This window comes from Perca flavescens, chromosome 4, assembly GCF_004354835.1.
Source record: "Perca flavescens isolate YP-PL-M2 chromosome 4, PFLA_1.0, whole genome shotgun sequence".
Taxonomy (NCBI): domain Eukaryota; kingdom Metazoa; phylum Chordata; class Actinopteri; order Perciformes; family Percidae; genus Perca; species Perca flavescens.
Window position 1 is genome coordinate 36,373,547 of NC_041334.1, and position 72,089 is coordinate 36,445,635.

Sequence of the window (72,089 nt, forward strand, 5' to 3'; positions counted from 1 at the left end):
TTATGTTATTAATAAGGGCATAAGACAGGAGTTCTCTTTATAATATGCAGCCATACCCGACTCTAATAAAAAGGCAGAAAATGGGTCATAAATCCAGCTGTTCCCCTTAGCTGCTCCCTCTAGAGGTCTGGAGAACTTCTGTTGTGGAATTTGGATGCAGCGTTTTTCTTTTCCATTTGTTTTCGGGGTTTGTGTGCTTTTCTTTTTGCATCGTTTTTTATTCGCATCGCGTTTATGTATTTGGTTGTGTTGTGTGTATTTGCATCGCGTTTGCTGAATGCTGCGCATGTGTTGTCAAATTAATGAAGTTGTTTTTCTTTTTGCTTTGCTTCTTTTTTTGGGGTTTGCTTTTCTTTTTGCATTGTTTTTTAACTGCAGCGCGTTTGTATATTTGGTTGTGTTGTGTGTATATGCAGCGCGTTTGCTGAATGCTGCGCATTTGTTGTCAAATTAATGTAGTTGTTTTCTTAATTTGCTTGTGTTTTGTCTATTTGCATGTCTTTTCTGAAGTTGCAGGGCGTTTGCCCCTGTCGGCCACTGTAATAATGGGATGCTTAATGGCGCAGTATCCTGCAAATAGATCTATGTCGCCGTTTATCCTTAAGAAACCCTTTAATCATTGTTACATTTAATACAATATGTAAGTGAATTTAGTCTTGAGTTGGTCTCAGCCTTGATACCCTCAGGACTTGGTCCGGTCTTCAGCTTCACTGGCTCAATCTTGGGGCTGACTTGGACTTGACTTCAGATTATGGCTGGATGTTGTAGCAATGGAATGGTATGATTATTTTGCCGAAGGTTTATGATTTCATCATTTCACCTCATTATGTCTCTTTTCAAACAGTAGGCCTTATTGAGCTATTGCCTACAAATTTCAATACAGTGCACACAGCAAACTGTGCAGCTTTATCATTTGCCCAAAGATCCAAACCATCCTGCCTAGCTGGAAAAATACATCCTGGCCCCAGGTTTTCTATTAAGGCTTCTATTAAGACTCAAGGTCTGTCATTTTGTGGTAATTTTGATTAAACATAACTTAATTTATCTATAAATTGCAGGAACTGTCTGTGTGTGTGGGTGTTAAGCGCATATCTTTAGTCCGATGGATTTCAAGTTTGCCAGGTGTCTTGATATGGGCATGAGTAAGTGCAGTGCCAATTTTGACGTTGTATGGATTAGAAATGCAAAAGATATTGTTAAATATTTAGGTAAAAGAATCAGCTAGAGCAACTTTTGCTGCTCTAGCTGCTGGCCACTCCCCCTCTCACCCTGAGGACCAGAGACAGAGAGCAGCGGAGCTTTGGCAGCGAAAATGTGGCATACACCTCAGACCCACAAAAATGTGCAAAGTTGCACTACTTTGGACTGTCTTTGACTCTGAATAAACAAACGACAATTCCAGAATATAAGGACCTATCAGAATCCCACACATGCAAGGCACAACCACACAACAAGTGCAGACAAAGCGTGATCCCACTCATAGGCAGGCTATTTATCTTATAAAGTGAGACGTATCTGTATATATGTGTGTCCGTGTTTGGGGGGAAGGTAACCTGCACATCAGCAGACACCACATACAGAACGCTTTAGAATAGTGGGGGGGGGACTCTTTTCCTGCTGTTAAATTGCTGTGAGCTGACAGAACATAACGTAGCCTAATCTTGGAGATGATTCCTTTACATAGCGGTGCAATGCGAGAAAATCTCAGAGTTGAACCAGGAAGATACATCAGTTTCTTCGCCCATTCCAAACGGGCACTGCACTAGTTTAGTAAAATGCCCGTGAGAATAATAAAAATAAACAACAAAAAAAAACTAGATTTTGACACCAGGCCCAAGAAAAAGGCAAGAGTTAAAGATTTTCTAATAATGCAGACCTGCATTTGTTGATATTGTACTGTAAGGTGCAAATCTGCAGTTAATCAAGTAACCAAAAATCAACTGAACTTAATTGGGGCTTGGGAGACCCTTGGGGATTTGGCTCTGGAAGAAAGTGGTTGGTGGGTCTAGTTAGGCAGACACAGGCAAACAGCCCACTAGCTGGAATAAACATTTTTATTAAGTTATAGTTTTAGAAAAAAAAAAAAAAAAAACACAAATTCACAAACAATGGTTAACATGCACAATTTTAGTATACAAGACAAAACAGTTACTTTTCAATATGAAAATGCCACTCTACATGTCAGTATCTCACAGAGATCATTGATTAATACACCAGTATTAAGGTCGGAGAACACACTATATAAAAGCAGTGAGGTTGTCTTTGATGGCCATGTTTAAAAAATATATGCAAGCTATTTACATGCGATACACTCCTTCTAGCAACAACAACCACAGTAACCAATCTAACCAAACAGACCTTGTGGATATAAATAGATATGTTGTGGTTCTGTGATCAATACAATTCACCAATTCCAGTGGACTGGTCTGATCACTTCCTTCACTTCCTTTAGATTGTACTTAGTAGTATTTATTAAAGCACAAGGCCAGAAACAATAGTTTCGCTTTCTTAAGTGAGCATGAGCAGAGGTAAGGAACATTAGGCTGAGTTACAACTATGTCAAAATTAAGAAAACTCTGAGAAACTGCCACACGTTAAAAAACTGTAAATTAATAACCTATAAGTCTGCCATCTTGCGATGATGGGGTTACCTTATTTGGATATTAACAGAAATATTACAACCACTTGGATCAAGTATTTGCACACACAAGCTGCTTTGAGGCCCGGTCACACCAGAAAGTGGCACAGCAATATTCATCTGCATGTGTCTGTGAAACAGACATTGCAGGACGATTGGGGACATACTGTAGTGGATATTTGCAGGGCTAGTTTGTGAACTACAGCAGCTGTCGAGCCAACAGCTAAATGCGCTAGACAGCCGGGAACAAGTTAGTGCTAGTCAGTGTTTTTGTTCTTTATCACTTAAAACGCTTGCTCACTGTCAGTTAGAAAAACCATTAGCTTGGTAAATAACAGGCCATTAAGTCCACAGAGTTTATTCCATTTATTATTATTATTATTATTTATTTAGTGCAACACAGCAAATAAGCTATGTTAGCTTCCTCCATTTTGGATTATTCTGTTTGTCAAGACGGTTTGCTAATGGCTAACGGCACCAGAAAGTCCACCAAAGTATACTTTTACACAGATTTACTTCTCCTCACAAGTGCATCTGCTGATCGCAGCAATTCCACTGAAATGATTTTGCTATGAAATTTAACTGTTTTAAATGCTGGTGTGACTTGGCTTTTATGCTGCTGGAAAGAAAGATACAGTAGTACTTCGACTCAAAATAAGCAACCAGCCAATCAATTTTAAGTCACTGCTCCAATTCAAAATCACAATTTACCACTACACTACAAAATACTTCTGTGACAAGTTGAGCAAATACAGTGAGATTTCTAGTAAAAGCAAACCGAAACACAACAGAAAAAAGAATGCCTATGAAGTGGTCTGATAGGGAATAAAGTCAGACATCATTGACTGTATCACAACAGAACGACTGCAGTAAGAACACGGCCATCAGTCAATCAAGCAGCTGAATTGTGACAGCTGTAATAATGGGGCAGCAAAATCAATATGGCATTGACTGGTCTGCAGCAGTCCATTCAAAGAGCACAGAGCTTTATCCAACCATTCAAGGAGCAGATAGGACAGCCTGATTATGTCGGCCGTTTTGACTTTTTACGAGGCCTCTGGGGTCTGCACACCTGTTCAGACGCCTAAGTGAGGACATCCAGTCACCTTGCATCAATTCCTTGTGCTTTCATTTGACTTTGGGGAAGATAGGGGGAAGAGAGTGCAAAATACAGACGACAACCTCTGAGCTAATGACCGTACACAGCCCCCATATTCGGCAAAGGCACAGTAATGTGTAGCAGTTCAGTTGACTGTATCCTTCCACATCCACATGATCATTGTCAGGACCCCAGTAATCACACCTCGGCTCCTTGTTGGGTGGCTTTTTACAGACTCATCCACATGATAAAAGGGCGTGAAAAGTAGCTCCCTCAGCAGAGTAGCAATGTTCTTTTGTTACTGTTCAGTCCGGTATGTGTCCAATAGACAGTAATGGGGTGGGGGTAAAATGACAGCCATGCCTTTCGCTCCATTTCCAGTCAGAGCACTTTCACCGCGGTATTAGCATCAATTATTCTGATGCCTTAATAGCCCATAAATTATGCTTCGAATGGAGTCATACATTTATTATACCAGAGAGCATAAATACTAGCTTCCAACGCTTTTTGTTTTAGGTAACCCTGGTGTACTTTTCTCAATGAAAATGTAATTAACATACCCTTTCCAATAATGGGCTCCCTCTACATTCTCCAGACAGTGACCTGTCTTCCTAACTAATTTGTTCAGAAGGAAAAGCACACAATGCCTCTTCTACAACATGAATCTTTCCCCTAAGCTATTTGAAAAGAAAGAAATTGGAGTGAGCTCTAGTGAAGGCACTGGTATCCTGTAGTCCATTGTGCACTGGGCCAGCTGGTCATATGGGGTGTAGATGGCACACGATCCACGATATGATATACAAATCTTGAACACAGGTCGTCTAAATGTAGAGGAGGAACAGTGCACGTGGGATCCGCTTGACATAGTGACACCACGCGTCTCTCTCTTCTGCAATCCCGGCTTTTTACCTAGACTGAGAATGCAGAGTGTGATACGCATTTATTATTTAGAGGAGCAAGAGATGGCGATCTCTTAGAGTATTGTAGAGAGGGCCTTAAGCTCAGGAGACTGTGGCTCTCGAACAGACCTAATATTATTTCAGTATGCAGAGATAAGTGGGTTTGAGGCACAGTTGATCAATTTGCTATGCATCTTTCATATATCTGACAAAGCCTGGTAAACTTTTGGCAAAGCTGCAAAGAAATGGGATGAGGATATTAGTTGATGTTCTGTCAATGGAACTGATTTAGTTTAAGATTTATTTTTGAGACAGTAAAATCTGGATGAAACCACTGACTATAGGTCAATCAAGTGTTGGGAAGTCGATCTTGAGAAGAAGAATTCTTGTGAGTACTTGTTTTTGCAAAGCAAGGGGGTTAAATATAGGGTTAAAGAAACTTGTAAGCAGCCTGTCTCCTACTTTGGTATGGACTGTATGAGTAAAATGGGTTTTAAGGCATTAGTATCTCCAGAGATACTAAGAAGATAAGTCATATAGACATCATAACTTCTAAAATAAAACCTAGAGCACGGTGGCATTTATGACGCGGGAAGAAATTCTGAAAGATATCATGCACACGAATCATCACGTCTCTATTTGATGGCCCTTAAAAAAAAAGTGCCGTGGTCCCTTTAAGAGTTTGGCGGAGCCCAGTCCTTTCCAGTCTTTCCCAGTCTTGCCACTGAAGCCGGGCCTTGTGCCAGTCCAGTGGACAGGCTGAGTGAAGGGATGGAGGGGGGAGAGAGGGCGCTTTGCAGGCTCCAATTAGATATCACCAAGCGGAGCAGAGCATGGCGTTGATGAGGACTGCAGAGAGGTACAATGGGCTGAGGCGGATTGCTCCTGAGCCCCGTGCTCCCATACCTACAACCAAAACCAGCAGAGCAGCATGTGAAAAACAGAAATACGCCTAAGATCACAAGAACAAAACCTGCACTCTGCTGTGCTATTCGCTAAATTTCTGACAAGTCATCATAAATCAAAAGCCAACTGTGATTTTTTTTTTCTCCCATATCTACATATTTACTGGCTTTCAACAGGAGAGGCCGTTTAAGTATCCTGGGAAGATAAAGTTTGCTTCACATCAAAGAAGAGAGCGGCAAACTGAGCCGCCTCACAATTTTGCACAGCAGCAGGATGGGAGCCGAGAACTGCTTTATATGCTGCAGCGCTGTGCAGCCAGTCAACAAGGAATAATAACCCAATGGCAGAGATGGATGACTCTGTGCTCGCATTTCTAAAAAGGTCGCTTTTCTCGCACTCAAAATAAGTCTATTGCACATGGTTGGAACGGGATGCAATGAAGCCAAATTAAATGTTGGCTCTGAATTATTGAATCCTCAGTTTTATCCGTGGTCAAAAAGGAAATGATGTGAAGAAGACAAGACAACAGTAAACTCACTTAATTTATGGATGTGGATGGGTTCACTGCCCACACCTTCGCCACCTTCACTCATGGCCTTGATCTGAATGAGATAGTTGTCGTTGGCGGAGAGGCTGAGCTCCACAGTGGTTTTGGTGGTCAAGATAGTGTTGATGTCGTTGTAGCGATGTCTCCTCAGCAGCACCTGAGGCAGGAGAGGGTGACGCAGAAAAATGAGCTGATATAAAAACCGTCATCCCAGATTCTGAAGACAAATCAGTCAGAGTTTTGCAGTGAATTGGGACCTACCAAATATCCGGTGACCTTTGACTCTGTATCCAAAGCTACTACAGGATCCCAGTGCATCGTGAGTGTGGAGCCGATCATGGTCCATTGTATGTTGAGTGGAGCCCGATCTGGAGCTAGCAAAAGAAACAGAGAAAAAGATGTACTACAGAATATGCTGCATAACGTTTTCCTGTGGTCCATGCATATACTGTAAAACAATTTACAGATTCCTTTTTTAATTTAAAAAACTCTCAACTTATAGGTCTGAAAAATACTGTAAACTGAGGCTGCAGCAAAGCACATTTACTAATTAAGACAGTGAATTATACGGTGGCAATAAAAGCTCAACACACTGCAACTTAGAAAACACATGCAAATAGACAAAAGTAAATTGACAACATGCGCAGCATCCAGGAACAAGGGTGGCAAAGTGAGAAAACAACCAAATACATAAAAATGCAGCAAGTTATTATTTGGTTGTGTTGTGTTAAATTGGTGAAGACGGTGTCTTCATTTGCTTGTGTTCTGTCTATTTGCTTGTGTTTATTTGTGTTGCAGTACATTGAACTTTCACCATAGAATTTGATGAATTATGGGTATGGACCACCATACAATTCTCACTTTTTTTCTATCCTATTTTCTTTACTATACTGGTGTCATGAAACAAAAGCATTTAATGGTTACTTTTTCACGCATTTTGCAGAATGTCTAAATGGCTTAAATCCCCAAATTTCAAAAACCTAGTCCATTTCTCCATTTAGAATACCTAAATTGTCACTGCAGCTATGTTCCACTCACCCAATTGATTGCATTTTTTTTTCTTTCTTTTTGTCCCCCAAGGTAAATGGAAAGTTCCCTTGTCACATTGAATTTTATGAGCACAACCAACAAAGCAGAAGAAACGCTACGCCTGTCATGTTGAGGACAGTACGACGTCATCCGAGAGGGGCTGACATGGTTCATGAACGAAGACCATTTGTAAATAATTTCAATGCCTCTCTGGGACCGACTCACGTGGTTTCTTTGTGGTGGTGTTGATGGGCGCCGACTGTGGCCCGGGGCCAGCCGTATTGAATGCAGCCACACAGAGGTAGTACACTGTGTTCGCTTTCAGCCCTGTGATGTTAACCAGCGTGTAGTTTCCAGATATGCGCACTTTGCCAACAGTGTCAGGCTTGGTGTCGTCTTCCCAGTACACGACCTGTTAGGGAAAAAAATAAAGAAAATAGTCACAATCATTGGCACAAACGGCCAGATTGTTGTGGTGCATTGCACTGCATTATTGAAAGTCATATGCCATCATGAAGGGTGATGATGGGTGTATTACAGAAGGGAAGAGAGGGACTGATGACAGGTAATACATTTTTCACTAGTGGAGTCTCAATAACTGATGCACACATACTCTCAGCCGCCCAGGTCATACAAACAGGGAGTTAGTGGGTCATATGATAACTGACACAGGAAACAAATTTCATGATTAGTGCCTGTTTTGTCAATAAAAACAGCCTCAGTTCTTACTTTAGTCTGAGGAAACTGGATATTAGAAGTGAAGAGGTTACGGATAAATCTGGATAAACATTTCAAATTGCTTTATATGTAAATCACCACTTTACACAGCAAAGCAGGATCCTGTGCTCTGCTGAGTTTGATTTTCTTCAGGCTATTAGCCTCTAATTAATTGTGCAGTTGAAGTGATATTTGACAAAGCAAACAGACTCATTTGCTTTAAATCATCTGCAATATTCATGTGTCTGGTATTAAGTGACATAAGAGTTAAGTAAATAAATAATTAAATTGAAATGTCTGCTCACAGGAATACTCGTTGCTATTCCATCGCGTTATATTATTGCATTTCACTTTTTTTTTATCAATTAAAGTTGTGTATGATTAGCACCAGGATTCAGTTTACAGTACGCACATTAATATTTTGAAGCAGTAATATTAATATTGATTACATTAAACTGAAACTGGATTGGATTTGCAATCATAACAACGTCTTATTAAAGGCTGAAGCCCTTATATGTGCACTGCACAGCTCCGGATCCATACTGTCGGTGGCCTATTGAGATTCAGCAGCTTAAATTCACTTCAGGACCGCGGTTGGAGAATTGAGCTCTGTTCCAAAAGGACAATGTGGCCACCGCCATGGCAACTGAAGAGCTTTGTGCTGAGGGCCAGAGGTGACAGATATTGAAAGAGCATCGGGGAGGAAAAGAAAAAAGCAAAGCCCTCTTTGCATTCTTGAAAGGATGAGGGATTTTATTTTAATCTTGTTGGTTTGCTGTTGGTGCACCAAAGTGTTGGGGGTCATTTCATGATATTATTACGCTTAAAACTAAGTCCTCGCAGAAATGCATATGAATATATAGTGGAATATTACAAGTAAAAAGAAATGAATTTTTTTTTTTAAGAACTATGAAAGGAATGTTATGATCAGATAAACAAGCCACAGGGAAAAGCTCATATATCATTATTTTAGAAAAAAAAAGAAAAGAATGATTTTGCACTGATTCCTCACATACCTCATATCCAAGCACTCTTTCAGGGATGGCAGGGAGAGCTTCCCAGATCACTTCAATTTGCACTGCAGACACACTTCTAGTCCTAACCCTCTTAGGAGCCACACCAGGGACTGCAAAAATAGAGCGCTGGTGAGAATCCCAGAGACTCATCCAACACCATCACACGCACTAATAGCTATAAGATTGAAGACACAGAATATACCTGTAGTTCCACTAAAAAGCTATTTCCCCACTCTCTTTTAACACGATCTGTGACTGACATAAGCGAAGACTATCTGCCCAGCACATTCAATTAACAGAATACCTCCCTGACAGCGTGGTGTGGTAAGTGCCTGCTAGGATTTCCTGTAATCTACCAGCACGATAACTAATATCAAGTTGACATTCCTAGCTTAAGAGGGGAGAGAAATAATAGCACTGGGGGGAAAAAATCATCAATCATTACTATTCAAGGTCATAGTCGTAAGGAGAGAGATTATAGCTTATTTAACCATCACTCTTTGCTGCAGGGCTGTGCAATCTGAACGTACCTTCCTCTGCTGAATACACGGTGGCAATAGAGCTGAAGGGCCCCTCCCCTCGGTTGTTGTATGCCCCCACTTTTACGTCGAAAGGCGAGAAGGGTGGGATGGTGTCATTGCGGAAGACGTAACGTGCCACGCCCGGCGTGGAGATAACCGCTCGCGTCCACGTGACCGTGCCCACAGGCCTGAAGGCGATGATGTAGCCAAAGCCCTCTCCGTTCTGCAGTTCCTCGGGAACAGGCTGGGAGCAAAACACAAAACTATAGTGATATTAAAACGCATACAGACAAAGAAACAGACAGGCCCGTCTCGCGCTGTACCTCGACAAGGACGTCTGTGATTAGACACAGACACTTTCTTTGCCGTTACCACCCAGAACACTCCGCGATGACCTTTAGCCTTATCTTTTCCTCCTGCATGGCTATGTAATTGTGGCTAAAGTGCAGAGCTCTTCAGAGGAAGTGCTCTCTGTCCCTGCTTTTGGAGGGAGAAATGGCACTCGGAGGCTGAGCCCGGAGGAGAGGTGTCTCGCTCTAATGTGGGCCATAAAATTGCTCCGTTCAATTCTGCACAATTAAGAAAAACCATTACTCGGCAATGGAGAGAACAGTAAAATGTGACAGATGACTTACCTCCCATGTTATCACCAATTCAGACTTTGTGCCGCCTCCACCTCCGACATCAGTGGGAGCTGTATCAGGAACTAAGAGGTAAAGCCCAGAGGGGAGCAATTAGAACGTGGTTTACAAAGCTCAACGACAAGCCTCAACTATACTTGTAGCCTTATGACAAGGCTGCCTGCTCCAGATACTGTCTTCTATTTTACAGTCCACAAATCCCTCACTCTGTGAAAACACAAACATTTCAGAGAGTAGTGAATTACTGACATTGCCCAAATGTCACCATGTATAAACACCAAAGTCAAGATCTGTAGTATTTTGCAAATGACACTCAACTTAACCCACTTCCTTCCTATTCCCACTCTGTTTGTGCACTGCAGTGTGATGACAAAGCTGATAGTGTAGGTGGAGGAGCACTTGTGCACATCCTTATAGTATCATATAGTAAGTGGAGCATCACATTTAATGTGTCATATCAGCACATGGTTGATGCAGCATTTATATTTGATGCCTATGTATGGTTGTCTATTAGGGTTGAATGTTGGGAACGGAGATCCAGGTATATACTTCCTCGGACGTCTAGCCAAACTCTGCTCCCGTTTCCTGGGAAAAACACCTGGATATTATTTAGTCCTTCCAGGGCTGAAAATGCTCATGTTTTCAAACTTTATCTTAAACGTGAATTATATTAGCCGCGTCCAAGGTGGCGCACGCCATCGTGACGTCAAAATGACGGTAGACTGCAACTAGTGTCGCGACCACCAGCGCAGGTATAAATAGTCACAGACCAGCTGGCGTGTGCATATGTGGCGTCATGAAATCGCTGTGACTATTTATACGTGCGCTGGTGGTCGCAACAATAGTTGCAGTCTTCTCCTGAGCAGAGGGGGCGCTAATGAGCTAAGGCTACAGATGTTGCGCTTTCTACGGACTAGAAGAAGAAGAAACAGGTAAACAACGGCAGAACTGGCAGCAGCATCGCCGTCAATGCTTCGATTTGATTGGATGACCTACTTCGTCGGATCAAGCCTTTCATTCACTATAAAAGAACTCATCTTAATCCAGTAAGTTTACAAGACAAACTCACTCAGGCCTCCTGTTTACGCTTTTGTTTGAAAAAAAAGGAGCCGTGCGCAACCTCGGCTCGCGTGCCATAAATCGTGCGCGCCGGCAGGATATTACGTCATTTTGACGTCAGGATGGCGCGCGCCACCTTGGATGCGGCTAGTATAATTCACCTTTAAGGCGAGCTATGGCTGTCGCTTAGTTCGTCCACTAAACACAGAGTTGGTGGTTTGATTGCTGACTCCTCCTGTCCACATGTCAAAGTGTCCTTAGGCAAGACCACTAAACCCCAAGCTTTAAATGTTAATTAATATGCAGTCTTACCGATTATGTTGTTCACACTGAATATAATGCAGGGTTTTGAAAACCTCTCCAACTTCATTAATCATTTATATTTCCTGTCAATGCGATACAAGCATCGGTCAGTATCTAATGTTGATTTACCTACAGTGTTTGTCTAAACACCATAGCAGCTAACCATTACAATTAAATTTCAAATTCATCTAGTAAAACAATTTGTAACATCCGTCGCAGCTGTCAGGACACTTTTATTTCCAGCAGACGAGCGGACGATTCCGAAGTGTTTATTCCACCTCAAAGATAGTGTAAAGGAAATGTTGCTCTAACTTACGATTATAAATCATAAAACCTCAGATTATTAGAAAAGTAACTCAGTAGTGGTCATATAATTGTATTTATGGCAAGAAATCCCGGGAAAAGTGTGATGTTCCCGGTAATTAACCATTTAAATTCCAATCGCTGCAAATCATTCAACACTATCGTCGATGTGTATGTGTGTGAGCAGTAAAGTGTTTAGTTTCACATACTGGCATCCTCTGTCCTGGTCTTGGCCGAGGCCGGACTGGGCTCTCCCAGGCCTACGGTATTGCGGGCCACCACCCTAAACTCATACTCCACCCATGCGTTCAGAGCAACGACTGTAGCTGTCAGCATGTTACCGTTGACAACCTCTGGCACTGCAAAGTGGAAATGAGTCACACAACCGGACTCAAATTTAATGATAAATAAATAAAAACCCAACATTAGAACTCAGATAGATACTACACGGGGATAGGAGGAGTGCTTCATGGTACCTGTGTCAACAGCCTGCCAGCCCACAGTAAAGGGGGTGCGGGCCTGGATGATGTAGCCGGTGATGGGGCTGCCATTGTCCCTTCCGGGAGTCCAGGAAAGCTGGGCCGTGCTGTCTGTGATTTCTTCCACTGCTACCTTATCCGGAGGACCTGGCGGACCTAAATCAAGGGTGATTTCAGAGGGTGAACCTCAGGTTATCACCCATTCCAAGACGGCTCCCCTCATCAAACTCATTAAGACTTCAGCACCTTGTTACTTATTAAACCCTCCAATTAAGGGCAACATCCTTGGTGTGTGCATGACGAGACTTTTCATTCACTGTCTGTGTGATGTGCATGGCTACAAAGTGATTACATGAACATGGGATCGCCAGCAGTTGAAAGAGACACTGGATGTGATCATTTATGAGAAAGGAAAGAGGAGATGGATGGGAGGAGACACTAGAGAGAAGAATAAAAAAAAGAGTTATTACACAGAGAGGAAGAGAGAAGCGAGTGTCTGTGACTATTACACACTCTGGCTTTACCATATAGCTGTTTGCTCGACTGCTCAATTATTTAAATGCTTTCCATGATATTTTGCCGATGTGTAAATGAGCCAATTATAGTCATTTTCTGTGATAAACATTGCCTTCTCAAAGCACCTGGGACCGCTATTACAGTTTGTTAAGGGCTTGAATACCAATGTAAATCACCAGAGATAAGCCCGCACAGTGAGCCAGATACACCCGAGCACACATCAACAAAGCTAGTCACACATGTCGGTGTGCGTGCCATTTCAAAAATTTCAGCAACACACACACACACACACACACACACACACACACACACACACACACACACACACACACACACACACATATGTAAACGGAAGCTGACATAACTCTGACTGAGGTAGCATTCATCCATCTGCTGCACTGTATATTTACAGGAAGCCTCAAACGTCTTGCTCCTTGAATACTTTAATAATAATACAGAGGCTTTAATGCCACATTATTGTCCAGTAAATATACTAGACTATTCATACACTAGCATTGAAATCAATTGGTTCGCTTACCTTTGACAACCAAGATGGCAGAGGTGGATAGGCTCTCCACATCAGTGTCAATAACGCAGACATATTTCCCTCCATGGTTCAGCTGGATGTTACGAATCATCAGATCCCCTGATATACTCTAGAAGGGAATATGATTGTTGAAAAAAAATACGTTAAGTAAGAGATGCAGTGTTGTTTCATCACTCAGCTTATGGCTCTAGGATGTTTAAAACATTTATAATGCTTTGCACAATCACATCGTCTCCAGGCCACAGATTTTTTTAAACACTAACAACAGACATGGCAGATGTACTCTGCACAAATAATGTTTTTGGCTGTCCTTCAGCTACCCAACCAACCAGCCCCCCAACCCCCCTACTAAACAGCTACCAGCTATACACAGGACACACAGAACAAACATAGTTTACTTAATTGGCAAGACAATCCTAATTATTTTGTAATTACATAAGCTCAAGCAAGCTATGAGTATAACTCCCAGTGTAAAGAGCAAATATTATTTTACATAAGCTGGATGCATCTGGGGGAGGGAACACAAAAAAACATCACAACAAACATTGTTATCCTTCTCATCTGTATATGTAGCCTATAACAGTTGTATGATTTGTGCCTCCATGAAGGAAATAGAATGACAAGGCTGGTGTTTTTCTTCTCTGCCCAGTGCCTCCCATACAGACGCTAAAGGGGGATTTTTGTGTCGGTATCTGACCAAGCGTCGGCATTTTTCGAGTTGGGAGTTAGAATGGGTTGATCTTGTTCCAGCTGAAGACAGAAATGTACATTTTTAAAAACAAATAGAAAACATTGTAGCCTATATAGTTTATTTAAAAAAAGGCTGAATAATCTCCTATAACAGCTGTTTAGCAAACTTTACTCAGGAATAAATGGTTCATTTGTTATATTTGTAAATTAGTTGGGGACTATTTTCAGGCGTGGATTAATTCACATTTGGTGATCTCGTGTTTACTCTAGTATCTACAGCAGCAAGATGGGGTGGGATTGACTCACTACAGGGCCTATATTTATGGTAATGAAGGAACATGTCATCCAGTGTGTTTTTGGACAACAAAGGAGCTCAACAGCACAGACGAATAAGCAATTTCAGGCTTTGGATTCAAAAACAAAACTTGTCATGACCCCTCTACACTGTGCCATTTTGGGTTGTCCCAGACAAAAGTTGACAGTTGTGAGAGAAACATGGCAAAATCTTTGCTTTGCAATCCAAAGTGGTGGTCCTACAGTAAATCCCACTGTGAGACATGTCCATTTACAGCTAGTTTTGAGCTTTGGCTACTAAAGACAGCTTGCGGAAAATCTAAAACTGAAAACTCTGCATGTAATTGTTACAACGACCCAATACTACAAACCAACTAATCAGAATGCAGCAATAAATAAAAAAAAATATGTTGGCCAACACGACATTGCCCATAGACACATATGCACACCACATTGGCATATATACGGTAAGCGTCATTTTTAAACAAAGTTTATAGTTTAATAAAGTATGCACTTGGCATTTTTAAAACATGAGACATGATAACGTTACAATTAATCTAGTCTCACTTTGCCAGACCATCCACACGGTGTGAAGCGGAGGAGAGTCTGGCTAGTCCACAGAGCATTCTGGGATGGGAGAAAAACGTTCTCTGGTTTATTGGCATTTCTTTAAACCAATCACAATCGCACCGAGCCGCTGCAAAATAGTCGTGCGAGAGAAAACTCAGATTGGACAGATAGTCTAGCTAGCTGTCTCAATTTACCATGCAAGGATCTGAGGAGCAGTTAACAATAGTCGTTATATAAACAACAAATTTAAAATTCCAACACAAAGAAAGCGGAATGAAACGGAAAAAACATGCATCTGGCAGAATTTCCTGCGGCACTGGAGCAATCCCGGAAGTGGAACTTCAAGGATATAGACTACAATTCATCAGACATTTCTCACACAATTGGCAAGTCTAAACATTAGATATTACTAGACCCATCTTGCATATTGTGACATGCACTGAACCTGTAAGATCGCTGTTATCGCACAGTGTAAAGGGCCGTTTGGTAGGATCCCTTCATTGTTGGTTTTGGTCTTCTGGTGGTATTCATTGACAAAAACAAAATACAGAATATCACCAAACTTATCCCTAAAACTTAAAATGAACTTATGTATGCCAAGGTAAAAAGTCATTTATAATGTTGTAATAACACATTTTATCCAGACACTATTGTTCTGTTCTCATTTTGACTGTGCCTGGGAATCAACCTTTTGAAAGTCACATCTTGAAGTGGTCTGTCACAAAGCATGTCAGCTTGTGAAAAGTAGTGTGTTGCTTTGGAAATGAGTCACCTGGGGGCGTGCCAAGTAAGACTTGCTGCAGTCATAGCAGATTTCATCACCCCTAGCGGCTAGTGATCATAGCTCCCCTCTGCAGCAACTGGGCAGGAACGCCCGTGGATCTCCACCTCTCTGAAGTACCTGACAGAGCAGAGCTGAGCCGAATGGCACGTCTATGCGGCCACGGGCTAAAGAGACCCCTCCTGCTCTCTTTCGCTTTTACCCCTTCCTTTCATCTACTCCCCTTTTGCCTGACAGTTTTTACGTGCTGCTCTGCCATGTCTGATTCTCTCTCTAATGTCAGCCGCCACCTGGCCAACCTGGGAGCTTGTGCTCGCAAGCAAGGTGTCCTGCCTTGGCAGGAAGGAAGTGATGAGGCAAATTTGCTTTAATTATGTTGATGAATTCATCAGAAGCTGTTGAGCAGGGGGGCTGGTAATCTCTATGGAGAGGGAAAACAGATTCTGTGAAAACTATATGTCATTATATTCCTCTGCCCCGTTCAATGTCATTATTAATTGCCATTTGCATCATTTACATTCATGAAGATATGAGTTTGGCATGTCTACAACACTGTGATGGCATTCAGATATGAACCTTTATCACGTAAATGGCAGTGATCAGACCGCTGACCTTGGATGACAAATTGCACTATAAAAAGCAAAAAGTGTGTAAAGTAATGTCATACTGACACGCTCCGAACAATTGACTTTGCCCTTCATCAAAAGGAACAAATATTCGACTAAGAGTTGTCACTTATTATTATTATATCAGGGCATAAAGATTTCAAATGGACATTTACTGGTGCCATTGCCGGCCCTTGGTGAATGCCAGCCAGCTCATTACTTAATTATTTCGGGGCTCGAGATTCATAAATAGGATATGCAAATTCAATTATGGCACAAGGAGATTATAGGAAATTGTTCTCCCTTCAGGTAAGAGAACTAGAAGTTGAAGGGATGAAAAGTATAAAGACTTTATTAATGAAGACCCTCTGTATGAGTGAAATGGCATTTCACCAATATATCTTTAGAAGTGTAACACATGGCAGCTCATACAGCCAATCCAAAAGGCAAGGATCCCAATTACTGACCTAACAGTGCCATTCATTGAGGCTTTAACAGCACATGAAAGACAGAATGTAACTGATTCTTAATAGATGTTTCTATCTTTTTTAAATTCCATCCACCACTGAAACTTTTAAATGGACGAGTCTTGGCATACATTTCTCTGCTTGGGTATTATTGGTGAAGACCTCAGCACAGTATGTCCCAATTAACCCGAAAATAGACGGAATGTTGCTCAGTTTAATGCTTGTGATGACTCACCCCGCCCACTCTTTCAAAATGATCGCTGTCTCGCTGGAAGTCGATGAGCTGGCCGTTGAATGCCCACGAGAAAGAAACATCCAGAGCTGGATCGCAGGCAATCTGGCAGGGTAACACGATGCTCTCGCCAACAATAATCTCCATGTTAGTAGGCCTCATGGTGATCCTGGTGGGCTCTGGCCAGACAACAGCGTATGCATGTTAATATTGCTGCCAACGGAACCTTTAACACCACCCTGACACCTGCAACTGCCATATCACTGCAATTCTTGGCCAAATCAAGTCACCATATTTAAATTACCCATGGATGTGTGCTTCTCCCTGATATTAATAAGCACTTAAATTCCATTCGCAACATTTAATGATATCCCAGGTTCGCACTTTATGTTCTGGGATCACTTTGGAAGAAAATGTTTAAAGCAGGATTACAGAGATGGGAGCACATTCCCACTGCTGGCTGTGGTGGATTGGAGGCCTCCGAGTATGTTGAGGAAAGGTCACAGTAATTAAATTCTATGACATTAAATGGTTCAGCTGTCAGTGTGTGAGAAGAATAGAAGCTAATGAGAAAAATAGGTCAGGTGGCTACACACACAACAGATTAAACTGGAGGACTACATGTACGTGTTATGTCACTGCATTCATAAATAATGACCTTTAACTAAATCAAGGATGGTGTTTTGTTGCTTATTTAACTGCGGTTTTGCATTATGTACACCAGCCATATTAATTTGATAATAAACTTGGTTGTTACCATTGCACAAGCAATATAACTTCAATAAATGAATGAATATAAATGAGGGTATTCTCTCTAAGTCATACACTGACGAGAAATGTTTGACCTTTATTTTGGAGGAACTGAAAGGAAGACGACCATTTGCTGATTCAATGTTAGTTATCAGGCTAGCTAAAGCTAATAAATTCTACTAACGAGAGTTCTCATTTCAGTGGTCAAAATCAATGGCTGCCAGTTAGAAATGAAATGTTTGAAATCAAGAACCCATTGTTTCAAAAGTTCCAACCAATCTTGAGAGGCAAATCTGCCGCTGTTATAAGTGTAAACTTACTTGAATGGAAAGCATAACACAAGCATAGCATAATAACATTAAAGTGCCCATATTATGAAAAAAAATAAAATACAAACGCATACAAAACTGCTGTTTTGAGTGAGATACGGTTTCTGAATATGTTTCTGAAATCTGCACGGCTTACTACGTCACTAGCCGAGACGAAGGGGCTAAACCATGCTAGCGCTAGCATGGTTTAGCCCCCAAAAGCATTCACATTCATTACTGAAGTAGAAGTATAGATACTAGGGTTGGAAAAGACTTCTGTAAAAGTTTTAAGTATCAACTCAAGCTTTTTACTCACGTAAAAGTGTAAAAGTACTGGTTTCAAAACTATAAAAGTATAAAGTATAAAAGTAAAAGTAATGTAAGGGGGGAAAAAATGCCATTAAGAAGAAAAGCTTAGCCCGCCCCACAGGGACCTATAGTGCACAACCCCACCTCCACCAAAAACATTTTTCTAAAGGCCATAATGACTATAATGTTATATTAAAATCATAGGTGCAAACTCAGAAGGGCTGAAAAAGGTGACACATCTCTTCTGTGTTTTAAAGACAACGGCAGCTACAGTCTGGTGTTAGAATCCTCCCCAGTGAAATACAGACACACTTTTACACCGTTTAGCTGTCAGCATTTTAACCGTGTTTACTCCAGCTGCTAGCTAACCGTAGGCTAACGTTAGCTGCTGTCGAGTGTAGTGTTGACTAGCGTCCCGGCGATGTTTCAGTTCCCTCTAACGTCCATTTTCGGAGCATCAGAGAGAAGCGCAGGCATTTAAGTGGGACCTAAATAAGGCACTGAAATCCACGCTGTGCAGGTGCGATGGCTCGCGTACAAACCAATAGGGTGTCGGAATGGTATATGTTTTTACTTCTCATCCAACCACAATCCAATTCACTCTATCTGGATCGCGCGATTTATCTGGATAGGTTTTTTTTGTGTCTGTGTTTTTTTGAACGATGACAAGCCGGAATGAAAACAAGCTGAACTGAAATAGGAGTAAAAAGGCTATTTTTAAAATGTAAGGAGTAGAAAGTACAGAAAATTGCAGTAGAAGTAAAAAGTCTGCTGTAAAATAATTACTCCAGTAAAGTATAGATACCCAAAATTTCTACTTAAGTAAGGTAACAAAGTATTTGTACTTCGTTACTTGACACCTCTGGCTGCAACACACACAAATTCACCCTAATCTACAAAATAAATTGTATAGAACTACTTACGAGTCCCTGTTCTGCAGGTATTCCACGCAAAGTTGGAAGTGCGCCCTCATTTAGAAGAAGTCTCCCGGCTAATCCTGCCTTGTACTGACTGAAGTTAGAGAAACAGCTAGCTAGCTGATGTGAGCCTTACCTAGCTACTGCTCATGTGCGAATCCCAACAAAGATGGCACAGATGTAGGATGTCTCACTCTGTAGCTAAAAGAGAGACCTGAACACACAGGGTGAAAAGAGGAGCTGCCGCAATGTGCAGTACAACAAAAACATGGTGTTTTTTGAAAATTAAACCTATAGTATATGTAAACCTATTCGGGTACAACCTCAAAATACAATTATGAACCTGAAAATGAGCATAATATGGGCGCTTTAACAAACGAAGGCAGGGTGTAGCGAAGACTTAATTGAGTTGCGGATGGAGAAGAGCAGGACTCACCAGTGACGAGCAGCCTCCCAGTTGTGCTCGCTGTTCCAAACTGATTCTTAGCAACGCACGTGTAGCTGGCTGCATCCCGTCTGGTTACATTGGCGATCTTTAATGTCCCATTGGGAAGCAAAGTAATCCTGAGGGGGGAGCATAATTGATCTTGATTATTTTGCACTGACATTCAACATCTTCCCATGTGACAGTTATTTCATTTTAGTCTAGTAAGTACTGTACTTTCTGTTTCTACTAAACTGTATTCTTGTCAAACTGAAACAGCTTCAGAAGCAGGTTAGCAGCCAGCAGGATGACCCACCACCCTGACTCAGGGCTAAACTCTGGGACACATAACTAAATAAAGAACATAATTTACAAACAGCAACACGCAATAACTCAATGAATAAATAAAATATGCTTCACAGGCTGAATGTTGCTAAGGTCAGTGAGGAAGCGCTGGGAAGCCAATATATAGCCTCCCAATGCAATGAAGGTGAATAGAATTGTGTATGGGGTGTTCAAAGAATAGAAAGAATACATAGAAAAAAGTTCAACATCAATGTGTCTTTCCAGAAACAATGTCTGGATAAATCACAGGCCTCCCTGTAAACAGTTCTTATTTGAGCTACCATCAACCAAAGAAATATTCCCGATGAAAACTGTGGACAGTGTGTCAAGTAGATTGTTCAGAGGAACAGAGACCGATATTTCAGAGATGGATAAAAATTGTTAAATTAAGCTAAAACTAACTGCGTGGCTAGACACCAGAAAGAAAATATTTTGTTTTGTGAAATGTTTTTTTATAATGCGGGTGAAATCAACTTTAACTGGTGTTTAGTGAGAAAATGTGTACACGGTTTCTTAAACACTGCTCCAATTTACAGCCTGACTTCATATATGAGAAAACACTTCCCATCCAGTCACTGCACACACCCAGTGGTGTGCACCTTAAAAGACTGTGTAGGCTTCACATACATTATGCTACATGTCAGTCAGTGTGGGAATTTAAAAAAAAATGTTTGCAGCTACTATATACAGTAGATGCAGCCCCCCATCTGGGAGCCAACTAAGGAGCCTCAATGCTGTTTTGACAAGTATTGTTTTCTTTCAGACCTCCTTTTGAATAAGAAGCATGGAAGTGATTCAAACAGCACAAAGTTTAGCATTTAATTTCTTTTTGTGTTCATTTGTGTGTGTTCGTGCGTGCCCACAATCCGTTTAGTCACCGCTTTTCTTCTGTTTCTGATGATGAAAAGTCTGCAGATGGATTGCTCAAAATGTAATTTCTTGAATCTGAAATGCTTTTGGTTTTCTGCACCTTTTAATTGTTCTTTTGGTATTGTCTGAAATCTTCTCAGTAGCTCAGATTCAGCTTTTGGTGAATTTGGTGTACGTATAATTACAGGTGCAACCGCTTCACTTTTACTTTCTCTATTGAGAAGTAGATATACTTTATCTTCATTTGCTAATCTTTTATCTTCTTAAACATTTCATGCATGCAGTGTTGATATGACCAGCTGGCATATTTATCCCTCACACCAAGCTATTTGCAGATGAGGGTGCACGCAGTATATTTGCCATGTGCAATTTTCCTGGTGGGTGCCCTGCTCTTATTCTCCTCATTAGCCTTTCTTTCTATGCATCTGCACAAATCTGAAATACATAATTCCAACAAGTTGGCTTTCAGTGAATGTGAATAAAAACTGCTAGGAATATGCACTTGGACTTTTATCCTACCTTTCGCTTCTCTGCAGGATCTCATTCCCTTTCTTCCACAGGCTAATTGCTGGGGGCGAGGCCTGAGGCTTGCATTCAAGAGTGACTTCGCTGCCTGAGCGAGCTTTTAGCAAGGCCCTTAATGGACGTTTGGAGAAACTGGGAGGTGAAGCTGCATATTGGGGAGCAGAGAAAGGCATGACATTAAAACATAAAGGCCTACTGTACCTCTGCAGATCAGCCGTGCCATATCAAGATCGACTCTCCTTCAGCTTTCAGTGAGAACAGCTCAAAATCTCAGCATGAACTCAGCAGAAATGCCTATTTGGCTCAAAGCTATAGACCCACCTGCCACCCCACCCTTCAAAACTACACACATAATCCACCCTCACCAGGCTTCCAACCTGCACAGTTTTCAGCAGCTGTCCTCACTCGTCATCACATTTTGTCAGCCATCATTTGGACCCTCAAGTGTCATCACATGTATCAAGAAGACCGAATTGAATATTTTTATCGATCCAGTCAGATGGAAGTCATCAAAGCTTTGCAAATAAATCAATACCCCATCTACATGAGAAAGCATGCACAATGCCACAAAGCAATGCATTTGTAGTATCTAATTCAATATGATGAAACGACCAAAAGTAAAATGAGACACTCCATCAGAATCATATTTTTGCAGACGGAGCCCATAGTGACATCAGATGAGTTTGCTGACTGATTGCTGAGGAGAGCTATAGCAGGCTGTTGGTTTTTATCTTAGGAGATGATCAAACGCACAGACAGATAAGCAGGATAAAAGCAGAGGGAGGGATGCAATCTTACCTAACACCATTAGCTGGGCACCGGAATAAATAATTCCATGTTTGTTTTCAGCCACACACTGATACATCCCGGAATCTGACAGGTTTAACGCAGCTATAGAGAGGGCCCCGTTTTCGATTTGTACCCGGCCCTGAGGAGGAAAGAGAAACAGTTCTGCATATCCATTGCAAGACCAGCCTATTATGTCCAAAGGCGCAGTAGCAATTACTGGTGCACCATGAAGGGAGGAGGACAGCAGGAGAGGAGAAAGAGAAAAAAAAAGCTTAAAGAGCCTTGTGGCATTCTACATATGTTCAACTTGGAATGGGGGAAGAGATGAGGAGGCGGTGGTGAAACTGCAAAACCTAAATCTTAGACACACAGAAAATTAGCAATATTGAGCACCAACAGCATATTAAAAAAGTAATTTATTTTCTGTGGTTGTTCAGTTGGAAAAACTATGATGACAGCTTGGATAATGACTTAGAGTGATTTTTAACCCAATGAGGTATTCAGAGATCCTCAAAGATGCAGGGGGAGTGGCTTCTTACAGTGCTATCTTAAATATAGAAACAGATCCAAAGCTGGAGCTTAGTAAAAAAGAACATATTCCTGAGGTACAAAGTCACCTTACCACATAAACACTGCTAACCTTCAGAGTGAACCAAATTAACTTTGTAGCATGTTTCTCCAGATAATTACATCTTTGCACTTGTTTTGTTTCATTTGCTGATTTTAAAGGGGCACTTCACCAATTTTACACATATCGGTAAGTTTGGCCGTCATCAGGGGTGAAAACAGTCACACACTGTTTTCTGTGGGTCCGAAGGGACTTTGAGAAAACCCTGAGGATATCATCTTGGCCTTGGAGACTATAATTTCTTTCGAAAAATATTCAGGTAAAAAAACTGGTAGTGTGGTGTTTGACGGGTACATCAAGACAGAATGCAAATTTTGCCATTGCATAATTTGCGCAAATTTGACCGCTGGGTCATTTGCGTTTATTCGCCCCAAACAACTGTACTGTAGTTAGCTGTCAGCTAGCCAGCAACGTACACACCGACGGTGTGTGTGGTATTGTGTCTGCGTGTTTGTGTTCAGGTCAGCCTCTGACTAAACTCAGAAATCCGGTTCTTTATGTTATTTTCCTGCAATCTCTCTTCCTTTTCCTCTCGTCTCTAAGTTTATAACAGAGATTCATAAAGTCCTGGAATATGGGCAAACGTTTCGCTTAAGTTGAGACATATTCAACTCAGCCAGAAACTTCCTTGCGTCAATTTGCGTCAGTCTGTGCTGCCTCAGGCGAATTTGCATCTATTTGATTCTCTTCATTGACTGTGTGCAATCTCGCATGATTTCACCTTGCCTTCTGTCTGAACACACCCCAGTTACACAGGGCCTTAACTTGCAATCAGTATCTGTATATCTTATAAGTAAAGAAAAAAAGAAGACACGGTAGCATGCTGTAAATGTACTCAAAATGTATTGTGATCAGGATGTGATTAGATCAGCGAGACCACATCTGGAGGTACAGCTTGAAAAAATAAAGTTGAAAAGTCTGTAGCTAGTAAGTATTTAAGTGCAAAGTTGATTTCAAAATGAATGTGAATGCTAACTAATCAAGTATAAATGCAAAGGCCCTGTGAATCAGATGTCATTATACACATAATATATACAGATAGCATGTTGATACCAGGTGTAAATGGGCACTAAACGTCAGGATGCCTCTGGCTCTTTTCTAAAGCTGTCTGCACCATAATGAAAGCACAGTACGAAATATCTGGAGTACCCCTTGCATTTCATAAGCAGTAGTTCTACCTAAGTGAAAAATTGATCAAAGGTTGATTCCAGCCATCAAAGGCCAGTTCTGATCCAGAAGATGCATTCATCCAGGACAGAGTACATTCGCAATTAATCTTTTAAACTGTTTCCTTTAATTTTTCATTACAGTGAGGAGTCTAACATATGTCCATACCTCAGCCATCAGTTGCTCCCCATTCTTCAGCCAGCTGTAGGATGGTTTAGGCTTTCCATTGGCCTTACACTCCCACAAGAGGTTTTCCTCGATGGACAGAGCTGTGTCCGTCATTGTCTGGAGCCAGTGAGGTTTGGCTTGGAATAAATTAGAGGATTAGCTTTTCAAACGTATGTTTTAATTATAGAGGCATTGGATTAGTAAAGAATGGCATCATAAATCATGAAGCCTTGCAGCAAATCATCAAAGTTTAAAGTGGATTATCAGCATAAAGAGGAATACAGGCTGGTAAACATTTGAATATTGACTGGAAATGTTGGGCCTCTAAAATTATATTCACTTTTCGAGCCTGGATGCAATACTTGTACTGTAATTTCATGGTACCATTATGCCCCACACGTTGTAGACAAATCGTTTTTCTGTCAAACAAATGAGATTAAAGCTGCTGGTCACATGCATGTTTCTTGTCCAAATACAGATTCACATTCATTCCCATGTCTCCCTGCGTTCTCTGTCAATTTGAAATGGTTCACTAACCATGGAATGAAATACGACCCCGTGCAGCATTTTTGCCTCGCCGATTCTCTGCCATACATTCGTACGTCCCTGAGTCTTCCTGCTGGAAGTTAGGGATTTCAAGGACAGCGTTTGAATTCTTCATTTTCACTTTGCTGGGGAAAGGGATGCCGCTGGTTCTCCTCCAGCTTATTTCTGGAACGGGGCTGCAAAAGACAAGCAAAAAAGTTCCCATGATGGCAACTGTCAGTCACAGTGATCAAAGTGCAATTAAGCACAGAAGGAAAGTAGTTGAAGCAAAAGCCTTGTGAGTTATTGTTCTCTACAAATCACACTGTGATTGCTCTGATATCAGAAGCTCTTTAAAGAACTTTGATTTCTGCTCCCTTGTCTTGTCATGCTGCGGCCTTTGCTCGCCTATGGATGGATGAATCTGAGAATGAGTAATGTTACGCTTGTGCATCCCTAAATCATCTTGGGTAACATGAATTCATGCACGAATGAGCCTATGGCTTATGTCACACACACACACAAACACACACACAAGGAGGCTGACTTACTTTCCCAGAGCGAAGCATTCCAGTTTCACCACCGATTCCTTCGCAGCTGGGACTGAATCGGTGAAATGCACTTCTATTTTGGGTTCATATTCACCCATTACTCCTACAAAAGGAAGACAATAGATGACAAGCTTTTTACATTAATGATTAACAGCACACATTATACACGTATTGGATCAAAGAGACAGCACTAACACTGGCACAGCTAACACAAAAGTCACACATAAAGAGGAAAAGTGACCACTGAAGGGCTGTTAAAGAGGAGCAAAAAAATCAGACGTGGCTTATAAAATATTCAAAGAACACATCAGGGAAAAGACTTGCTAAGGAGAGATTTATCACCTGTGGCAATGTGACTACGTATATCACTGTATGTATATTCACATCTCTGGAACAAGTCAAAGACTCCTTCGCAGAGATAGTTGTATGCCCTTTACTATTACCAAGTACAACCGCCCAGTCTGGCAGCAAGAGCTGATTTAGGGTCCTGTGCATGTTTTCAGATTAAAGGTCACTAAAGACTTTGAAAAGCTGCAATAAGTGTTAGCATTTTACACGCGGCTTAGAAAACATGCAGAATATGAAATTGCATCCCTTTTAACACACGATCCATACCCTGATCATCTCAATGTTTAATTAGTAATGATCTGTGGAAACCGTCAATAATTCAAACAAAGCTTTGTCAGATTTGCATTTGTGCTCTAAACCAATGGTCTGATTGGGCTGAATATAAAAGTGCACATCTAAAGGCCTAGGAAGAAAACAGTACCACATTCTAATAAGGCACCCACTGTTAAACAATGGCTTTATTAATAGCTAAATTATTAATTAATTAATGCCGTATTGATTAGTTATAATCCATAAATAACAACAACGTCTGGGTTGCCCGACTGAAAAATGCAATCGGTTAGTGTATTCTGTAATAATGCCGTTAAAGATGTGGTTAAAGAGTGATTATGTGGTTCTTGTTTTCCAATAAACCATCAAATCAGCAGTTATAGGCCTACATGTTTTTGCTTGTTTTTTTAGATAATATTTTGGGCATTTTAGGCCTTTATTTTAACAGGACAGCTGATGACATGAAAGGGAGAGAGGGGGAATTACATTCAGCAAAGAGCTGCAGGTCGGAGTCGAACCCAGGCCTGCTGCGTCGAGGAGTAAACCTCTATATATGGGCACCTGCTCTACCAACTGAGCTATCCGGGCGGCCATAGGTCTACATGTTAATCAGTAAACAGATCGTGGTCCAGAAAGTGGCGTGCTGGAGGAGATGTTCCTATGAATGGTTCATAACTGATCTATACAGGTTTTTTTTGTTTTTTTTAAATGTTAATAGTGTTAATTACATGCATTAAGCCATCAGTGACAACTAAAAAAGCAGTAGTACCAAAAACACATCACAATGCTGACCACAGTGTGTCACAGAAAAACACAACAGCAATGATTTGAGGATTGAAAAAAAATAAAAAAACTTTATCAACATAATTTAAATGTGTGTACAGTATATGTGAAGCAGGTCCTACCATCTTGTTGAAATGTGTTCAATGAAATGAAATGCTGCGGCTAAACTCTAGACGTAGGCTATAATACTCAAAGCTGTGAAGCAGTCTGTCCAGGTTTAAGGTTATTAACAGGATCATTAGGTGTCATCAGTCCAACATCAAAACATTGGCAGGTGTGACTTGGCAAATGTTTTTTGTTACTATAACTGGCTAACTACTGTATGTAGCTGTTATCAATGAATTTAACTTCAATTTTAAAATTTAATAATCATATTAAATATGAAAATATCATGATAATGGCAAGTAACCCACTAATATAACATTACTAAAAAAGACAACTAAATTGGTAAACACTGATCAGTCGGTTCCCCGAGGTCCAAAAAGTGCCTCGGAACACACCGACTTGAGCGTACGTTCTGCGCGTGCGCAAGACATAACACAACTCCATAACAGCAGGCGGCGCTAATCTGTATTGTCGCCCAAAAAATGAAGACCGGAAATGACGAACGCATCACGTGGGTCTGGCTTCTCCAACCGAACATAATGGTGGCTTGTTCGAAATACGATCTCATATTTTACGAAAATAGTTCGCTGAAACGTGTTTCTGAAAACATTTTAAGTGAGAAATAGGCCATACAATTGCTGAATCTGTCTTCATTTCAGATCGACAAAGGTCAGTTTAAAATATTTTCGTCAGATTTTGAGAGGCGTTTGTCACTCATCCCGCTCGTCATTTCCAGGTTAGCGCTCCACCATACACTTAGAAAAGATGTTTTTATGATAATAAACTACATATGCTGTGTTATTACATTATCTGGGTCACATAACAATGATATTTGAAGTGATGTTGGAAAAAGTGAAAAATACATAAATGTTTTTAAATTTGACTCAAAGAGACAATTATATTGTTAATTGCAATTTTTTCTGAGACAATTAATCGTACTGCAAAATTTGGAATTGTTACAGCTCTAATCTGGTTCAATCATTGATTTTACATGAAGCTCCCCATAGTTGAAGGCATTTACCGTCACTTCTGAGGACCAGTGGTGTGGGAGAGCTGAGCACCTTCTCCCTCGTGACAGTGTTGTTAACCACACAGGTGTAATTGCCAACATCTGAAGGCTCCACTTTAGCGATGTACAGACTCCCGGTCTCCTGAGAGATGAAACGACGACTGTCTTGTTGGACAAAGTGCGGGTATTCATTGAAGATCCACGCAAATGTCAGCTCTGGAATGGAAAAAACAAAGAATTAAACTTAGAGCAGCAATGGTCCGCTGTCATCGCTCGCTCAAAGCACAAATGATTCCACACATACAGTATTAGGTATATCAACCTCTATAGCTGGGACAGCTGAACCGAAAGAAGATACCCTACTGTGGCCTAAAAAAGTTTAGCATATCATGTCATTTTCCGTCCCTTATCTCAGTTTCCTTGGAAAGAGATACCCGACATGGCAAATGTAATATAGCTATCAGTGCAGAAGCAATGGGAGACCCAAGGAAAGGGAGCGAAACAAAATAGATTACAGCGCGTCAGTGGCCCTCCCCTGAAACATGGCCTCTATTCCCTGGGTCCCTGAGTGACTTGGTTGGTTCATGGGAGGCACGTACGAATGAACGGATGGATTCAGTGATGGATGGATTGGCGTACGGAAGTAGGAACATGTTGTGATGCCCCTTTACAAGCTGCAGGTCTACCATAAGAAAAGAGAAACCTGCCATGATGAATTACTGTGTCATCGTGAGAAGTGCACGCTGCACAGATTTGCAAGAGCGAGGAGATACTCTGCGTAATCTACCACTTTGGTGGTGAGGGGTTCAGAGTCAAGAGGTGTATGCAATGACTGTCAATCATATCCAATGCCCCCCGAGGGAGAGAGCCTCATGGCTTTGGATGGGATCGAGCGTCCGAGCTGGGAGCAGCGATGCAGATACAAAGCTCCTTTTGATTAGACAAGCAGGAGCCACAAAGTTCAGACTCAGCACAACCTCCATCTGAACTGTGGGGCTGTAATAAGCAGTGATAGAATTGTAAGCCATTGGAAGTCAAATGTCTAGTGGAAATACAACACAAGGGCTTTTATGCAACAGAAAAAGTGACTAATGCACTAAAAAAGCCCTTCGGGTAAACAAAAGAAGGACAAAAGTGACATAATAACAATTGCTTGTGACAAGATTGTTTTTAATGTATCATATTTGGGTGACGTGATAATGAATGAGGTAGTGGAGGAAAAAGCTTTTGTAGAATTCAGAGTCAACAAAGTGTAATGCGAACCAGAGGGGATGCCTTATACAGTAGGCGTTAGATAAAGTTCAGTTCGTTCAAGGTTATAAAGCAAATTTATGCTTCCCAAATTCAAGAGAGAAAAAAAAGAAACAAAGGGCGGGAAAGGAAGAAAGGGACAGCCGGCTCACACTGCTATATTTTCATTCACTTCTGAAAATGTGAAAAAAACACAATAGCGGTACGCTTACAGCAGCCATCCGCGTATAAGCCTATGTCAGAGGAAAGCTGTCAAACTGTATTTCACACAGAGTACTCTGACCTATTATCCCATAGACCAGCTGTACAATGCACTGCGCTACAAACTGTTCTCTTGTGAAAGAAATTGGTTCTTCCAGTGTGCAAGCTACTGTATCAAGAGGGAGACAAGCTAGGCAACAGCTATTGTCCATATACTCAGAGAGGTGGGGTTGAACAGTCTGCATTTTGTCTGTGTGGATTTTTTATTTAAAGAATACATTTTAGCTTTTCAGTTGAGCAATTAAAGTATCTTTTTTTGAATGTGTGGATGTGCATAATTATAAGGCTATACAGCCAGCAGCTGTTATAGCTTTGCATAAAGACTGGAAACGGGGAAACAGCTAGTCTGGCTTTGTCTGAAGGTTACAAAGTCCTCCTATTAGCACCTCTAAAACTCAATAATGAAACATAATTTCTTTTTTGTTTAACCAGAAGAAAAAAAAAGTGTAATTATGAAGTTACTTTTACCACCCAAAGAGTCAGTAGTAGTCGTCCAGCACATTATGATACTGTATGTTAACATAGGGGTTAAACAAAAGAGATATAACACGTGGTATGCAGAGGTGGTGGTATGCAGATATTGTCAGGCTAGCGGATTCCCCTTCTATACAGTCTTTGTGCTAAGCTATGCAAACCAGCTGCTGGCTATAACTTCACATTAAATGGACAGACATGAGACATATCAATCGTCTCATATAACTCTCAGCCACAAACCGAATAAGCATATGTTCAAAAAAATGTCAAACCATTCAACTAATTTGAGAAACAGACTGCTGTAATAAAAAAAAAGACAGATTGAGGAAAGAAACACCCAAGTAGGGATTTTCTTAGAAGTAGTATTCAGTATGAAATACATAAGGGGATGATTATTACTGTAAGATACATACGTAAATATGTGTTAAAACAGAAGTTAGGAGTAAGGGAGTAATCCTTTATCATAGGTTGCCATGTGAAATGGATGGAGGGAATTATACTTGTTATGAGTCACAAAAGTGGCATACCCAGACTGAGCAAACTTACCTCCAGAATGTGCAGGTGGTCCACATAACAGAACCACGCCTTGGCCCTCACGGACGTTGACAGCGCTCCTCACCGTTTGAGTTTTGAAGTTATCAAGATCTGACGAATCACATGAGATCGAAATTGAATTAGACTGCAGCCGAAAAAGTTTAAAATCATCAACAACACAGAATACGTGTTAGGCGGTGTATGTCGTCTACATTCTCAAGTTTCTTTGAAAAGGATAGTTCTAAAAATAGAAGTTACATTTTTAGCACAAGGACTTTAATAGGGAATCATTGATTACACTGGGACACCTCCTGACAACCTCCGACACTTTCAAAGGCATCTGGGGTGCTGATGAAATAGATGGACCTGACTATGTGATGTTTACCCTGCATTACTACACTTAGGCAGAGGGAAGAGATTAGGCTGAAATGAGATGAAATGAGCAGGGGGGAAGGAAATGTGCACGGACTGAGCATACATGGGGGAGTGTGCATGACAAATGACAGTTTGCAGTGCCAGCAGCAATAAGTAACATCATTATTAAATGTGGTGTAATCTTGCACTTAAAAGCATTAGCTTCCCCATCAATACTCTCAGCACAATCTATCCCGTGCAAATGATTGAGCAGTTGCTGGCAGACAAAACCTAAACCTGGGATGATAAACCACCCCTGGCTTCATGACTGATGGAGGGAAGCTGCCGCAGTCCGCTCTGTACTCTGTCTGCACCCTCTGGCTAACAGCCTAGAGTAAGCCTTCCAAACACAAACAAAAGAAAGTCAGTGTGACCGATAAGGGAAATTAGGAGAAGGAAGATTATGGAGAGAAGTGGGACAGAGTGTTGGTAAGATTAATGAGCAGCTCTCTGATGACCGCAGTGGAATCAAACCGAGTCAAGTCACGGCAGGACACCAAAGAGGCCACAGGAGGAGATGGCCGACTTGAAACACAGACAGAGGCAACGTCCTTCTGATCTCACCAGGCTGCCTTAGTAAATACAGAGTCTACCTCCTAAAGACATTAACGTTTCTGAGGAGCGGTGCTGGAGCCAGATTCGTATACCCGGGTGATTGAAAAAAGCAGCGGCATAACAACAGTTGATAATTATAACAGCAATGCTTTTGGAAACAGCAGGAGGTGAATCAGAGAGCTACTAATAATTACTTAGTAGACAAGGAAAGGATGACTACTTCACTAAGATTGTGCTAACTGGAACAGAAGAGGGCAGAGATATAAAGCTGGACTCAGTGCTGGAGGGGATACACTTTTGTCTTCTATGACCTGGGAGCATTAGAAGAAAGGGCTTCACTGGAGTGAACTGACCACACACTGTAACTCTAAGAGCTAGTCGAGGACAAACTCACTGTAGCTGCAGTAATTCCTTTGTAAACTAAATCCATCTCTGCCATAAAAGAATGGCTGGCCTAGAGATTACAGAGAGCAACCATTACAGCTCAAAGATGATTGGTCTGGGCAACGGCGCCGCCGTATAGACATTCCCCGGCCGAAATATATTGTGCTCACCAGCGTTCATGAGCAATGCTACTTTTACCTGCTTCAGACGCCAAATAATACAGCAGCCTCAATGTATGTTACAACTCTGGCCTTTTTCTTTTATTTATAGTTTTGGCTATTATAATAAATGTTATACTTATGATAACACTGCAATCAAAAAAGCAATTACTGAGAATTGGGAACTGGACGACATCATTGCAACAAAATTGTCAGATGACCAGACAGGCTGAAAACAAACCAACAGACTATTTAAAGGAGTATTCATTTATTTTTTTATTTTTTTTACTAATGAGCAGCAGTACAAGCTACAACGCCAATATATTATCACCTTGAAAAAGCTGATATGGCGTCTATTATGGTGTTATGGTGAGATAGGGTTTGCAAACAGTTGCTTATTTACACATCCAGCAGTAACACTATTATTTATAGGGAGTCGTGTTTCTGGCCACCCAACAAATGTGAGAACAAATATTCCCTCTCTTTTAGCTTTGCTTTGGTCTCCATCAACTCTCTAAGGAAATCTCTGGCTCTTTGGCTCCTCAAATGTTCCACTGTGTTTACCAACAGCAGACAGACAAACTGTGTCTGTTTGTTGTTTGGTGCTGATGCAGCTAGTGTACAGTGGGTTTATCATCACCAAACACAGCTGCATGCTGTGGCTGGAGATGACAATGATGAGAGAGCTGCGAGTGAAGAAAACGGGACAGTTGAGGGCCATATATAAAACCAAACAGTGAGCTGAAAGACGCTAAAAGGGCTCCACAGAGCTGAGGTGGACTGCACGGTCAGATAACGTGTCATTTTCTGTCTGTTTGTCACTACTCAGAGTCAGGGACACATTTCCCACTAAACACAGTTTTTTGACCTATTGTTAAAGGTACTCTAAGTGTTTTTTTAGGCTACAACATTTTTTTGTCACATGCAGCAAACATCTCCTCGCTATCCGCGAGCTGCCGGTCCCCTGAACACACTGTCAAAAAACACGCTCTCTGTAGACAGCCTAGGGTCCACACACGCCAACAAAAACCAAGTGGTCCAACCTGGACCATGCAAACATACACAAACCGTGTTCCAGTGTTCAGCCAATAACGGACAAGAAGGATTTGTTTTTGGGGGGGTTAGTGCGCTGAAGCACAGAAGGGAGGGATGAGGAGGAGGGAGGAGCGAGCTAGTCCTCACAAGCTAGTCTAATATAAAAAAAAGAAAAGTGCAGCTTTCAACCCATTTATTTGGCTGTGAAACCAAACGTGATTACATCCAAAATGTTGCTTAGCTGAGCTGTGTTCTGCGTGGCAATTTATTATTGCTGCTAATTTCCCCCAGTGCTAATGGGGCTTAACGATATGGGAACATATTTTTTAAACCAATATTGCGTAATTTAGTATGTGATTTCTTTAAAGTTCCTTATATATATATATCTTCTTTATCTTCTTCCTTATCTGTATTACATTTTTCCAGGTCAAGTTTTCCTCTATGTGTTACAATTTTCTTGATGATAATAGTTTTATATTTGCAAAACTTTCCCGGAGCCTAGAATAGATATTTTTATGTGGGTGGCATTATCCAAATGTCAAGTCTGGGCTGTGCGGGACAGGGCCAGTAGAGAAAAATATATGTGCATTTGCAGTAGGCCAATGTTGTCATGTTCCCAGATCTCAGCGAATAACTTGATGAGAACAATGTTTTCATGATCAATGGAGATTGCCCACACCATGAAAGACCCAGATTGTATATGAAACTAGATTTCTCTTTAAAGCGTAACTCTCACCAAAATGCAACCTAGGGTCTTTTTGTGAATGTACCCGAGTCAAACTTTTGTGTAAAAGCAAATGTAGGATGGAAGTGTCACTTTTAAGAGTTACCGTATTCTCGTTTTTCGGTCAAATGGCCTTTTGAATGGGAGTCCTAGGGGACACTTTTACGCTAGCCTCAAAATAGCTATTTTTAAAACACTAAGAAGGCTTGACACAACATGAAACTTTGCTCTAAGTCTCACCAGGGGCTCCACACATGAACTCGAGCATTGAAAACATTGTTTGTGTACACAGAGTTTACTATAAAGAAAGGTTTTGAGCAGGTTTTGAGCAACTCACTGTCTATCAAGCCAGTCAAAAATAGTTGAGGGAGCAGAGTAAAGATGGAAAGCTCCTAAAGCTTAGTTCCATATAAATGCACGGATAATTTGTTATTTGGTCGTTAGTGAAAACAATATTGACCTTGTAGTTGAAAAAGGAGCCTCATATAAGAATGACATTTCCTCGAATGACATTTCCTCCTATGGAGTCCGTTGATTCGCATTCGGAGATCGGCTATTTTTGACTGGGAAAATGGTGGATAGCGTAAACAACAACTGCTAACGTGAGTTGCTCAAAACCTTTTTTTTTAGTAAACTCTGTGTACACAAACAATGTTCTCAATGCTTGAGTTCATGTGTAGAGCCCCTGGTGATACTTGGAGCAAAGTTTCATGTTGTATCGAGCCTTCTTAGTGTTTTAAAAATAGCGATTTTGAGGCTAGCATAAAAGTGCCCCTAGGACTCCCATTCAAATAGCCATTTGACCGAAAAACGAGAATACGGTAAATCTTAAAAGTGACGCTTCCGTCCTAAATATGCTTTTAAACGAAAGTTTGACTCGAAAAAAAGACCCTAGGTTGCATTTTGGCGAGAGTTACGCTTTAAGGCAGTATGAAGAAGATGCACTCATCAGTAAAACGGGTTATTTGTTAATGCTGTTGATTGCAATTTTGTGTTTCATATGTATTACCTTTTTGTTCTGTTTGTCAAGACAATTACAAAAGAACTACTGGCCCAATTTTCATGAAACTTGTTGGAAGGGTGTACCATCGGTCAAGGAAGAACCCATTACATTTTTGGAGCGGATCCAATTCACTGCAGGCGGATACACATTTATGTTTCCCTTTCGTTAACATTGCAAAATTGGGCATTTGGCCTTGGCGGAGGTCTGCGCTCTCTGAGTGCCCTTCTGGTTTCAGTTTAGTTTTTATTGCAAAAATGAGCTGTGGGAGGGCAAGTACACTTACAGTGGCTACAGATGAATTTTGAAAGCAAGCAAACAGCAAAGAATGCATGGCATTTCTATCTTAGGGCAGTACTGGCCTCATTACACGGAAAAGCAATGTATCAGCCATGCTGATCTCCTAGACCTCCCTCACTGTGCATTAGGCAAGACAATAAATGTCAAGCAGCTCTGCAATTCACCCGGTCCCCACAAGTGAGATTCATTACTGGCTATAGGGATAATGGCAGTCCATCTCCTGAGAGGAAGTGAAATGTTCTCTATCCTTGGGACATAATCAATAGTCAGCAGGCTTGATCAAGAGATGTGAGGTGCCTCTACAGTGCCTATCTGAAAGGTAGGACCCCACTCCACAGTATCACATTCCAACCCGGCCTTTTGTCTTTTGAGCTGTAGGCTGACCGAGCAGCAGACTGTCACTGTCTGATCCACTCACAATCTTTATATATTATGAATAAAGACATGGCTGGTGATTATAAAGATGTAAACACATCTTAAGCAATATTTGTGTATGTCTCCTTTTAGAGTCTGGATTACAGGGGGCGTATCACTTGGCAAAATATGAGTCAATTCGGACTGAGCATACAGTAGATGCAGTCAGAGTTGGAACCACTAATGAGAATCAATGGAGTTCAGAGGCAGTCAGAAGCTACCGCACCCACTGTGTTTGTTGCATCTGACATTTCATTCGATTACCATTTCCTCTCTTGAAAATCTATTATCAGGCAATCTAAATGAGAAATCGGAATATTAGATTTAAAAACAAAGGCCTGGGCCACAACTATATTACACACATGTCAGACTAATATACAACAGATACTAAGAGATTCCAAAATGTCATGACTTTGTCAGAGTCTTGCAAGAATAGGACGTGCAATTGTAGGATCACTTACATGCAAATTGTAGGCTGGTTCTGCGGCTGAGGATGGACCCCCATGTGTTGAAGGCTGTGCACTGGTACACCCCGGTGTCTTGGTCCTTGTCCAGGTTGCTAATGATCAGGCTGCCCCCAGACATGTGACGCCGGTAGTCATTCCCCAGATCAATGAGTGTTCCGTTTAGTGACCATCTGGAAAAACGCAAACACAATCAGTAGCTGAGCCCCCTGGAGATGCACGCTCACAGTGTTTATCACAGAGATCGATTTGATCGGCCACATCGTGCTGAGAAGATAAAAGGTGAGTAATAAGAGTAGGAATCTTTACTGTAAACAGATAAATCAAAATGTTGTAAATATCCCTTACAGCAACACATTGTAAACATGTCTTGACATTAAGAACAGCTATAGTTACCAGTTTTCAACAGTTTGACTTCATTCAAGTATTTTGTTTTTTACTAATGTAGGCAAAATTCCAAAACTGAGCATATTTGCTGTGGTGAGTATTGATTTTTTTCCCACTTGCATGGTGAAGTGGGTTTTATTTCATCTCAGTTTTAATTAGTTGCACAAAGGAGGTTATGTGTTTGGTCCAGTTTGTAAGTCTGCCAGCAGAATATGTGAACAGTGTTACACATTCAGCAAAACTCAGGAAAACATCAAGGCACTCCCTTTAGGAAAATCAAAAAGCCTTTATTGTTATGGCTTGGCCATCTTAAACCTTTAAAAAAAAACTCTGACGCGTTTCGGCATACAAACCTTCGTCAGGGAGTCAATGTTACAGATTCCATTGACATTTGGTAAAAATGTAAGTGTTCTTGTGCGAGTAGGAATACACAAAATGATATGTCATAGCATAGTGAGAGCTAGCATTTTTTTTAAGTTTTTGCTGTTTAGGGAATCACAATACCAATTTGACTGAAATATCCCAACAACTATTTCATAGATTAACATACAGTTCTGTACAGACATTCATGTTTGACAGAGTATGAATCCCACTGACTTTGGCGATCCAAGGACTTTTCCTCTCGTGCCCCAATGAGGTTGACTTTTGAATGTTGGATGGATTGCCATAAATGGTGTGACAAATACTAATGGTTTATTGTCTGACTTTTAATTGATCACCACAACAACGGGTACAAGGTTACATTTTGTTCACTATCCAGTCAATTCTAAACATCAACAGGATGGATTAGCACAACAGTTTGTACAGACACTAATGGTTCCTCAGATGTAACAACTTTGGTGATCCCTGACTTTTCCTCTGGCGCCTTGATTGACTTGAAAGTTGGTTCACACGCATTCATGTCCACCTCAGGAAGAATTGTTATAACTTTGGTGATCCCCTGACTTTTCAGGTCAAAATTTTACTTTGTCCAATACTTGCCATGAAAGTAGTAATGACTTACTATGAAATCCCAAACTAATGACACTCCCATCAGCCTCAGCCATATTTTCCGTTACATGAAAGTAAAAGCACTCGCTATGGAGTCAAAATGGGCTCTGTCGGTGTTACGTTATTATATATTACAATATTGGAATATTATTATTGATGCAGTATCATTTAATGTGCATTTCAATGTTTAGCTGGCTTTGCTAGCAAATGTTACTCATCTTATGTACCGTAGTGTTTGGTGGTTTAATTTACTGTATGCATTGTGTTTTATATGCTCATTATAGACTAAGTTTATAAAATCTTCATATGCAAAGTGACAAGTAACAACAGCTGCCAAATGGATGACCTGCTAAACATCTGCATGTTAGCATTGTCATTGTGAGGATATCTGCATTTTGACGTTAGCATTTAGCTCAAAGCACCACTGTGCCAAAATACTGTACAGCCTCACAGAGCTGCCTAGTCTTACTGCTGTTCATTCACGAATTAACACACTTGAATAAGAAAAATAAACGTTTTTGACAAAGGCATCCCATGATTGTATCTCTATGCGCATTTCGACGCAAATTCGGCTCCAGATTAAAAATGCTTTAACATTTTGTGTTATTAAAATTACAAATCTAAAGGACGGTGCAGCCTTGGCAGATTTATGTGCTCTCTGAGTGCTTTCTAATTAGTTCATGTTTGTGCTTCTGTGTTTCTGACTTATTGTGATCTGACACCTTCATTTTGTATTGCCTACACACCATTTCCTTCAAAGAAAGGTCACGAGATACTTTGTCATGCGTGCTCAGTTCAGATAGTGACAGCTATTAATCACAGCTACCAACAGAGGCAAAAAGCAAAATAATGTTCTTGTTGAACAACGATAACACTTTACACGTTATTACATTTCAGTCTGTCTGTGTGACAGCAAAGCATTTGAAAGAGATGCAAACTGAGTGATACCTATACAAGCATGGAGAGTAACAGGACTTTATCTCAGAACATCAACACGGATGAAAAATTACGTTTCCCGTTCCTAATATAATTTGAAAACACAAAGAATTATTATAAGTCTGCCTTTGTGTCAGGACTGTGAAATGACAATTCCTATGATAAAGAGAGAAAAAATCAATATCATTCTTTCCCCCTCCCAGGCAAACTAACAAGCTGTTAGAATGATGCTTCATGCAGTCTTAAAGGCAGTCATGGCCCTCCCCAGTCTCCTGCCTGACAGACTGCAAAAGACGAAGCTGTCTTTCATCTTGTAGCATGCATTATTAATCTAACAGTCTGTTCCAGTCATTTAATCCAACTGTTACAACAATGATATTACTTATGTGCAATACTTAGTCATGACAAAGCTTCTAAGAATATATATGAAAACACAAACTCTGATATGTAATATGAACATTTCGTGTTTTGTGTTAAAGTCCTTGTATATCTTCATTTGAATTCTCCATTGTCTTTTTCCTCGTGTGTTTGTGCCAAAGGGATATTGTATGTGCAGGAGAGTAGGAGGTTAAATGGAAAGGGATGGGAAGCTAGTTAGACTTGCAGCCACCCAGCATGATTGAATTTAATGGGAAAGGAAGGTGGGCAGCCTGGACAGATCACACACCTCAAGAGCAGACAGCTGGTTGAGTGTGATGGTGTCTCTGCAGGATGGACACAATCAGTGAGACACCTACCTACGCTTGCTGCAGAAACACCTGAGACAGGCTCTGTTATTAGAAGACACGGGGAACCTTGTTTGTCTTTTTGATGTAAACCCCAAAAAGATTAATGTGATTTAAAGGTGTAAGGGAAGATCAACAGGAGCAAATGGTTGACATGAATGCAATCTGACCTACTGAAAGGATCATTTTGACATTTTAATGGCAGCTATGCCACTCTTCGTCATTACTAGCCAGTTGTGAAAAAAAAAAAAACACTAGCAATGTCCCACATAGCAACAGTGCTCTCACTGTTGCTATGTGGGACATTGCTAGTGTTTAGTGAAAAAATGTGAGACTTCACACCCAGCTGGGCTGTTATCTCTTTATACTAAAAGGGACATAACAGAAAACAAATGCAACCTCCTCTTAATGGAGTGCTCTTTCAGTTCTGCTGTTCCAACAGACTGTTTTTGAATTTGAATCATAAATCTAACAGTACATCAGGTGGAGAGGAGCTTACAGTAAGTCCAGCAGAGTCCACGAGAACAGTCCTATTCGCTGCGGAGTGCTGCAGGCGCAGGCTGATCTGAGCATGCTCTGAATGAACTCCCCGTAACCTTGAGGTTCACATCAATTTTGCATGAGGTCTCCTCGTCAAATAGACTGGGGGATTGTACTGCAGCACACAGCGCGGTGACCACACAGACCACACACTGTTCGCACGCACACACACACACACACACACACACATGCGCAGAGCTTAGAGCTGATAATGGAAATTCAATTGCTGACCAGGGTACTCTCCACAATTATGTTTGTTATCATTGCTGCTGCTTTATAATATATTGATGTTCATTTGGCTTCCAAGTCAAATGTAACACGATAAATATTCTTTAAACCACCCTGTATTAGTCTGAGTGTTTTTGTGTCTGTATGTGTTTGTGGCTTTGTGTATCTGTGTGTGTCTATCAGCTTAAAAACTCCTATGGAATTACTGAAATATTGACAGTAATATAGCACATCTACATACTACACAGTCATAAACCCTTTACCAACACATATTATACCATTTACAATTGCAAATTATAGGATATATAATCCAATGAATGAATCAATTAATCAATTGTTTTTGTCACATGAAATCGTACAAGGTACAATTCCACTGAAATGTAATCCCATCAGCTCCTTTTTCAAAACAGTCAAATAAATACATAAATAAAACTAAACATCCTCTTACCTAATCTACATTATAGGTCGATTTTCAAAGAATCCCAAAACGACACATAGAACGTTCTATTTACTAACGCATGATGGCGGTTTAATCATGCAAAGGTAATAATGTGAATGTTCTATTTAACGTAACATACGCAGTTTTAAACACGCAGTAAATGTTGTGAAAAGGAACTAGTTCAGTTTAGGCAACAAAACTACTTAGGGTTAGTAAAACATCGGGGATTGGCTTCAAATCAGTCATGTAAAACTACTAAAATGAGGATTTAATGTGACGTCACGGACGTAATTGCTACAAGGACTAAGGTCCGTAAAACTCGGTTCAAAGTGACAGTTGACTTTTGGTTTTTACATGGGACACGAACCCGTCTTTTCAGTGAAAGTCCTGTTTGTTTAACCCATCCACCCAACGTGCTTATACTTCGTCACCTCGTTTGCTCTCGCAATAATTACTACAGCCACGAGAGGTCACCGCCTAACAAGAATCGTAATTATGGGTCGTTATGAGCTGCTTGCATTATCGACCTATATGGCCGTTTTCTGGATGAGGACGGGCTGAAATAAAAACATATTCATCAAGCTTCAGCAGAGTAACAAATTCTATATAAGTCTATATACAGTATCTGCCTATATTTAAGACCACAGGCTGGCATTCTTTCAGTTTATCCCATTGGTTTTGAAATGATCTCATAAGCCCAGGGGTCACGGTAACGGTAACCCTCCAAAAGATAAAAATCTATTTGATTTGAAACACTTTCTAGATTCAGTCCTGTTATCTAACTCTGTGCTGCAACTGAATTCACAACATCTTCTAATCACACCCTCCCAGTTCTATTTATGTCACTGTTACCCTGAACCGACCCGTAAACAAAGGTAGAGTCATACATCTGCCTGAAGTCACATTACATGATAGCAGACACCAGCCAGAGTACTTTTTTATTCCCCCTTTCCAATCACTGCTGTGCCCTTGATCCTGTATTACAGCGGATTCATGGTAAACACAGTGACAGGTGTATTCATAAAGCACAGCTCTGAGCCCTGGAGTGTGCTCTGGCACCACACCGGACTATTTGTCAACTGAAGAACTGTCAGGGTTCCTGTTCATATATTCACGATGTCATCGAGTGGGCAAAGTGGAGGGGAGCAGTGAAGTGTTGGAAACGAAATCAGACGAAAATGAAGCTAACTAGCAAGGGTTATGAGCGTAGACACAAAAGACAACCTGGTATTTTCATTTTTTATCATATCTGCTCTCTCTCTATCTCTAACATGTAAACCAGATTTTCAAACTTGCCCCTATTTAACCCTTTTATTCTACCTCCATATCACTGTTAAATATCCGTATATATTTTCAGTACTACAGGAGCAATTACGTGAGTATGTTTCGAGGTTACATTTTAGGTGTTTTCACTCTACCTTGTCCTGCCTTTTTCAGTTAGTGGTTCCCTGCATTTTCCATAATGCATCACATTCTGCCCTGCTTCTCGGGTCTGCATATTTCCCTTGTGTGATCGCTGAGCATCAGCACTTGACGGTCTCTGCCACAGTTACTGGTAATGATCTAAAGGATAAGGCTTTTTACTGTCAATCAATCAAATTAAAAGACCAAAACCAATTGGTGTCACTAACGTGCAGCCAAATCCTGATATATCTATGCTTGAGCTATATTGTTAAAACCATATATATAAAAAACATTGTAATTTCCCCTTGTGGAATGAATAAAGTATAAATTATTATTATTATTAGTAGTAGTAGTAGTATTATTAAAACACATCAATCAGTCACACTATTACACTGGGTGACATCTTCCTTCATTACTTTGAACATGAGCACTACAGTTTATTTTGACTCAATACCACATACACCGTTCTGCTGCTGTAAATACTCACTAGACTCTAGTCAGTATTTACGGCAGCAGAATTTTAAGAATAAATTAAAATATATATGTGTGAGCCACTTTTATATATTTACATCTTCAGCAGGAACCAATAAGCTTGGAGGTTCTGTTAAGCTAATATCGTTGGTTCTTTTCATGGGATTTGCTGACAGTGAGAAAAATATAGAATAACACCAGCCTTATCCTTTAAGCCGTCTTTTTCCCTTTTCAATATTAATACAATATACTACTATGAAGATACACTATACCTTGTACCATACTTTACTACTGTAAAGATCTTAATTTGGGATTTTTGACATGTATATACCCATGCTATTGAGGAAAATCTTTATTCTGTTTAAAATAAAAAAATATATATATCTTGCTTTTGACAATTGTTTTTTTTTCATATATATATATATATATATATATATATATATATATATATATATATATATATATATATATATATATATATATATACATACATACATACACTATATGCCTGGCATTACTTAATACTGTACTATTCTATAGTTCATTGAAGTTTTGCTGGAAATCCAATACATTGGGTATATTTGGCCACTGTCCGCTGGATTTAGGTAATAGCTGACTAATAATTTCAATATTTGATCTACATTCTGTCACTGTAGGATATGCAGGAAAGCTGAAATACCCTACTGCAAGAACTGATATCCTCAATGCTACAGTGGCTCCCTGGCAAGGGTTAACATCATCTTCTCTGGCAAATTCAATATTGTGTGACCTAATTTTTTTCTGTGGGTATTAAACCAAATGGATGTATTTTTCTTAATAGCTGCAGTAACTGAGGAAATTAAGTGTGGAGCTATGAATGTAATACCCTCTCGCTTGGCATATCTAATTATACAAATACTGTTCATTTACAGGGTCTAGGCCCATAGTTTGCAGACTCGAGTGAAAGTCATAGCGTGACCACCTCCAAAAGTAGTCTGCTCAGGACATTTTGATGTTCTAATTTCAGTGTTGGAGAAATAAATTGGCAAGAATTTGTGCTTTCTATTTTATTATCAGGACAAAAAAGTCCTCTCCTTGCCCGAAGGGAAACAAGTCAAGTACAATCAGTGTCAGAAAAACTGATGCAACCCAAATAAAGCTGAAAAGAATGACAATGTAAGATTAAGGGTAGAAATCTAGTGTCTTTAAAAGCATTACCAGAAATGTCAATCAACATTGGTAAGAGCTTGCTCACTCAAACGTCAATTCTTGCTTTTAAACCTGGTTTTGGATATTTTTTATTTTATTTAACTGAGGGCACTGACTCTAAACAATGGATCTAATGACCTTGAAGAATATCACCAGATTGAGCGTGTTTGTCTTGTACTCATCAGCTGAGTTCCGCAATGGTCAGAAGTTAGTGAACTTCAGCTACTACAGCTCTGAGGATACACTAAAAATGGACAAAAACACAAGGCACAATAGCTTTATATAAAGTCAGAGCAATAAAAAAGGGTAATAAAAATGATTTCATCAACAGATCATCTTAAGAGTGGATGGTGTATATGTTGTAGTGTGTTTTAAATAATATTATACAAAACAAATATTAAGGTTGTTATAAACAGCCACATTACATGCAATTTCATATCAAAGAACCTAAAGCTGCATCAGATTGTTTTCTGTTTGTTTTTGGCCTCCACCACAAGCTAAAAGTCACACATTTAACACATTATTAGCTTGTAATGTAATATATTGGCAAACTATTGCTTATTTACCCATGGCATGAACATATATATCATTTGGAAATGTGTTAATGTTACCTGACCAATGTAAGTCAGATTTTAAACCTCCTTTTGGCTTTGTTTTGGTCTCCACCTACTCCTGACAAATACATCTGGCACTTTAGTTGCCAAATGCTCTACTAGTAAATTCAAGTCAAGTCTCAAGGGACTGCAGAATCTGTACAGCATACGACACCCTCTATCCTTAGACCCTCGATTTAGATAAGAAAAAACTCCCCCCAAAAAACTTTTAACGGGGAATAAAATGGGGAAAAAATAGTAGAAGTAGTGATGAAAGAGGGATCCCTATGTTCACTCACTAGTCGCTAATAAGTTGTTTATTTGCTGTTTGGTTCTGGGCAAGTAGCCTAAAGTCCGTTTATCTGAGCTTATTTGCTAAAAACAGCTGCCTTCTGCTACACAAAAGAACCAGAAAGAGAAAAACCTCTTCCACAACACAAGTGAACGTCAGAATGCTTTCAGTTGCGGGTGAAATAATGCAAGTGATGGTTTCGACTTCTATTTCGACTGACTATCCTGAGATAGCTCAGATTGCACAATAGGTACAATGATATCCCCTGCTGCTGTGCCTGGACCATGTTTTCAGCAGAGACACATTATAGGAAATGTAAGCATTTAACAGAATGTCACTCACAAGGTTATTGCCTCTCTGCCCTGCTTGCTGTGCATCTACATGGTGCTGACCCAGCTCCGAAACACAATCTACCAACAAAAAAAAAAATACACCGCCAGCTGCCATTTTCAGGCAGGCTCCCTGCACCGCCAGGGAATAGCAAGGGAGATATCGAAGGATCTGTGGTGCAAATGAGTCGCTGGAATCTCCTTGTCTCTCCTAATGATTTCTTAAGCCATGCACCATATTATAAATCATCAGCTTTAGCCGTACTGTGGCTTAAATCTTATCATTAATAAAGTCAACCCCACTAATATCTGAGGTGTTGGCGTATTCATCAACCATAGTGGCGGCTCCCTGACTCTAACTCTACATCATAGCCTAGGCTGAGACAGATACGCTTTTTTCAATTAGAAATGGATGCTCAATTAAGCAGTTGCTCTTTGAAGCCTCTCTTCTTCTTCTTTTTTTTTGATGGTGCGTAATCTCTCTCCAGCATTTATGCGCCTGAAAACGTTCTTTAACAGATCAATAGCAATCAGCGCTATCTGTACCCTCTTTGATTTCCGTGGATGCAATAAGGATTCACAAGCAATTAAGCAGCAATGGATTTTCACCAAGTGATGTGGATGTGGAGCCAAAGCAGGTAGACGGTTGAGCCGAGGCTTGTGGTGTATGTAGCTTTGATGTGGTAATTTACCTGTACTGCGGAGGAGGGCTCCCTTCTGCCTCGCACGTGATGGTAGCCTGCTGGTCTGGGGAGTTGATTGGTAAAATGAGGTCACTTGGCTCCGTCCTCCATCTTGGCCCTTGAAATATGACATCCTCTGTACAGGCTGGGGAAAGGGGATAAAGTCTATAGTAGTACAAGCCAGAAAAAGTGTCTCTTTGACCTCAAGAAAAAAACACTGGAAAAATACAGCAAAAGTAAAGAGACTGTGTGGACAAATAGTTAATCTTGCTGAAATACAGCATCTTTCTGACCCTCAATGTATATTACTTTTTTCAATATACTGTCTTTCCAAAGAAAAAAGCAAAGAAATGCATTAGGACATTCAGCAAGATGTCTACACCATTTGCTTGTATTGCATCAAGAAGAGCAAGTCCCACTTATCCTTGTTAGGTATTAACTGCTAACGCTGACTTATTAGGTATCTGTTTTTGTTTCAGATAAACCTGACACTGGAATAGTGAAGAGAAACCACTGAGCATGGCACTCATGTGTATTTACTCAAATTTGCAGGCGAGGCATGTAGTGCCATTCCTTACTGTGTTGATATATCATCATGATAAATCATCATATTGTTGCTACAGTACTCTCCAATATAATTAATCTCTCTGCTTAAAAACTCCCATGTTAAAATGCAAGTACATAAAAAATACTGCAAATTTGTCATGTATAATGTATTAATTACTGCGTAAATATTTAGCTGGCTAAGTGGTTTGAGAGAGTTAAATGCAGGTTCAGAGCTCACATATACTGAGTAACACAACTAAACTGAGATTTTCAGTGTCAATTACTTGCTTTAAACAATATGATAATGATGGATAATACTGTAATAGTTGAGGACTGAAGTTGAGCGCTATAGTCTACAATAGATGACTACTGATGTAGAAAGACAGTTTTCATATATTAATGATTCCCTGTAAGTGACAGGGTTCATGAATAAAGCAGAATGAGTTATTTTCATAACATCTATGTCATATACTTCACATGCACCGGTTAATTGAGGCCATAAGGATGCACTCATCTGCCAGCAGCTTAAAAGGAAAGGCTGTGGAACACAATCTGGTACTAAATGAAAGCAGAGTCAACAGACGGCCAGAGTAGACCTAATTAATATCCTATTGCTAACATATTGCAGCGTGTGGCTAGCATTTCTACACGTGGTTTTAACCTGTAATAATGTGTCAAGGAATGAACACATAATCCACTTGAGAAACAAGACATGACAACGACTCAGTGATGGTTGTTCAGAAATATGGAGAAGTTGGAATTAGCTTTGAACCAAAGTAGAGCACAAAGAAAGTTACATTTGGGATACATCTGAAACTGTCAAATTCTTTCAAAAACCTTTGTTGTAGAACAATCGATTCATAAATGATCAAACAACTAGCACAACATCAAATTCATTCACCTCACAGTTTGGTTTAACAAGCTCTCCCTTAAGTGAATTTGAATAACATCTAAGGTGTCACTGTATTTTGTGAGGATCCCAAATGTAAAGCCAGGCAAGTTATCCCTTCAGATGTCACAATGATTATATTCATCTATAGTGATTTTGAAGGGTTTCCATCACAACACTGAATAAGAACTAGCACCTATAGGCAGCAACCAAGGCCTTGTTAAAAACACTCGGCCACTAGGAAGGTGAGACTGCTTGGATCTGGGTCCCTAGAGTACTGGGCATGAATTACCAATGAGCCAATTTGAATAACATTCATTGGGATTTACAATGTCATTTGAACAAGGGTTGACATTCTGGTAGAGTGTCTATGCTTCTCCTGCTCAAATCCCAGGTGGCCACACAAGGGCAGAATAAGTTATGGCTACAAGTAGATTGTGCTAAAATGTGGGGCTGGATTCATTGCATGGACCCTGATAATGATCTGGACAGGCCATAAACAGGAATGGGATCGGACTCCCAGTCGTGCCTGACAGTGTAATGTAAATGTGCAGCAGGACACCGCTCTAGGGAGCGGTGAAGGACATCATGCTAGAACGCTGTATGTAATGACTGCAACTTAATCAGTGTAACCTTTTTGGTGGAGAAGAAGTTTTTTTTTCTGAGGTTATTTATTTACTGTTCCAATTCTGTCTCTTTCTCACTAATGGATGAAACTCCATTTTTCATACAAACGCTGCTTTCTAAGAGTTAAATGGTATTAATAACCTCTAACCTTACAGACGTGCAATTAGTGTGTGAGATTGTAGAGTAACACAAAAAAAGCACAGCAGTAACATTATCCTGTAATGAATATGCATTAATAAACACAAATTTATGAGAGAATTTGTCGTGGCATAAACAAGTGCAGTGAGACTTTAAAATATCTTACCTGCAAGGCATCCAGTGATTGATAGCAGAACAATTTGTTTCCATGGTAACATCATCTTTAGTTGCTGAGGGCTATTAAGACTCTCATCCAATTGCGTGTGAATGGAATGCTCTCCCTTGAATGCAATAATTTTAATCTGAAGGGAGAAGTAATTATGGATGTGATTAAAATATGACATTTTGATCCAAATACGACAAGCATTCATCAGCAAAAAACATGATTATAGCCCTGCTAAGCTACATAATTGGTTCTTATTATTTGGGAGATTATGTAAGTGAAGAGAAAGTGAATCTTGAGGAAGTAAAACAAGGGATTGTGGAGGGGGGGGAGAGAAACCTGAGAATATAAACAGGCGGTGCAATTTTTAGATTTTCCGAATTTTCCAATTTGACTATCAATAGGAGCTGGCAGACTGTATACCAGCAATCCACAAAATGCCACTTCATACTTTAACAAAGGGTTTGGTAGCCGACTGAATGTAAGCAAGCTGACTGTTTTCATTTTTTATACACACACATCATTCCCTTAGATCAACAGAAAATACAGGAAGGCTACATACTAAAACATCACAAATGGTACAGTTCATTGTCAGCTATTAGCTTTGACTGTCGTAAAAAGATCTAACTGTAACTGTCAACCTATGCCTTTTTTTCTACCAAGGTATTTATCCCTTTAAAGGGGCGCAACGATTTAACATATCAAGCTTAGTTAATTTCTAAGCCTGTGAAAACAGTTGCATGTCTTCTGTCTGGGACAATGACTCTGACTCATAAGCAGTGTTTGCATCAGGAGAATCCAGTGTTGGGCAGTACTGCTTACCTGATTAATGCATTACAACCGTGTGATTACTTTTATAATTTAAAAAGTATTGTAAGGTGCTACATTTTAAAATTTACTAATTCATTGCTTACTAATCTCAGTAAAGCTGTTACTTTAACAGTGTGGGGGTGGGCTGTTTAACCAGGAAAATTTTGAATTCGACACCACAGATGGAAAAATCGTGGATAAAGCTTTTGATTCTGTAAAGTGCAATCTCCTTACATTGACTTTGTCACCCAGGTAAAGCAGCAGAGGCACGGCAAATAAATGGAACATCAATTCTAAAACAGGTGCTATTAAGCTACTTTGATTGTCGTCAAATAAGTTAAAACAAATAATGTGTCAACTCTAATTAATTTGTCATTGCTTTTGTCCCAATAGGACTAAACGGCTTCATTTATCTGTGCATTATGGTGGCTTTGGAGTTGTTAAAGTTCTCATATTACGCTCATTTTGAGGTTCATAATTGTATTTAGAGGTTGTACTAGAAGAGATTTATGTGGTTTAATAAAAAAATAATAAAACACTATATTTTTGGCTGCAGCTCCTCTTTTCAGCTCTCTGTTTTAGCTTTTCACACTTCTGTTCCATCTCTGTTGGGAGTAGCACATGCACAGTACCTAGGTAAGGACTACTAGCCAGTCAGAAGCAGAGTATGAGGGCATGTCCTGACAGTACCTAGGTAAGGACTACTAGCCAGTCAGAAGCAGAGTATGAGGGCGTGTCCTGACAGTACCTAGGTAAGGACTACTAGCCAGTCAGAAGCAGAGTATGAGGGTGTGCCCTGACAGTTGCTAGGTAAGGACTACTAGCCAGTCAGAAGCAGAGTATGAGGGCGTGTCCTGACAGTACCTAGGTAAGGACTACTAGCCAGTCAGAAGCAGAGTATGAGGGCGTGTCCTAACAGTACCTAGGTAAGGACTACTAGCCAGTCAGAAGCAGAGTATGAGGGCGTGTCCTGACAGTACCTAGGTAAGGACTACTAGCCAGTCAGAAGCAGAGTATGAGGGTGTGCCCTGACAGTTGCTAGGTAAGGACTACTAGCCAGTCAGAAGCAGAGTATGAGGGTGTGTCCTGACAGTACCTAGGTAAGGACTACTAGCCAGTCAGAAGCAGAGTATGAGGGCGTGTCCTAACAGTACCTAGGTAAGGACTACTAGCCAGTCAGAAGCAGAGTATGAGGGCGTGCCACACTAGCAGCTAGGTGAGCATTATAACGTGTGTTACAAAGTGACGCACATTCATCACGGAAGTGAAGGCTGGACTACAATAGAGCTGTTTGGAGCAGTTGGTGAACAGTGTTTTCTGTTGGAGATGGTAAGTCCCTTTGGGGGGGACTTTGGGCTTTTTCACTTTGCAAACCTACAACGTGCACAAAAACATATGTAACACAATAAAGGAAAGGGGAAAAGCCAAAGGCATAATATGAGCACTTTAAAGGAGCTGTGCTGAGTGAATAAAAGTAATGTAACAAGTAAAGTAACTAAATACTTTTGCTGTTGAGTAGTAAGTTATTAATTAGGACAGTAACTTCCCCAACACTGCTTAAAACAAAAAGCCTGTGTTACATGCTGCTCGTGTGCAGTAGAAAATATGCTTATGGTTTCATTATGGGAAATGTAGGATCCAGTGGTTTTAGAGCTTGACCCAACGAGCATGATAAAAGTGAGGATATCTCGGCCTCTGACACACAGATTTTGACCATTCCTTTTAAATCTGAATCTCCTGGGTTCCCAAACATTGTGGAAACATAATACGTAACAGCTGGAGCACCCCTTTAATATCCCTGGTTGTATTAGGCCATTGCTGGCAATGCTGCAAATAAATTAGTAAATAAATTATATATATATATATACAATTATAGTGTGATAGAAGATTCACTCAAAGGCTGATCATCCATAAACTGCTGCATCAGATATCCCATCTAACCAGCGATCAATGACCTCAAACTTTTCTTATGAGGAGGTGGGGCGAAGAGCCCTAAGACTGTAATTGCAGTATCAGTGGGACAGGAGGGGCTTTGCTCAAGCCCTGACCTACATCACAGTAAGTGGAAACTGATACGCCTCTCAGGATTAAGAATTCAAGCCAACCCCTCATCCATACAACACAACCCTGTTATGTGGATTAACCCAGGGATATCTTTGGAATTCTTCAAACATACTAACCACTCACTTGTTTCACCAACTTGTAACTGTAGGATTGTGGCTGGAGTTTGACATGAAAACCATGGCTACATGATCCTGTGGAAGAGTATGAAACATGCAAATAACGTGGTGCTGAGCAGACACAATAGGAAGGGGGGAGGGGATCATCCCATTTGCCTGATCACAATTTACTGGCTAATGTTGGCTTAACTTGACTGTCCTGGTGCCAGTAATTCCAGTGCCAGTCCTCATCTGGAGTAATTTCAGGCACAGTGAGAGATTCAGAGTGGATTTCCTGATGTCTTTCAAAATGTAGGAGGCGTTTTGCCACTCTAAAAACCCATCGCATTGGATTACACGGTTTGAGATTCTACTGTAGAGAAAAAAAAATTGTGTGCTGCATTTTTCAGTTTGAGTCCAGTATTAACCGCCATCCGCTTTCTGGAGGATTCAAACTCGTCATCCCAACCCATCAGTCCTAAGAGCCTCAAGATCCTGAGAGGAAAATCTCTTCGAAAAGTCGTTCTTTGCAAGTTGTGTGTTACACAGTCCATGGCACAGTGTCTCTGCTGATATGATGGATGTTTGCCCCTGAGCACAGCTTCATTCTGCAGTCTGTAAAACCTGCAGTGACATTTTTATTTTTGAAGGTTTTTCTTAGTTGATTTGTGTCTGAATTATGGGTTTATTAAAAGGCCCAATACATGCCAGTTTTTTGAGCCATTGTGTATGAAGGGTGTGTCACCCTGCCTTGAAAAATTTCATTTCCAGCAGGCGGCTTTTCAGTGGCTCTCTATGGAGAGCTTAAGTTTCTCATGATGCTCCAAAAGCCATTTCAGAGCAGCTAAAAATTGAAGAAAGAATTGTATCACTTCTGACCTTCAAAGAGCTGCACCAGTGTTAAACATTAAGCAGCCGCATATGCTGGAGCTTTAGAAAATCCAAAGGAAAAAGAAAAATTAACTGAACGGAAAACAAGTCTTTCAGTCCTTTTGCGGAGATGAAGGTGAGATGGCATTTTCTATCTTTGTCTTTCTCAACTGAAATGATGAGCAAAAGATTGCTCCTCCAAATGTAATGAGACATCACACTTTCACCTCCACAGAAGTTAAACCTAATAGAAGTCATTGGCTGAATGCATTCCACAGTAAATTAGATGACTTCTTGGTTAGCGGGGCTGTTGTTTGGCACATAATTGATATGAAAGGTGGTTAAAGGCATCCACCCCCATCCCTGAAGACTGCATAATTGCACAAGAATCCAATAACGGAGGGAGGAAAGGAGAGTTTCTATCATAGGGGTTTGCACGCTCAAGGCCTGTAGTCACATCACAAGGGGTACACAGAGCTGGGAGATGGAGATATACAGTACAAGCAAAAAAAAAAACTCACTGTGTCCAAATTGAACACCAGTGGCACAATGGGTATGCATTCACTACAGTATATGATGCACTCATTGCACTAAGTTCTTGTCTTTATGACTATCTGCTGCCATCTGCATTAAATCACTCAGCAAGAGAACCTGGGAGACAAGGATCCGCCACCAGGGACGGACTCAATCTGAATGCACAGCTGCTCTGTGTTTTTAGCCAATGAATTCACAATCAACTGCCTCCTAATTTACTCTGACTAACTGACGACCTGCACAACTCTATTTCACATGGACCAAGGAGGATACAAAATAAAATAAGTGAAGTGATTAACAAATAAAGGCAGAGCTTAATGTCTGTATTTCACGGCTTGTAAAATGAGAAGAAGAAGCAAAGTAGGAGTAATTGTTCGGTATTGATTGCGTCATAACTCTGCATTATCGTAGAGGAGTGAGTAATGCTTCCCATGGCAAATTATGTATTAAGGTTTCAAATAGAAAGGCATCTCATGTAATCGCCCCCCCACAACCCGATCTCAACAGCTGTTACATTAACATTCGTGAAAGTATTGCTTGAATGCATATTATCTCCTGAGATGATTCCTTACATTTCATTACAAGCAGCCTTGCAGGCTAAAAAAAAAAAAAAAAAAGAGTAGCCACTTCACACATTTAACTGACGCATGCATGAATAAGACTGTTCTGTGTAAGAACTGTGACTATGTCACTTATGAATGCTGGGGAAAAGCATGTACATGTAGCGATAAACAGATGAGGGAGGTCCATGTCATGTGAATAAATATGTCTGCTTGTGAAATGTTACTCAAAAGTAGAGCAGGGACATCATAGCACGTCATGATCAACATGAGAGTTTTCACACGAAATACATAACACTGTAATTTGACACTCACGTATAACATATTAAATATCTGTTTACCCGTTAGAAACATCTGGGCAGGACACTCTGCAGATGTTATACAGCTGTGTATTTTCATGCGAAAAATCACTGAATCCCTGGAAGACGGCAGGACGCCCCCAGTGACTCTCTCCTACGTTAAACACGGCTGCATCCCTCAGCTGCTGCCTAACACAGGGGCAGGAGAGTAAGTGCACTTAAAAGAGAGGGGAGCAGCGATCCATTTCTCAACCCCATCATCAGCCGGGCACATCCCGAGATCCTCATCCTAGATACAGCCACACATGACTGGAGGTCAAGGATGAGGAGCAGGAGACACTCAGGCAGCCTCTTTACACTTTTACAATTTTTTTTGTTGCTATTCAATCAATTCCTCAGCCTTTCCCCAGAAAAGAAACTGGCTGTACAATATCACTGCCACTCTGGTTCAATCAAAAGAGGGTTTCTGCAAAAATGCTGCTACAAACTCATGCATAGAATAATTCACTTGCATGGCTTCAAAGACATATTTCACCTCTCGTTTGGCCACTGCTCAAAATATGTGCAAAGGATCTATAAATAAACATGAGTAGAGGGGAGAACGATTACAATCCCTACTGAATAGTAGCAGACTTTGAAGATGGAGAAGGCTGAGCATTTTTCTCTCACTGTTAAGATACGATAAGATAAGATCAACTTTATTGTCCTTTTTGCAGTTTGGGTGAAAAATAAAAAAAAGAACACTTGAGTGCAGACCACTGGTGGCCAAATATTTGCTTTCCCACAAAAATTATATTGAAGCTGAGCTGGTGCAATAATGAATTTAATAGGCCTTACATTCTAAACTGCAACTATCATAATCCTGTGAGATTTCTTTTTTTAGAAAGATTCTATACAAATATTAGAATGTTATGATGTTAAATGACATAAAATCACAATAAAAAAAAAAAAATCCACGAGTTTAAACTCTTTTTCTCTGCAGAGACTAAAATAATTGCCTTAAACAAGTTGGGGAGAGAGCTTTCCACCAGGGGGGCAGTCCTGATGCTGTTTCTCTGTGTGACTGAGCAGAGCAGCACCATATGGACTCGGTCCTAGTTGAGGGAAATGAGCCTTTACAGTAGAAATCCCAGTAGGACCATGCAAACCGTTTGAGACTCGTCTAGAAACGCAATCATCGGCATCATGCATGCGTGACCACGATTATGCACACTCCGTCTCACTGCCCTTATCTCCGATATCAGATGAAGACATCTCGGCACAGGGATATGGCTTTTTTGAGGTTATTTTATTTTGCTCTGATTCAGATTAACTTGGAAATGCTACTGTTTTTTTTCTTCTTCTGCAAAGCAAAAGGTAGCAAACTTAGCAGCACACCGTTCTTTACACATTTAAATGCAAAGGCAGGAATAAAAAAAAAACGTGCAAACATGCCACTGATTATTTCTGGCCGGATATAGGCTACTTACTTGATCTAGGATGCATTCTTTTCCTCTTCATTAAACTGCTTTGATTGTAATTCCAGCGTCCCTTAGATGTGTTATCTGTGGCTCTGATGAGCGGCTTACATTTCTCACAGAAACTCTTGTCTCTCTCAGAAGCCAAAGAAGAGATCGCTGCTCTCTGCTCCAGCAGTGTTTGCGCTCTGCTCTTAATTTCTGCTCCGTCTATTAAGTGCGTCTCTCGGTGCTCGAGGACGGGACCGAACAGTCGCCCCTACCTCGGTAAATTCCACAATCAGTGAGTTTTTGTCTGGCTGAGGATGATACTGCGCCGGGATGCTCCTCGACCTCCTCGTATTGCACTCCACAAGACGTTTCCAAGAAGCAGAGAGAGAGAGGACAGCGGTGCCTCTGAGCACATTGTGCGCATCCCCTCTTTGTACGCAGAAAGAAGCGCCCACTGGTGACGCGTGAAAACACCCATCGCAGCACAGTAATGCGCCACCAGCCTATGGGCACCTGCCGTTCCTTTGCTTAAGTGAGTGCACATTTGATCTCGGGATATATGTTGTTTTAAAGAGCAGAGATCAAGAGGGAATTCGCAGGAATATTTTTTTTTTGGAATCATATGGTTAACAAAAAAAAAAAAATGAGTAGACACGATTTATAATATCCTAACTACTGTAAACTGCCTAATGCGTCCTCTCACTGTAATAAACGTTCTGTAGTATTTTGATGGTGAATTGATGCAGAGATTTTGCATTATGTCATGTAATGAATTGTCTTCTGCGGATCAATGGAAGAAGGGGGAAGGATAAAAAAAAAAGTGATGTGCATTAGTGAAACTGACCCACAAGAGGTTTTTATAAATCAAATAAAAACATCAAGAGTCATCTTTATTATATTTGAAAAAAGCACACATGCTGTATTCTTCAGCCAGAGCCTTGGGTGAAAGTCTCCTGCAATGGCATTCAGTCCCATGCTTTGTACAGTATAAAGACATGGGCTAATACTATGGGATTCTTACTAGACACATCTGCGCTAGAATTTAGTTAATGACCGTAAAACTATTATTAGGTGTTCTTTGTTTAAAGTTGAACTTATCAATATATTCATATTAACAGTGGATCAAATAGGTAAAAGACGTTTGTTTGTAGTGAGGAACCTATTGAGAATCGTATTCTCTAATGAGAGTTTTATCATCTTTCAGCTCATTGCTTTGGTTTTTACTCTTTGGTTCACTCAGCAAGGAGTTGTAAGGAAACAAAAGTTATCAGCATAAACTATTATTATGGCATAAATGGTTTGACTTACTATTTATTGGATCTAAAACCAAATGTTTTAAATGTGTCCCCACTCCTGCTGTAGGGTGGACAAAAACACTTTTTACATCCAAATGTCATTGGGCCGGTGCTAAAGCTGAGGACTTCAGGTGAACGTTGAATCGATCATGGCAAAAACAAGTCAAATCAAGGTGTAAATATAGAAAAGAAAGACAGGTGTGAGAAGGAAAACAGAGGGAAAGCAGCTGTTGACAAAATAAAAAAAACACAACTGGCTTGCTTGGTTTCAGAATAGTTTAATATTGGTATGTAACGTAGCTACCAACCATTTTTGTATTGAATTGTGCCTTTAAGCTCCAATGGTTTATTTTGCTAAGATAAAATACGAGATAAGATAAACTGTATGAATCCTGAGTGAAATTGCTGTTGCAATACAATAGGCTAGAACTTTATTCTGCAAATAAAACGTGATTCGAGTCCGGTCTTATTTCTTTGTCTTTTATTGTGAAATGCAGTAATACAGTAACCATTTCTCAGTGTAGGTGGCAGAGTAGGATGGCTTTCCACCATCGTCTTATCCCCAGGGTATAAGACCTGAAAACCTGTAACTAAGGATGCACCGATTGGGAAATTCTGGGCCGATACCGATACCGATGTTTAACATAACAACTTCATGCAGGGAGGGCCCTGCTCTGTTGGATCTTTGCCTCTTGCGCTCTGTGTGATGTGCGCGCTCTCCATCGCGCGTCCCATCCTCTGCACCGGCAGCAGGCAACAGGTGTGCCTCAAGTATTTCTTGAGCGCGTTGTTTAACATCCTCATCAAAGTAACGATCCTTGTATCTGGGATCCAAATAGGTGGCAATGCAGAACATGGGATCGTACTGGATTTGATCGAAGCGTCTATTTACAGCCTCTAATAATGAGGTCTTTGTTGTTTTAACGCCGTGGTCTGTGTCAGCCTGCTTACTCAGAAGACTTCTCAGGGCTGTCACAGAGGGGACGACATCTGCAGCTGATGCTTCTGATGAGCTAACTTCTCTCGTCAATTGTTCAAATGGGGAGAGGAGTGTTATAAAGTTTTCAATTAATTGCCACTGGTGCGCACTGAGAGTGGCCAGGAGGTCGTAGTCTGTGGCATATGTAGCAAGTGCGTCATATAAAGTGTACTATTCCAGCGAGTGGAAACATCTTGCTGTAGCCTTTTTGGTTTCATTCCCAACTGGATCTGCACAGCCTGGAGACGTGAATAGGCGAGGGGTGAGTGTTTAAAGTGGCCGACGATTTTTCGGCAAATAGCCACAACATCCGTGAGGCTGCGCTGGCTAAAAACACCGTCATGAATTGCCAGTTGCAGTGTGTGCGCCATGCAGCCAAAACTAGCCAGACCACTGTCCATCATAGCTTTCGTCATATTCCTAGCATTATCTCTCAGGACAGCATGCACTTTGGTTTTGTCGATTTTCCACGTCTGGAACATGTTCTCAAATGCCACCGAGATGGCAGATGCTGAGTGGGTACCTGCGAACTCCTTGGAGTGCAACACTGCCTTCACCAGGTTGAAGTCCTTATCAATCCACTGTGCCGTGAGGCTAAGCATGCTCACAGGGCTTACATCTGAACTCCATATATCTGTGGAGAAACTGATTGCAGCGATGTCGCAAGCCAGTAGCTCATGAATGTGCGTGGCCACAATGTTGTGGATTTCGGGGAGACAGACCTCGGCAAAGTGACGCGGGCTTGGCAGCGTGTAGCGTGGCTCCATAAACTTCATCAGACTCCGAAAACCCACGTCCTCCACTACAGAGAAAGGCTGGTCATCTAAAGCGATGAACAAATGGCCAAAAGTATTGCTACATATGTAGAAAGTGTATCTAGAAATGCACGTAATAGTGAAAGTAATCGTCAATAATCTCTATGAACAGTAAGACCAGAAGAATTATCCCGTACAGTAGGTCCTTATTTAACCCAACATGTTGTGTATATCCTTGATTTTGACCATGAGGAAGTGAATCAGACTTTTCACCCTCAATACAGATACTGAAATACATCTGATACCGATAACCCATATCATCATTCATCATTATACTGAATAATTGATTGAGCCCATTCTTTTTGGGGTCAATTGTGTTGGGGACCAAGAAGCTGGAGTGATTTGGCTCAGATTGAGCTGAAGGCAAGACAAAGGATCTTGGCCTACATGTGAATCCCAAAGCCAGTTTCACCAAACTCCTACAAGCCGCCACTTCGCAAAATGGAGATTGTGCATTCAACACAAGGACGGCAAGGCAGACTGGTGGTGAGATAAAGAACTGCCTCACACCTGTGATAAGGTTGCACTTTTCCCATTGGCTGTCGGGTCTTTGAATGCACCACCCTCCGCCACTAGGAGGCGGAGGAAAGATAAAAGCTGTCGGTGCGTGTGTTTCTTCGCTTTCACGGTAACCCCCGGTTGCTGACAGGAAGCACTAGTCCGGACTAGTTAGCCAGCATCACCTCGCTGGTCGAGTTTTGAGCTGGGACAACTTTATATCGGCCTGATATATAAAGGGGATCCGAGGAAATACTGGCCGAGTGTTCCTTCATCTGCAGCGGGTTTAATCAGCCTGGATTCAAGGAAAGGACGGTGTTCTGTTTCTTGCTTGTCGATCTGGATCACGTATTGTCCACTGCTCTGGACGAAACGGATCGTTAAACTCTGGCAAGAGATTTAACTGACAAACAACGCACACCGTAAGGCTGTACACAGTTCTGGGCAGATGTTAGAACTAGTGCGTTTTGTTTTGTTATTAATGAGCAAAGGGTTCGCTACCGCTTGTGCCATTAATGTGATCTGATTGTAATCATGTATTGGCCATATCTGGTTATTAATCTGTTGCTGTGAATGTATAAACGATCACTATACCGTTGGTTATGTTGTGTTAAGTAGCTGGGTATAATTGTAATCGCTACCTGCTTAATCACTCCTTTCACAGAGTTTTAATTACTGTCTGCGAGAAAATAGCGAAAATCAGCTGTTAGCCACTGGAGTGGTTATAGTGACGTTTTCCTCAGCAAAACAAAAGTCTCAGAGTCTGTCCTAGCTACACGTTAGCCCAGACCTGAGTGGCTGAGGGGGACTGGGTCATTATCGATAACTAAGATCAGAGTGTTTACTCTTCTTCTCTTTCTTCTTTTACTAACACACACACACACACACACACACACACGACACAGGCTAGCCGCGTAGCTCCCGAGCTAACGCTGTAGTTTAGCCATGTCAAATCGGCTTACGTTCGTACAGAGCTAACACAGGAACTAGCTACCATACCGGCTAAGCGTGCGCGTTGCCTAGCAACCCCCCGGCTTCTTCAACCCCTCTCTGTGCACCCAGCACCACTACCGCCCTCTTTAGGCTAAATAGTTTTGTGCAGCTCACAGGAGTAGCCATTTTTGGAGTTGTTTTTGTGTTAGAACTACATTTCGACAGCGCCCCTCCTTTTTCACTCACTCTCTCTCACACACACACTCACACACACACACAGACACAGACATGTCCATGCTGCTTTGTTTTTGCTTTGTTTTTGGTTGTGATATTGTTAAAAGGTATATAAGTTTATTATTGAAGGATTATTGATTAGCTACTGATAATTGTGACGTTAATAAATCTTATTATACTTAATTAGCAGTTGCTTGTGATTATTTGTGTACTTGTAATAATTGCTGGTCAATCAGGTCCGTGTTTGGATTCACCCCTTCCTTTATTTCCTTTTTAAAGGATTACCACAGAAATGAGACTGTTCCACAGTTTGATTATTGGTCCCTGACTTGCAGGGTGGTGCCCCGTTTTGATTTTTTGTCGATTTGATAAAGTTATTAATAACCATATTCATAACTTTATTAATCTTGATAAAACATCTTTGATAATTTGCCAATGATCAAATCTGTACCCTACGAGAATCCTACAATTGGCAAAATTGACCAAGATTTCCTCCCAATGGAGATATCTTACATCCTCTCACAGGAGAAGAAGCACACACAGTTGAAATGCCTGGCTTTGATTTCTGATATGTGAAGAAATTCAGTGGCAATGCAACATGATCACAGCCTTTTTCCAGGCTGATATAGTGCAGTCTGTATCCAAGTAGCCAAAACAATAGTGGAACCAAACGTGTAAAGCTACTTGTCATTACATATCAATAAAAATAGATCTGCCACTTCAGCTCTTTCAGCCATTTCAGCCACAACAATCTACTGGATGGCAGTTTGTAATTCTTATGTTGTCAGCCACAGTAAAAGGGTCGGTGTCACGTTTTCTTAAAAGTGGATATCTCTTTTTCAAAACCCTTTATAAGCTTTGCCAGCAGTTTTCTTTCAAGTTAAGGGAGAAGCCTAAAGGACACACGGTCGTGAAAAAAAGAAAAGAAAGTAAAGTAGGCAAAGAAGAGGAAGAGCGGCCGACATTCGGCCTCATGTTTCACCAACTGTCACTCATCACTCCAAATAAATCTCCCTTTAATTGCTGTTAGCTTTATCTGGCGCAATCCATTTGATTGACTTAAATATTGAAATGATGGAGATATGAATATTTTATATTTCTGGGCACAGGAGAACGCTGGTGGTTTTCAGACAAACTGATGGAAAATACAGACTAGCTGGAATGTCATTATTTAAGGTAATTTGGTACCTTATTGGTTGTGGAGAGGTGTGTAATGTGGGGGGTTTGAGTTTGAAAAAATGACCGTTCAAGGTGAGCGGAGATATGAGACTGCCACATACACTGCCACTGCAGATAATCCACCTTCACCCACGGGTAACTAAGGTGGGGAAATGAGTAATGAGATCATTCTGCACGTACAAGCATCTGTTTCAGAGAGCAGCAGTCTCGCTAAAGTGTCCTAGGGAAAGACACTGTAGTGTAGGTCAACCAGAGCTTCTTTATAGCTGAATCTGACCTAATGCTTTCTTACAATTGAATAGGAATGCTCATCATCCACTGTATATACCTGCTGTCACTTTGCCTCTGCCCAGGGACTACAGATGAAAATTAGCTTGTAGCTATCTCTGGTCTGTGCAACACATTTGTTGTGCAATGTCCCTGTCAAAAAAAACAACAAAAAAAAATAAAAAATATTGCTGTCGCACTGTACATTTCAAAGCAATATTCAGATACATCTAAAGTTTCTGAACCAGCTTTTAATCATAATAGGCCCCAACACAGAATTTTTCACATAACATTGCCACATTTTACATAGTATGTCAATGTTTTGACTCTAAATCTATTTTAAGGGTCAGGTTTTACCTTTTGATTAAGGCAGAAAAGAGTGTTGGTTGTTATTAACCCTTTGAAGCATGGTTGTTTTTGCATGGTGTTCACTCCCTTTGTTTACAGGCTTATGGCATAGTCATTACTGTGTGTGTCATAGGCATGTCACACAATGCTATTTTCAGAGAGAGAGACATCATGGCTTTCAAACGAGCAAAGTGGCAGTTGGTCAAGGCCACACCCCCACCCTCCACCTTGCCCCCCCCCCTCTCTCCTCCTCAGACACAGAAATGGCACATCCTAAGGAAAGCTCATTGTGGGACTGGCTCTAGTGGCTGTAATTCTGCACCAAGGCTGAATTTCGGGAAAGAGAATTCAGATACAGTATTAGGGGACCACTAAGGCCTATATAAAAGAGACTTCAGATACAGTATTAGGGGACCACTAAGGTCTATATAAAAGAGACTTCAGATACAGTATTAGGGGACCACTAAGGCCTATATAAAAGAGACTTCAGATACAGTATTAGGGGACCACTAAGGTCTATATAAAAGAGACTTCAGATACAGTATTAGGGGACCACTAAGGCCTATATAAAAGAGACTTCAGATACAGTATTAGGGGACCACTATATAAAAGCATCCAAAGAGAAACCATGTCATGGGACCTTTAATTATTGTCACTTTTTTAAGTGCTTCCCAGCAGTATATAACAATATTTCTAATGATATAATTCATGAAATTATGGACTTGGATAAGCAGCAGAAAATTGATAAATGGATTAACCAACTCAAAGTGACTCATTCATTAGTCAAAATTAAAGCTTTAGTGCTTAGATTTTTATATTAGTGAACGTCTGTTTCATTCAAGCCATTGCCAAATGAGTGGCTACAAAGCTAATTAAGACTATCAGCTCCACACAACTCTCTCTGGATTTCTGAGTATGGCTATGTTCAGAAGATTGTGTCGTCCGGTGACTTTAGCTAGCAGAAACTCGAATGAAGATAATTACATTTTCTGAAGAGTCCATCATGTTTTTTAAATCCTCCTTGTCCTCCTTGGTTACTAGCAAATGCGTGGAGGAGGGGTGGGGGTGGTGCTCAATCACGGAAGGTTTGTATCATGTGGATGCAGTGACAGTTTTGTTGTCATTACTTAGAAGAACTCAAGGGGGAGACAGAAACTACGCACTATAGCTTTAATTTGAGTGATACAATGACACGTGCCCAGTATTAACAGTGTTTGCTACAGGTCTGATAGTGCTGACTAAAACTCCACAAAAAAAGGATTAAACTGCGTCACGCATAGGCGCCAATACCGAAAATACCGAGCACCCACGCGTGCCAGACTGCCAGTAGGCTACATTCATTTACAATTAAACATTGCAGTTGGTGCTAAGTGGAGAGTCTGTCATAGTTTGATTGGTTATGTCGGGGCATTGATTCTTAATTTCCCACGAAGCTGATCGCGGTTACGTGTCAGTTAAACTTCTCATCTCCAATCCTATCCGTATTTGTGAGAAGTGGCTCTGTCCTGAGTTGAAAGCCTACTTTACGTCTTCATTATTGAGTTAATAGGTGTGTGTTTTCGCCGCTGTCGATTTCCTAAGGTTCTGAAATGCATACACCTTTTTTTTTTTAAAGGGCGTGCGCCTGTGAGCACCCACGGAGGAAAATATAAATGGCCGCCTATGGTGTCATGCACTTTCCACTGTCACATCATTCCCACTTTTAGTTAATTGGTGTGAGGCCTGCAATCAGATATAAAAACATGTTCTAACATTTCTGCCTACAGCAGGTAGAGTGTAAAAGACGTAATACTTTGTAATACACTCTAACACCTTTTTTGTGGAAACGCAATTCAATGCTTTGCAATACTTCTCAGGACCTGCAGATATGTGTAATGTGAGATAGAGGGTCTGTCCCAATACCCACACGGGGTTACTTCCTAAGTGTGTCCCACATCTCACCTATATCAGCTGGTTTAGTACTGACCAACGCATTCTCATGAACAGGTTGGTATATCGTATGAAAACGTATGCACAACAATTCGTATGATATCATAGGAAATGATATGGACATGAACACCCGTTTCAAGGGTGAAAGTCTTTTGTTTTCCCCTTAACTTTAGATGTTCAAAGAAACTATATTCCAGAGGTACAGATAAAAACAGTGCAATTAATTAATAATCTGGGCTTACATTGAACAATGTGTAGTATGTGTATAATTATTGTTTATAGGTAAATATATGAATTTCCATTAATTACAATTTTTTTTATCTCTGTTGACTTATTATTATAACATTATTATTATATTATATTATTAGTATAACACATTTAATAGGAAAGAAAGGGTATGAAAGAGTAGTACATAAGTTTTACTTCTTCCTACTCCTTTTTGAATGTGTAAATAGGTCTTTAAGTACAAGAAATTATGGAGTTTTATTTTTTTAACCATACTTTTTTTTACATTACTATTTTCTTTGGATGTTGTATTGTATTTACATGTTCAAAATAAAAGCTATATAAAAAAAAAAAAAAACTTCTTCATTTGTCTTCTCAACTCAGCTCCCCCACATGAAAAGCCCTGCGTTTGAAGACCCATGCATCCACACCAACCTCATCCCTACGATAATCTGCACACTCTTATACAGCAGCAGTCAATGTGGTGCATACAGTAATAAATATGTGGACTACATCCTCATCATCATACGTCCTCATTGTTAGTACTGTAAAAGTCTACACTTGAAGATCATGACGCAAATATGGAAGAAACATGGAGCATGTTTTTAAACAATTTCTCAAAGGATAGCACTGCGTGTTCTGGTTTGACTGAGATTTTTTTGATGGAAATTGCATCACTTGGGTGCCTCTGCTGTACATTGCCAAAACCTACTCTATGTGTATTTCACGCTTGTTCAAAATGTTGGGTTGATAGACCCCATTGCACCAAATTGAAGGATTCTTTAAGAAGCCATATTTTGGCGTAAACATATGCAAATCAGATTAGAAAAATAAGTCTTTAAAAGTGGCTATGAGGCTGGGAAGCTGCTCTTCAACACAACATGCAGCTCTGTAGCTGACTGGCTCCTCTGACCCAGCTGAGCAAAGAGAGCACATGGAACAAAAATGTTACATATCTTATCATCATTAGTTCTCTCGCTTTTCATGCTTAGGATGGAACAACAGTGGAAGAAGTATTCAGATCCTTTACTCAAGTAAAAATACTAATACCACAGGCTTGTAGGCTTGTATATTGTTGGGTAGTTTAATGTATAATGAAACATGGTATTTAATAAAGTACATGTGTTTTGTGTGCAAACATCTTAATGTGTAAAGTAACTAGTAACTAAAGCTGTCAGATTAATGTAGTGTAAAAAGTAAAAAGTACAATATTTCTCTCTGGAATTTAGTGGAGTAAAAAAAGGTGATTTCATTCATTTAGGCATTACCATATTTTCTAAAGTATGTGTCAGTCCCTCACACCTCGAACAGATAAATAACAAATGTTAATTGTATCACCAAACATTATCCATTCAATCAGGTCTTTCACATTCTTCACCATTTTAATACTCTATTATCATTTAAAAAAATAAATGGCGTATTTGACATCTACATTTCTTTTCTCTCTGAAATGTAGTGGAGTAGAAGTAAAAAGACTCAAAGTACCTCATATTTACAGTACTTGAGTAAATATACTTAGTTACATTCCCCCACTGGGATTGACCTTGTTTTTCTTAAAGGACACTGCATGAGGAGAGAAGTTAGAAGAAGAGGAAAGTGATCAGAAAGATGAAACTCACCTTAAGGTGTACAGTGCTTCCCAGTGAGATACACAGCTTTGACTGAGATTTTTGTTGAGTTTTTTAAGCTCCGGGCTTGGCAGCATACAGTACTGCTTTCATTGTTGTTACTGCCAGTTTTCTAAAGTTGGAGGTATAACAACATCCACTGGCGAGAATAGCACTTTGTTTTATTGGTGCACTTTGGGTCTGTGCTGCAAAGAAAAGCCAAGAGATGTGGGTAACACCTCACCTTAAACTTGTCAAAGGTGGAACAAGTGGAAAATGTCAAAAAAAGAATGAAAAACTCTTTAAAACAGAAAGAAACATTGCTACATACAGTATGCCCACTGTTTCCCATGCAATGCCAAGGGTGCAAAGGAAGAAAATCGAAATGTATACCTTCAATTTTTAAATGTAGGGAGGTGCAATACTTGAGTTAAATGTAATAACACTTTATATGTATACAATATATATGATAATTGTACATGGAATACAAATATAATGCAATGATGACCTACTTGGCTAATGGCCTTTTCTTTAACAGCATAAGAGACGCATTAGTGCCATTAGTTTTGTCATGCTTTTTTAATACATCTTTTATAGTCAGAATATGGCTATCTACAGTAGATTAGAACTGGTAAATAGTGTTAGAAAAAGGAACATAATTGACTTACACTGCCCATTCAGTGAAGGCAGCATGGAACAGCTTTGTCAGTTGTGATATTATGTACGGTAAATGAAAAAAACAAGTATAGAATGAAAATGGGGTACTTTAGGGTGTATCTCCAGTGACATGATGACATGTTCAAAGTTTGAGATTGAACCAGCAAACACGCATCAACACTTCATTAAAAATCAACCAAACATCAACAGCTTATAGTTCAAAATGTATAAAACTCTAAGTAGGCCCCAATGTCACACTGTAAGGAAGCCTGGCCAGAGTGTCATGGAAGGTGATAGAAGGCAGATTTAGACACACTTTAAAGACTTAAAAAAAAAGGTGATTAAGATAAAACACAGATTATGTCACAGTTCAGCAGGAGGACCCAAATGCAAGACTCTTCCAAGCAGAAGTGCAGACAAACACGCTTTATTTTGACTCTACAACGTACAAACTTCCGACTACAAACCCACAAAATGAACAGGACTCTCACAGGACAAACAGAGAGACGAACCGACAAAGGACAGAGGAACACTAGGATTAGAAATACACAGACCAATTAACTGGAAGACAGGGGACTGGACAAGACCATAATTGGGAACAGGTGAGAGCAGAAACGGAGGGAAACTAACAAGACAGGAAGTGCAGACCATATAAGGGGATGGGCGGAGACAAAGACACATGACAGACCGGTAACAACAGAGCACATGGGAAACAGCGACAAGCACAAAACACAATATACAAAATGGCCACCAGAGTGACACAAAGGCAGTCAGTCACAGTCACTGACAGATTAGGCATTACATATTTTTCTCAGCGGTGGGTCAGTCCCTCACACCTAAGACACTTAAATAACAAATGTTACTGGTATCAGCAAACATTATCCATACAAACAGGTCTTTAACATTCTTCGACAAAAAAAAACAAATAAGGCAAAAATGGCGTGTCTCACCCACTTTGTCACATACACATCTGTTAAAATGTTCTAAAATATACTGTTAATATGTTAGCATGCTATTGTTAGCATTACGCACCAAGTCTAACGAAAAAACAAAATAATTTAAAGCACGTCAGACAACTCAAAGCTGATCCTGGTTGGTCCTACAATGGCCACTGTACAGAGTAAAAAAAACTTTTTAGGGCGCCACCCTTTGGTCTTGATCAGACAGACACTTTTTAGCAGCCTGGGGCGGCTTTTGTATGTGTGCTTCTGCGTAGCTGAGCACGTTGCGTTTTTTGCTAGAGCGCCTTGAACATCTGAAGTTGGAAAAACCCTAACTTCTTTGGGGCGTTTTAAACACAAAAGGCAGAGCAATGTGCCTTGACTTTCAATTGCCAACTGCAGAACTTCTGCGTATCCGCTCCGGAACGGCGGCGGAGTCATCAGGTTTCCATTAAAGTCAGTGTGTGTGTAAACACTGACTGCAGAACGGCCGCGTTCCGACTCCGTCCCAGCTCCGGCGATCCGCAGCCCTCCGCAGCAGATACGCAGAGCTTCTATTTTTGCCGGACGCCGGAGAGCTCCGCAGCAATTCAGCACAATTCAGACAGGAAGTCGGGACAGGAAGTCGAGCACAGAAAAAAAATAAAACATCTGGTTAATTTTCAAAATAAAATACACCGTGCTCACGCCGGATCATATTTTCCTGCACTACACCTTGAAAACACGGCACAGAGCTGTTTCCCCTCTACTCCTCTGGATGGAAACTAACTGTTGTTGGTTTTGTGGTTCTATTCTACGTGAATTCGCGAGAATTTGGCTTTACTACGGTGGATGGGTTTTCTGTCATGATTCAAGTTATTGTCATTGACTTATTAGAAACTTGTATTTCTATTATTGTGTGAAGGCATAATTTCTCTAAAGCCAAGTTGTTAACTAATTTTGATTATTTAGTTGTATTGCGATTATGTTGTGAGAAACTGTTGATTTGCTGTTGGTTTTAGATGATTGAGTGTGTGCATGCCTGACTGTTCTTAGGTCTAATACTAAAAATGTGCTGTCTGTTCCACGGACCTGGCTTAAGACTCGTGGTGATCAATCTTTTGAGACAGGCATTTGGTTGACCTGTCTGCACTACGTATTATTATGTAATTTAATTATGTATTATGTTTTGAATATGTATTATGTTCTTTTGTATGTTTTATGTTATTGTTAAGCACTTTGTAATTTTATCTGTGAAAAGCCATTTATAAATGCATTTTACTTACTTACTTATTTCTTTGTGTGGACAGGTATTGTTCAAACCTACCCAAGATAATACAGCATCTTGGCATCCTAACATGAACATTTGACAATGTGCTGCCCAACTGCATGAAATCTATCTGTTATTATCGAGCACTTTTCCTTTCTGTTGTTTAGCTCTTTATCGTCACGCATAAAATGCTGCCTAACTTGATTCGATACAGACTTCAGGAAGCTCCATTTTAGGGAGAGATAACAAATATATTCCCCAACTTATGTTTTTCTATGTGAAGAAAGAGAAAGAAGAGCAGCACAGCCCTGTTGACTCAGGCTGAAGCCAGACTTAATATAGTTAGTTAGCCCACAGTAAGCCTGAAACTCATCGGGATATGTCCAGATAACTAGCAATGTAGTTAATGCTTTGTGTTTTATAATTAATCTGCATTGTATGTGTCTTAAGTTGGGATGTCTACCCTACATGTACTTTCTTAGTTGCATGCAATTTACCATATAGAAGCAAAAAGTGTCAGGATGTGTACTTAATATAGCCAGATGAAGTAGTATGCAGTGATGTGGAGTCTCTTGCAAAACAGTCTGACAACAGACAGTTGTTTCATCACATTCTGTAATTCCTCTGGGTTTTGCCTTTAGTAGAAAATCCAGTCCCTGTTTGGTGTTGCAATGCTCACGTAGTATTTCCACATACTGTATGTAAATACACAACATATTCACAGACCAATTCAGTCAGTGAGTCAATGTACGAATATGTGTTTTGTGTTATTGTGTCACTTTCTGTTAAACCTTGTTGGACATTGTTAGTTCTCAGTGAACTATTGCATCTTTGTTTGTACAAAAAAAGTGTAAAAACAACTTGAGGTTTTACGCAGTGTTCAACTATTTTTCTCTGATTCCGAGTGACTTGCCGGAGTCTCGTCATCATCATGAGGTTTTAAGGCAACTAGTGGAGACTTAACCCGCTGTAAAACCAACTTTCATTTTCGTTGTAACATGTCTTGAGAATGCCTTGATACAAGCATATGACCTACCAGCCTTTTAAAATAGAAACAACTGGGATATCTGGGACACCACATTCCCCAGAGCTGATCATGTGATTATTGCCAGTTATTTTGTACTACTCATTATGACCTCTGTTAAAAATATGGCCAAGTCAAAGCAACATAAGGAACCGTGTGACAAGCAACCTCATCTTCATCAATTTGAAAAACAGGCTGTTAAAGTGAAAAATAACACTTTATTGGAAAAACAGCTTAATTGTGATTAATTATTCATACTAGGCAAGGCAAGGCAAGGCAGCTTTATTTGTATAGCACATTTCAGCAACAGGGCAATTCAAAGTGCTTTACATAAAGAGCAGTTCAAAACGATTAAAAACTTAAAAACAGAAAAAATACGAGAATAAAAGTTACAGTGCAGTATAAGAAATTTAACATTAAAAAGCAGTTCAAAACAATTAAAAAATATAAAAGCAGATAAAATACGAGATTTTAGGCTGCTAGTATGGGACAATGTATAAGCCGTTGCTCTATACACGTAATTACTAATATTATTAATCCACCCGCAATCCTTGCCATTCCCGGAACGGGCCGGTCCCACCGGTCTTACTTTTTAATTCTCTTTATATGCTTATACTGGAAGCCAGTTTAAAGACTTCAGAACTTGAGTGATGGGATTCACTTTCTTGGTCTTAGTGAGGACTCAAGCAGCAGCGTCTGATTGATTTTTTATTGACAATTGTATTTTTACTAAGCCTACAATTGATACAATAGATGAAGAAGAAGATTTATTTATTTATATTTATAGGCAGCAATAACTACAGGACCAGTGACGTGAAAGAAAAGTTTAAAGTTTTCAGATCGGCCGGTGAATTGCGTATATAGACAGGTACCTTCATTTCATGGCTTTTTAGGCTGATTATTTTACCCTCACAAAAATTATGCATTTCTATACTATTCTTTGGCACCATCATTTCTTATTTGGTAAAACATCAAAAAGTTAAGATTTCAGTGTTACCTTAATTTGATTAAATACGTTTTTGTGGGGTAGCGTGTGATATTTCACATTTCTTTAAAAGGTTGTTCCAACAATAGTATTGCACTGCAGAGACAATAAGCTGAGTGTTTTTTCTATCTCAACCTCTAGGCCAAAATATGCAGTAACAACAGCTGCTTTCACTGACCTGCAATGTACATGAACTTCAGTGACATTTTTGACCACTGAACCGATAAAGTGCTGCAGAGTCACGCTGATCAAACGCTGCATCCATAGTAGGTGCAAAAAGAGCAAAAAGTAGAAAGAAAGGGGCTGGGAGGTTAGAGAGGGAGGTTAGGGAGGCATAAAGACAGAGATAAAATGTGAACAAATTATCCTGTCTGGAAAACATTAGCCATTATACACTCCCAAGCAGCCTTGGACCGAACTAATTCACTGCAGGCAGACACTGGAATTAGAGGAGGGACATTGTAAAGATGGCATTCAGAGAGAAAATATCACACGCGTTTGGAAAAGAGCTTTAAACTTGGAGAGATGGAGATTAAAGGGCAGACTTCATGCAGAGCATCAGAAATTAGATATTTGCCACATCTTATTTCAAATAATAAGTCAGGTACGTGTCACGTTAGATATGGTCATTATGGCTAGGATATTGGGGTTCTGTACTGACAGATTTGACTGTTTCTGGGTCAGTGGTGTCCTCGCATAGTGGCTCGTTTCATCTACTGCCTCTCTTATGCTATTTCCCCAAGCTTGCATATTTTAATATTTAGATAGACATTTTATGACATGTGTGGCTTATCTTCCTACACCCTTGCAGGAGAGGGTCAGTGATAAATAAGTTGCATCTGTATTGGCTACGCATTTGTGTCTTCTGTTTTGGCTGTTTTTTCTTAAAGGTACTAATAAACCGATTGGGAATCTTGGTGAAAACAGCAAGTTATGTTTACTGGTGTGAGTAAGTCTCGGAGGAACACGGTAGTGGTGTGGAAAGCTAAATGCTATTCTCTCTTGCCCCGGCAGCCCCTGGGTGCCAATTTAGGTGTTAATACGGGACTAAAAGAACCTTGTAGACCGCTTCATGTTAACATGCAGGGATGTGGTTTCCTGTGCTTGCTTTTTTCCCCCCAGTATGTGGCATTTCACATTAATGAGTAATGATGAGTATTTTTGTTTAATGTTGTTGACTCGCATTCGGTCCATGTTTTTTTATTATTTATGTTGTGGTTTTTGCCCCCATGTGTGCTGCAAATCCTATCTGCAAACTAGATTTCTTTAGCAAGCAATTAACATTGAGATAAACTGAATAGAAGTCATGTCCACAGTCTTGTCATATGTTAATGAAATTGTCTTATACTGGCACTGACAGCGAAATCATGAATGCAGCACATAAAAACAGTATGAATTGGATGTTTATTTCCATGAATGGGAGAAATCTAAATGCATGAATCTGAGAGCCTCTCAGTGATCACACATGGCCTTTTTTTTTGCAGATGGTGACACACTGATAATCGGAGATATACTGTAGGTGATTCTGAGAGAAACATTTATCCAAATTTCCCAGGAAGGAAGGATCATGAGGACATTAATTGGTGTGATTCACTCCAGCGTCAAGCACACAATAAGCAGCTGTGTTTTCACATCGGAGTGAGACCGCAATCCTCGGCAGCTGTGACTGTGCACAGCTGTTTTTTTTTTTTACCTGTACGATTTAGAAAGTTGAACTGGGGCTATGAAGATGTTCCTGTAGTTCCGTCACATGGCACTGTCAAGCTGGGGCCTTTGTTCCTTGGCAGCATGCCACCGCACAAACCAATGCCAGAGGAACTGTGTCATGCCCTGCTCAGTTTGGTTCATAGACAGGGAACGCAGGGAATAAACCATTCCATTTGATAGCTTTCTGGCATGAATTTGAGTGGCTGTCACGGCAACTTAAGAACAGATTTGCTGTCAAAACGGAAATATTATGTATATCACTACCCATCTATTAAGGCACATGCTCACCCCCGGGCCTCACTGCTCTCTGTAAGCTGTGAATACCTATTTATCCACAATCTCTACTCGGCTCGGTATGTGTAGCTTCAGCAAGAAAGTTTGAAAAACAAGAATTTAAAGAGCAACTTGCAAGAATCTAATACAGAAGAAAAGCAGAAGGCAGCTTCCAACATAGGGGCACTTAAACTATCTTGTTTCTAAGCAGTCACTAAAAAGCTGTGGTCCAACTGTAGGAGAGAAAAAGAAAGACTGATCAGACAGTCATTACACCGACTCAAACATTTTCCTGTGGCAAAGGCCAAAGTCAGCCAACACAATATTGCACAGCTATACACAAAGGAGAAATCTAACTAATTATTCCATCTGCTGACTTTTTTAATGATGTAGAAATGTAGATACCTGGCTTGCATGTTGGAAGACAAAGGGTGGGTGTCAGGGTCAGCAATCAGGGTTAACAAGTAAACAGTCTGGCAACACCTCCCGCAGACTTAGCATTACATTTTAGCATTGCTTTCCTAGATTGGCCCCCCCATCCTCGTCCACTCTTACCCTGTGACAATGGCACAGGTAATAACAATCACAACCAAGGGCGTAAATCCCAGGAGGGTCGAGGGGGGTCAGGACCCCTCCATCTCAAGGTTGTCCCCCCCTAGAAATATCATTAAAACAATGCTGTGTATTGTAAATAACATAATGATGTAAACTTAAAATATTCGTGTAAGTAGTAAAATAATACAAACCCCAAAAAATGCTTTCTACGTTTAGAAACATTTTGAGTCCCCCCTCCGTTGGCCCACAGTGGTTTGGTCCACTGCCCGCTGTAAGTTAGGCTCTGCACTTGACTCAGTCAGATCGATAGGACAGGAACGTAGTAAGTAGGTGGTTCAATGCTATTTTTAACATGAAACATCGGATGAAGTTTTTCTTTTCTCAAATAGAAATAATGCTGGCTAATTAATGAATTAGTATGTTAATGTAATATAATGTAACGTTACCTAGCTTATAGCTTGTTGGATAGAAATGCACCCACTACACTACAACTAATGGTGCGTTCTTTTTGGCCACCAAAGTC

At 40.4% G+C, this 72,089-nt stretch overlaps 1 protein-coding gene across 1 annotated transcript; it reads right to left on the reverse strand.

The window, feature by feature from the left end:
• Positions 1–2,121: 2,121 nt before the first annotated feature.
• cntn3b (contactin 3b) lies at positions 2,122–54,270 on the reverse strand. Its single transcript, XM_028576903.1, has 23 exons — positions 53,888–54,270; positions 47,190–47,325; positions 44,833–44,968; positions 35,616–35,791; positions 30,183–30,281; positions 27,663–27,866; positions 25,136–25,238; positions 24,597–24,781; positions 24,060–24,196; positions 22,106–22,235; positions 21,302–21,452; positions 19,580–19,707; positions 16,863–17,038; positions 13,212–13,329; positions 12,155–12,313; positions 11,888–12,037; positions 10,008–10,078; positions 9,382–9,616; positions 8,852–8,961; positions 7,344–7,530; positions 6,351–6,463; positions 6,081–6,246; positions 2,122–5,542 (listed from the first exon to the last, which is right to left on the reverse strand). Exons 2-23 carry the CDS (start codon positions 47,242–47,244, stop codon positions 5,451–5,453), a joined length of 3,081 nt encoding a protein of 1,026 aa, XP_028432704.1. The 5' UTR covers positions 47,245–47,325; positions 53,888–54,270; the 3' UTR covers positions 2,122–5,450.
• Positions 54,271–72,089: the final 17,819 nt, after the last annotated feature.

What these genes read in the sequence shown, in the direction of transcription:
- cntn3b (XM_028576903.1), bottom strand. Translation starts at nt 47,244, where the DNA reads ATGATGTTACCATGGAAACAAATTGTTCTGCTATCAATCACTGGATGC. An exon ending in ATCCTGCAGAGAAGCGAAAG is followed by an intron (nt 19,708 to 21,301) that starts GTAGGATAAAAG and finishes CTCCCCCCTCAG; the next exon opens with GATTACTTTGCTTCCCAATG. An exon ending in CTGGCAGGCTGTTGACACAG is followed by an intron (nt 12,038 to 12,154) that starts GTACCATGAAGC and finishes TCCACTTTGCAG; the next exon opens with TGCCAGAGGTTGTCAACGGT.